This window comes from Geotrypetes seraphini, chromosome 7 (genome assembly GCF_902459505.1).
Source record: "Geotrypetes seraphini chromosome 7, aGeoSer1.1, whole genome shotgun sequence".
Classification (NCBI taxonomy): domain Eukaryota; kingdom Metazoa; phylum Chordata; class Amphibia; order Gymnophiona; family Dermophiidae; genus Geotrypetes; species Geotrypetes seraphini.
Window position 1 is genome coordinate 155,340,928 of NC_047090.1, and position 72,089 is coordinate 155,413,016.

The window sequence follows — 72,089 nt, forward strand, 5'->3', positions numbered from 1 at the left end:
AGCTTGGGTTTTTTAGTAGAAACAAAACTTTTCCACACAAAAACAAAATAGTTTTCCAGCAGACAGTCTTCACAGCTATATCCTTATAGACCCCAGTACCTTCAGTACTTAGTGAGAGACTGCCAAGCTCACATCCATGTCTTCCACGTTTGCAGCTTCAGGCATATTCCCTTCGGCCGTGTCCATGTTTTCTGGAACACCCAACTGCTCTGCTGACTCTTGAGCTATGGAATCCTCCCACTCCATAGGCTCCTGTGCGAGGTCTGGCCTTTGCCTGGCCCGGAGAACCTTCTCTGCCAGGTCCTCATGTGCAGCCTGCCTTACTGCCTTGGAGAGTTGTTTAAGAGTGTTTGTGCCACTCCCTGTTCTAGGTGTCTGTGTTCCTAGCTTTCATGCTCTTTGGCTCCCCCCCCAGGTTGCTGGGCAGAATACAACTGGGAGCCTGATTAAACCTCTTAAGGGAGCTGGTTTTTTTTACTGGGACATGGAGCTAACCTGTATTCTGGCTCCTGCTCAGGTTCAGATGGCTCAGGATAGGCAGCTCTGCTTTCATGATCACCTGCCTGATCATTCTCGGTCAGTCTCTGGTCTCGGTCACAGGATTTATTATGGGGTTTTACTCTGACATGATCGTCTCGGGGAGCGGAAATGTCACACCCTGGGTACCTGCAGGATCTTCAAGAATGCTACACTCGGCGTTCTGGTCTTCAGCTTTCCTCCTAGCATCCGGTCCTTCAGTCCTTCCCTGATGTAGTTCCTGTTGCTCACGTTGTTTGTTCCCACATGGATCATCATCACCGTATTTTCCTCTTCCATGCTGTCGATGATCCTGTCAATGTGGCTCACTATATCTTCTACCTTGGCTCCTGGTAGGCAGGTCACCAGCTGATCCTGTCTTCCTCCCGCTATGTGGCTGTCGACTTGTCTGATGATGGATTGACGATTGCTGTCCTCTCTATCTTTTCTTGCCTCTCTAGCCACAGGTCCACGCCCCTGGTGTATGACCATTTCTCCAACCGTAGGTCCATGTCCTCTGTGCACTTCCATCTTCCCTCATCCTGGTGTTGGCTTGCACTGGACTCGTCTTCCTTGTGGTTGTCCTCCAGGTGGTCCTCGCTCACTGTAGGTGTATCTTGGCAGCTCCACTGTTGTTGGTGATTTTCCATGGCCTCCATGTATTCCTGTTCGATGATCTTCTCTAACTCCCTTATTCTTCAATGGTTTCCTCTGTCATGAAGTTTTCTGCCCCTCTGTCCTCCTCTTCCAGTGCTCAAAGTGCTTCTAGTTCCAGTATTCTGCCCTCCAGGAGTCTGACTTGCTTCTTCAGGCCCTCCACTTTCTCGCATCGAGTGCATACATAAGACTGCCTCCCAGAGGGGACATAGTCATACATATGGCAAACGGTGCAGAAAACTGGGTAGCTCAACATCCTGCTTCTGTCTGCTGCATCCATTGCTGTCCGCTTGCCGTCTGTCGTCTGAAGTGGCTTCTCCTTGTGTAGGAATCTGTGTAGCATCCACAGTGTTACTGTGAAGTCCTTTTCTTGATTTTAAACCTGCTACCCCTATTACTTGTGTGTGTCCTCTGTGTCTGCTGTGTTTGCCCTCTGCTACTACTGTGTTTGTTTATCTACTGCTTGTTGTCCTTGTGGTACTTGGCTGTGTAGGTGTCCTTCCTTAATATTTCTTCTTTGCTCGTCCCTTAAGGCCCTTCATAAAAGCGCTCTCGCTAAAGAAAGCACCTTTAACGCTCGCCTTCGATGTGCCGAATGGCTGAGCGCCGTTGGCCTTTCCCCTTTTAAGGAGGCACTCCAGTGGATGATGTCGGGGGTGGGCGGAGCTACCTCTCACCGATGCCCCTTGCTCTCTCCTGCCTTCTCTTGCTCCTTTTTCCCCTCTCCTGTTCTCTTCTCTGCTGTGGAATAACGTGTAAGTTCCTTGGCTCCACGTCATTTCCTTCTTGGTGGGGCTGAGAACTTTCCAGCACCCCCTCATATAACTTTTGGCTACTTTCTTCTCATGTGCTACCTATAGGATATCACATTGCTCTTCATCAGAACCCCTGAATTACTCAAAAGCGAATTACACTTTCCTTCTTGCTAAACTAAATATGATGGCTATACACAGTGCCCTATCTGTCATGCAGAGTCATTACAAAATTAATGACCATCTGCACGCAAGAGAATAAAGATTGGGTATTCCGGTGTGCAGCTCATACACAAATGCCTGTGAATCTCCTTTTAGTCATGGCAGCAGGTTAAATTAAACTGCAGTTAGCTACAGCTTAAGGAACGTTTATTTATCATTCTGTAACAAGCAGCTTCCTGCTTTCATTAAAAAAACAATCCATTCATCCAATAAATACTTACCAGAGGATTTCAGTTTTGAAACTGTGATATTAATAATACTTTTTTCAACTGTTGGTTAGCCAAATTCAGATTCGTGTTGGCTGACTCATGTTGAATCCACTACAATTTGCTATATGCACCGAGATACTAAATAATGTGGTTCTTGGTATGTAAACTCTTCTGATAAATGCTAATGTTATTATTATATACTGTTATTGTTAATTAAGCTTTGACAGGGCATTTGTTATTTCTTTAACTTGGAATGATCATAAAAGGCCAGTTAAAGCTCCGTTGAGCAGTGGTTATTGACTTTATTTATTAACCTGCCAATCTTATGTTTGCTTCAGTCTCAAAAGCCTGTTTTGAGGGATCAGGGTCTCATTCCAGGCCAGACTTCTGCTTCTTGGGTGGCTAAAGCCAGGAATGCCGTAAAGGGAGTTCTCAGCCCTTGCTTTGCGGCAGCTCCTAGTGGTTGAATGCATGGTCTGCAGTTATCATACTCTTTCAAAATGGAGCTGAGCTGCATGGATCATTACTGCAGGGAGAGGAGATATAAGAGTTGCAGAGGAAAACTCATTCGTTATTTGCAAACTGGATATACCACAATTCAGAAGGATATTGTGGTTTACAATAATAAAATTATGTAATAATTTGTTTATAACATGATTATCGGTAATCATGGCAAAGAAAAGATTCAAGTTCCAAGTGCGCTGCAGGACTCTTTTAGAAAGAGGAAACCTCTGGGCCAAAAATAGAAATCAAAAGAAAATGCCTGTTTTGTTGTTCCTATAAAATCAAAATCTGATTTTCTGCTAAGAACATATGAAAATATGAATAGCTATACTGGGTCAAACCAAGGGACAGTCTTAGGCAGGGGTGAGAGGTGTAGCCGCTCAGAGCCTCATGTTCCCAGGGGCCTCATGGCCTGGCATGCCATCCCCTTCTCCCACCCATCCCTCTCAACTTCCTCTTCCACTTTCAAAAAGGTATTGTGCTGTGCAGTGGATCACTGGCGGCAGCGACTCTCATACCCTGCTGGCAGCTCTCTGCTACTGTCTACCCAGGAAACAGGAAGTTGAATCAGAGAGAGGCACAGACTACAGCAGAGCAACCGTGCTGGGAAGGTTGCTGCAGCATATGAGAGTCCCAGCTGCTGGATATCCCCTGCACAGAACAACACCTTTTTGAAAGTGGAGCAGGTAGGTGTAGGGGCAAGGGCAGTGTCCCACACACATTCTCGACCGTGGCACACTAAACATAGTGGCTGTGGCTTGAGGCATAAGGAAGTGTGCAGATGTTGCCATGATGATGTCATGTGCATGCATGAAGGCCCTCCAGACAGGCCCTGAGACACGAGTAGGTGATGCTAGCAGAGAAGAAGACCGGAGAGAAGGAGAGGCACCAGCGCTGGCTAATTGTCTAGAAGCATGTTCTATAGGCAATCATCTGGCACCAGCACCTCTCCTCCTCCCCAGTGTGCTGCGGCACACCTGAAATCTCAGGAGGCACACTAGTGTGCCCCGACACACAGTTTGCGATACACTGGGTTAGGGGGTGGAAAGAAGGGGATGATATGCCAAGCCTCAGGACCCACTGGAGTAGCAGGCAGATCTTGAGGTACTGTGGCATATTTTGCGCAGAGTGCGTTTGTCCAAAATACTGGCAGTTTGAAATGAACACGAGATTATTCTCTACTTCTTACTTCTGTAAGTGAGCAGCAGGGAAGGAGTTTACCCATTTGCATATGATGGGTACTTTCAAGTAAATTAGACCAGGGAAGAGAGGGAGAAATGCCAGATTAGGGGTGTGGAAAGGTGAAGGGGCAGAAATGATGGGCTTGGAAACAGAGAAGAGGGAAAGGGGAGAGAGAGAGATATTGGATAATAAGATGGAGGGAGGGAAGAAAAAGGGAGAGGGGAAGGATGGGGATGGTATGGAGCGAAGGGGAGACAGATGCTGCATGGGAGAGCAGTTGGGAAGAGAAAGGGGGAGATGGTAGACCCAGGGGAGGTGGGGAGGGAGAGATATGGAATGGGAAGACAGTTGGGAAGAGAAAGTGGACCCAGGAGGGAGGTGGCGTGGGGCTGAAGGACGAGATATATGGGATGGGAGGGCAGTTGGAAAGAGAAAGGGAGAGAAGGTAGACCTGGGGATGGTGGGGAGGAAGGGAGAAAAGCTGGATGGGAGAGCAGTCTGGAAGAAAAATAGAGAATCCGGATGTGGGGAAGGGAAAGAAGGGAAGGATGGAGGGAGAAAGGGAGAAATGTTTGGGCTGAGGATGGAAGGGAGGGAGAGATGCAGCATCTCTTTCCGCTTTCTATCCCATTGTTAAGCATCAAAGGTGTGTGTGTGGGGGGGGGGGATAACAGAAAAAAGAGCAATGTTGGACCATGGGGGTAGGGGGAGAAAGAGGAGAGATGGACCCAAGGTGGGCAGGAGGTAAGAGAGATGGGACAGAAAGATGCTAGGAGGTGGAAGGAAAGGGACAGAGATGTCAGGCAAGAGTGAATATGCATGAGAGAGATTTGCATATAATGGAGGTGACAGGCATGCAAATCTGCCCCATGAATATTCATTAGGGCTATTCTGAAAACCTGACTAGCTGATGGTTCTCCAGGACAGAGTTGGAAACCACTGGTCTAAATGAAGAGATATCAAAATATGCTCTTATGGTGTTGGCACAGCAATGGCTTTTTTTTTTTTTTCTGGCAAATCTATCATGCAGCCAATTTTGTTCAAGTATCTACGGTACTTATTATGCATGCTGAAACAACCACACCGCTTTGTTTCAGAGAAGCCTCTATTTCAGTAGAAGTTTCTTGCGGGTTTTTCTTTGCATCCCTGTAAACTGTCCTGGCAGTTGTCTCTGAAATCTTTCCGACCATGGCTTGATATTAACAGAAATCCACTTTTTGATTCCCACCTTTATCTTCTTTATCTCCTGGGAGTGGGATGTCCGTCCTGCATCTTTTGTATTCTTGCTTCTCTCTTTTCATACCTCTCTGACTAGGTTCTTCTTCTTATCTACCTCTTCTCTCCTCTCTTTGCTTCCTCTTCAGGTTTATATTTGGTCCTCCCGGACCCTCTGGTTCTCCCCTAAGGTTCTCTTTGAGATACTTTGTATGTTAACCCTCTGGTTTTCCGGATGGTTCTGTTGAACTTCATTGTTCACTTGTTAATTGATGATTTTGTTCCATTATTTGTTTCTCTTTTTGTTATTGGAAACTCAATAAAAATATTTGAAATCGAAATCCACTTTTTGATCAGCGTTTGAACAGTACCAATTGGCATCTTGCAATCTTTGGATATCTTTTTAGATCCGTCTCGTGATTTATAAAGTTGAACTATTTCTGCTTGCAGATTCTTTTGCTTTCTCCACGCTTAGGTAACCATTCCGTCTCCTTTACCAGCTTTGCCATCCTTAGCGGTACTTTTTCTAATTCCACAGTTGCCTCGTAGCCAGATATTCAGTGCTGCTGTCTGGGTGCCACCCCATGCTGAATATCTGACAACAGCTTTAAACCCTACAGTCTGGACTCCTTTTACCACAGCTTAAAAAGGCTTACCGTGGGACAATGTGTGGGCACAAGCTTCACACACAAAATTTTTTTCTTTAATCACATCATATATATTATTATCTAATCTAATCTAATCTAATCCTTAGGTTTGTATACCACATCATCTCCACGTTCGTAGAGCTCGACGCGGTTTACAGTAGGAGAAATAGGAAGGAACTACAACAGAGGGTTAGAGGTAGAAGTGTGAAGAAAATTTAGAGGACTTGGGATGCCAAGATATAAGAGTTTCCTTGATTCCTAATTTGGAGGGAGACTTACATTTTTTGAGAAAAGCCAGGTTTTCAGATGTTTGCGGAAAACTTGGAGAGAGCTCAAGTTCCGAAGAGGGGAGGTAAGGTTGTTCCAGAGCTCAGTGATTTTGAAGTGGAGGGAGGTCCCTAGCTTTCCTGTGTGGGATATTAAGAATAAGGATGAGGTTGGGAGAAAATGGCTACACTGGCTACCAATGGAAGCGCGAATACTATTCAAATTTGCATGTATCTGTTTCAAACAAGTCTGGGGACTAAGCACCTTCCTACCTGCAAACACACTTCACTCTGCACAACCCCACACGAACCACCAGAAACAAAAACATATTTGCATACCCAAAGATCACAGGTTGCAAATACAAATATTTCCTGGACAGAACCTTCATATTCCAAGCAAACAGACAGCAATCCTGGCTGGGAAACTGCATAAATGAAGCCAAACAGCACTACAACGCATTCCGAAAATCAATTAAAACCACTCTATTCGACAAATTTATTACCTAAACAGATGACCTTCTCTCACTATGTTATTTCCCCGCTGCAATTCCTGATGAAATCTCTCAGGTATCTCCAACCTCTCATATTTTCCTTCCCCATATAACCCCATTCTCTTATGTAACATTTCATCTTAATGCATTCTGTAATTCGCTGATTGTCCACCCTTCTTTCAACGTGAACCGCCTAGAAGTCGTTTGATTATGGCGGTATAGAAAAATAAAGTTATTATTATTATTATTATGTAATAATTGTTAAGTTAATAGTGTGTTTTCTGTAGCTTTTCTGATTTACCATTTGTACTGCAGTATAAAAGTTTGAAAATCAATAAAGTTAAAAAAAAAATTTTTTTTCTTTATTTTTCACAGAAGGGGTATGTCTAGTCTGCGGACAAAGGGCATGAACGTGAATCAGCGCAGCCACATTACCGTGTGCTAGCTGATAAGCATGGGATTATTGTGTGAGCCCTTACCACCTAGAAAATAGTTCACGTACTAATGTTTGGTAATGGGCATGTGCTGATGGCAACATTAACGCATGGCCATTATTTCAGAAAATGGAAAATCAGCCATTTTTTTTAGCAGAGGTAGGTATGAATGGCCTTAGCGCATGGGAAAAACCTAAGTAAAGGCATGCTAAGGTCACATTTTACTGCAGCTTATTAAAACACGGGCAGCGGAATGCTGTCCTATTTGGGGGGGGGGGGACCCAGGAGCTCCGCCCTAGCCCCAGCGAAATCCTGCAGCATCTCTCCCAAACTCCAGACACAGCCATCCACCTCCTCCCGGCGCTGTAGTTTTAAATCTTCGGGCAGCCGCTGAGCAGCGTCAAGGGGCAGACCTGCCCCCCGGAAGTAGAATGAAGAAAGATTTAAAAAATTGTGGCTGTACTCACTTGAGGAAAGAAGAGAACGGGGAGATATGATTGAAACATATAAGTACATCACGGGACGCATCGAGTCAGAAGATGATATCGTCTGGCTCATGGGACCCTTGACCACCAGAGGGCATCCGCTGAAAATCAGGGGAGGGAAGTTTCATGGCGACTCCAGGAAGTACTTCTTCACCGAAAGAGTAGTGGATTATTGGAACAGACTCCCACTCCAGGTGATAAAGGCCAGCAGCGTGACGGATTTTAAGAGAAAATGGGATACTCACGTGGGATCTTTAAGGGAGTAAATTCAGGGGAGGGGATACTTGGAATGGGCAGACTTGGTAGGCTATAGCCCTTTTCTGCTGCTTTTTTCTATGTTTCTATGTTTCTATGTTTCTAAGAGTTCCGAGACAGGCCTGCTTATTGAAGCTGCACAGCGGCTGCCCGAAGATTTAAGGTAGAACGCCGGGAGGTGGGAGGGAGGTTGGGCACCAATTTTTGGGAAGGCTATGGCCCCTGTGGCCTTCTCTGTTCCGACGCCTATGTAAAAGGACCCCTCATTGTTTTAAACCAATTCTGACCATGGCGTAGCGGGGCATTTCTTTATCACTAGCCTTTGAGCCAGATTCTATAAATGGTGCTGAGTGATTCTCACTCAAATAAGCTGGCGCCATTTATAGAATGACGCCTAGTGGCACCTAAGCGGACTTAGATGTCGCTAGGCGTCCTAGAGATAAGCGCCGCTCCATTAGGCCAGATTTTCACTAGCCTAATTTGTTGATGCCTATGCCAGATGCCTAACAACACCTAAGTCAACCACGCCTAATTTTTAACATAGGCATCTCCACTTAGGTGTCGCTAGGCATCCTAAGAGTTTGTCGCCAAACTCTTAAATTGTTTAATTAATGGCAACTTTTTTTTTTTTTTGGGTGGGGGATTGGTTGAAAACCGGCTTGGTCATTTATTACGCCAATTAAGCCAATTTAAAAATAAAAATTAGGCGCGGATCCCAAATTTAGGCTTCGCTAGGCGGCTGCAAATAGGGCGCCCTTTATAGAATATGGCCATTTATGTCCATAGATTTTAAAGGGAAAGATCTGCATCCCTAGCAGATAGAACAGGGGTAGGGAACTCCGGTCCTCGAGAGCCGTATTCCAGTCGGGTTTTCAGGATTTCCCCAATGAATATGCATTGAAAGCAGTGCATGCAAATAGATCTCACGCATACTCATTGGGGAAATCCTGAAAACCCGACTGGAATACGGCTCTCGAGGACCGGAGTTCCCTACCCCTGAGATAGAAGAAAACAGCAAGGTCATTTCAAGAGTGTCCTTGCGTGTCAGCTAAACTCTTTATAAACCTGCATTTTGTCTGTGTCGCCAAATGAAAAATCTGTTTAAAATGAAGTATAAAATGTTCATTTTCCTTCATATCTCTGGCAAATTATGCCTCTCTAACTGTAACAAATGCTGAAGGAAAGCACGGAATCACTAGTTCTAATTGGGTGAAACTGTTTAAAAAATGAGGGCCTCTGACAATAATGGTACATTAATTAATTGCTAAATTACAGTGGAGATTCGACTTAAGTACATTTCCCATTAATACCAGACTAGTTCATAATGATTAACGTTATTACAGTGAATACTGAATGAATTAATAATGACTGGACACTTATTTGAAAGTGTAATAATTCATCTCTGTCATAAGTAAGCACAGAAAAGAAAAAAAGCATTCAGGAGCACAAAATGTGTGTTCTGTAGAGCGAGGAGACACGGAAGGGCTTAGAGACAGTGCTAAACTGTATGTTAGGTGTTGCTTACCAAATACCTCTTAGTATTAGAAAATGATCAAAATGGAAGGAATCATCCCTACTCTGTGATAGGAACATAAGAACAGCCTTACTGGGTCAGACCAATGGTCCATCAAGCCCAGTACCCTGTTCTCATGGTGGCCAATCCAGGTCACTAGTACCTGGCCAAAACCCAAGGAGTAGCAACATTCCAGCATCTCAAAGAATATCAAGATTCTGGAACCCCAATGAGAGCAACATTCCAGAGCTGAGATTGTGATGTCATAATGCCTCATTCCACAGTGCCGCAGAGCCAAGCTCATCAGTGATGTTACAATGGCTTAATTGTCCTATACTTGGCTCAAGTAAGAACATAAGAACAGCCTTACATGGTCAGACCACTGGTCCATCAAGCCCATTAGCCCATTCTCACGGTGGCCAAGCCTGGTCCCCAGTACCTGACCAAAATCCAAGGAGTAGCAATATTCCATGCTACCGATCCAGGGCAAGCAGTGGCTTCCCCCATGTCTTTCTCAATAACAGACGATGGATTTTTCCTCCAGGTAATTGTCCAAACCTTTCTTAAAACCAGCTACGCTATCCGCTCTTACCTGCCAAAGCTTCTGCCTTCTAACAGATATACCAACAATATACTGTAGTAAATGTCAGATCAAACAAGGCCAATATTTCATGCTGTAGTAAGATATCTGCAATCCTCGGGAATTATATTGTTGAGATAAACAGATTTGCAGGGCTACTCATTTCTGGTCCTCGAGATCCATAGGCAGGCAGGATTGCAGGATATCCACAATGAATATGCAGGAGAACAATGAATGTGCAGGAGAGAGATTTGCATACCAAGGAGGCAGTGCATGCAAATCTCTCATTCATATTCATTGTGGGTATCCTGAAAACATGGCCTGACTGTGAACCTCGAGGATCGGAATGGTGTGACCTGCATTAAAGCTTACTACATTAAAGATACAATTAGTTGTAAGGCCACCAGATGGCACTGGTCGTGTAGGGCTCCAAACCTCACTGATCATTCAAATGGTGAGATGATACTGCCTTTCTCAAACGAGGCCAGCCCAAGTGTTAGGATGACTCGGTGCCTGCCTAGGGTAGAACAATTTGTGGAGTGGCACTAGTACAGTAGGCATGGCCGCTAGCTCTATTCCAGTCCTTCCACATATGATGTTTGAACTGGGCAGACCCTAACCTCCTTCCCCCCCCCCCCCCCCCACCCCGGTTTCCAGCATCTCCCCTTTCCCTGCTTTTCTTCACACTGTTTAATTTATTTCATGCTTCCTCCTCACTATTGTAGAGCTGTCAGGGGGAGGCTGACCTAAGCGAGAGTGGGGAAGGTGAAAGTCCTGCTCTAGCTACATAGACTCTTGTTTAGTACAACCTCAGAAATAACAGCAGACATGCCAAGTTTCTTGTTTTCAATGGGAGACTCCCGCTTTTGCGAGTAATCTTCCACACTCCCCCTGAGGAGCCGGAATCTCCCATTGAGTAGCATCTCCTTCCAGTGACAGCATGGGAGGCCTTCCTAAAACATCGTCTCCTGCTGACTGTCACTGTTCCTGAAGCAGCAGGAAATGGCATTATAGGAAGACCTCTCCTGTTGTTGCTGGAAGAAGAGATTACTGCTGGTGCTACGATGGATGGGGCCAGGAACAATTGTGGGTGGAGTTATGGGTGGGACTGGTGGAGTTATGGACAGTACTGGACAGAGTTATGGGTGGAATGGGGCAGGATGGGGGCCAGTCCCTATAACTCTCAATTAGGTCAGCCCGCCCTGACAGCTCTGCAATAGTGAGTAGGAGGAGACATGAATGAAGTTCAACAGTGTGAAGAAAAGCAGGGAACGGGGAGATGCTGGAAACCTGGGGGTGAGGGGGGAGGAGGTTAGGAAAAGGAAGAGCAGATGTTGAACATCTTGCGGAAGGGGTAGTAGGAGAAGAAAGGGTAGATGGTGAACACCTGTTGGGGCAGTAGGTAAGGGGAAATGCTGAACACCTGGGAGGGGGGGGGGGAGAGTGGTAGAGAAGGAAGGAGAAATACTAGACATCTTCAGGGAGAAGGGAGGGGGATACTGGATACATCAGGGGGAGGGAGAGGAAGTAGGGCCTTGAGCCATCATTGGGTTTGGAGCATAGAGCTGAAGGTTTGCCTTGGTATCAGATACCTGTTCTCAGGCTGTAAGAGGATGAGAAATTCTGTCCACTAATATCCTGTTTCAGATTTCTGTGGCTCCTGTATCTAGTGTATGGTGGGACAAACTCCTCCTTAACAAATATCATGCAGCAATATGAACCCTGAGGTGACTCTGTCTGGGACCATAACAGAGGTTGCAAGGCTAACTCGATTAATTTCTTTCACGAAATAAAATTAAATGAAATAAAAGAAATGTTATTGGCATTTCATCCTCCATTTGAAATGAAAGCACTAGAGAGAGCTGTCATTTGAAATGACATGAGAAATGTCATCGACATAGCCGCATGTCGTTAAAACCAAAGCAAAAAAAAAAAAAAAGCCATGAAAATGTATGGCTTTGTTTGAGATTCTTTCAAAAGAGTGCATCCTTTTTTTCTTTTTTTGCAGTTAATTCAGCTGTCATATAATCATTATTTTCCATATCTTTATTCATTTTTAAAAACCAAGTGTAACATATCAATGTACAAAATAAACAGCACTTAATTCCATCAAATGATATAATAAATCCCCCCCACCCATCCTTTCATACAGTATAAAGATAAGCAAAAGTAATACAAATGATCAAGACCAACAAATTATAATCAAATAATAATTTAAAGGCATATCCCTCCTTCCTCACCCCTCCTGGATGTGTATAATCAAAGGGCTAAAACCAATAATTAATCTTTGCAAAATCTTTTGAAAAAGAGGTGCACTCTTACTTGACAGTGTGTCATTGTGCATGCAAATGAAGCATCCAAATATGGAACCCCTTTTGAAAAGAGTATGCACTCTCCCCAGATTCTATACATGGTATCGAAAGATCGACACCAGAATTTGATCCACAAGCAACTTAATTTAGACTTCTGTCTCCTTTGCTCTTGTCCGTGATGTGAATTTTAAGATTTGTGTACTCCAAGATTGTGCATGAGCCGCTTTAGCAAAAAGCGGAATACAAATGTTTTAAATAAATAAACATAAGTAAAATTATTGGTTAATTGGTGCAATTATTAGTGTTAAGCGCTTTAATTGACACCAGTTCTCCACCAAGTGCACTTAACTGGTCTTGTGCGGATCTCAAGAGAAGGCATGCCATGGGAGGGCATGGGTGGGTCAGAGGTTAAGTACATTTCACTCCACTTATTAAAATTTATAACCTGGAGAGCTCTGGTGCATAATTTGGCCACGTGGGAGGCCCGAGAGGCCGTTGGCCACCCTCGTTGCCGCCGTCGTTTTCTGCTTGTGTGGGGAGTCTATTTGGACTCCTTATCTCCTAGAGGTCGCAGTCTCCTTTTGAATCCTCTTGCTTAGCCTTGTTGAGGTTCTTCGCACTCACTCCCGGGATCGGTCACCGCAGGCACTTTCCTTTTTTTTTTTTTTTTTTTTTTTTGAGGGGGTGGGAGGACTTTTTTTTTGTGTATGCCAGGGGCCACCAGAGCACGGGCTTTTGGCATTTTGGAGTTTAGTTTCTTAGCTTCTGTTTGCTTCTTGGGATGGGGGTAGGGGGATTTTGTACGGGTGGATCTTGCTGTTTGGGGGGGGGTTTGGGGGCTGGGGGTTGTTTCTCTTGTTTTACCTTTACAACGCGCTGATTTTTGTATTGATGGAAGCTCTTTCTTTGACATTGCTGTCTTTGTTGTTTGTTGTTTAGTATTCATACTAATAAAAAAGATTTGAACATAAAATTTATAACCTGCCTTATTTCAAGGTGAGGTACAGAAAAAAAAAGAAAAAAAAAAAAAAGAACATGCACGTTAAAAACTTAATCACAAAAACAGTCCAGAGTGCTGCGCTTTATTGAAAATTAACCTCCATAAATAGATGCTATATTACATTCTCCTAGGACAAGCAGGATGAGTCAGCCACATATGGGTGTTGTCCCAACACCTCCCAATTTGCGGATAAGCTCTCCAATAGCTCAGAGAGATTTTTTTTTTTTTTTTCTGAGCATGTGCAGTGCCCGGGCCCCACTGGGCATGCCCGAGCCCTACCCATTTCCCCCTGCTTCCCCCTAATCCCCAGTCTTTAGTTTCCGCCCGTTCCCATCGGTCGGATTTTCTACAGCTCTCCATTACAACTTTTCTACTCATCAACTTGAAGATGCCTGAATCATCTAAAGAAACAACTGGGATGCAAAAGGAGGATGAACACACTGGATCCTCACGAATTGTGCGCCCACTGATTGGATCCGGCGCTCGAGGTTTCCGTGTGGCTTGCATTGTGCGCACATGTCACCACGTGCACGCAAGCTAAGGAAGAGGGCACTGAGAGACTTCATGAAGAGAAGTGAGGCCCGAGAATCTCCCTCCAGCAGCCATCCTCATCGGAGCGTAGCAGCGGGGGATCCACAGACGAATCCGGTGAGGAGCCTCCAGGAAGTCCTGGCTCAGTCAACCCCCCCGACTGCAACTTGCCCGGTCGAGAAATCTCTCCCGGAAGTCCTGTATGCTGTCGCTAGCCGTCGGCCCCTACAGGAAGCCGATAGGAGTCTCACCAGACCGAGAGATCTCTACAGGAGTTCTTGCATGTTGCTGCTGACAGCCAGCCTCCGCAGGGCATGAAGAGAAGTGAGGCCCGAGAATCTTCCTCCAGCAGCCATCCTCATCAGAATGCAGCAGCGGGGGATCCACATGCTACAGTGGCAAGGAGCCTCCAGGATGCCCTGGCTCAGCTAATCCCCCCGCCTGCACTTGGCCCGGTAGAGAAATATCTCCCGGAGTCCCTGCATGTTGCCGCTTAGAACCAACCTCTGCAGGGCAGCCGATAGGAGTCTCGCCAGACCGAGAGATCTCTCCAGGAATCCTTGCATGTTGCCACGCAGCCATCCTCTGCAGGGCAGCCGATAGGAGTCTTGCATGCTGCTGCGTAAATCCACAGCCTCTGCAAGCAACAGATCGGGGCTTTCACCCTCCAGACGGCATGCTGCCTCTTACAGCCGGCCTCTGAAGGGAGCCGATTGGGGTTCAAAGGTAAGTCCTATCTGCTTGTTTTTGGGAAAACCTCTGATAATCTGTTGCAGCCCCGAGGGCTCTGCCCCACCCTCCTCCCAATCTGAATTTAAGGAGAAAGAATCTCCCATGCTTCTTTTCCTTGGAGGGGACCTGCAGACCTCTCCCCCCAGTAGGAGACATGCTGCCCCAGAGTTCAGCTTATAAAGGACATGCTGAAAAAAAAAAAAAAAAAAACCAACTCGATGTTTCTTTCCCTCTTGGGGTCCTGCAGAGTCTACAATTCACACCTTTCCCACCCCTCCCCCCTCCCCCTCTCAGGTTGGGAACGAGGAGTCTGCCTTTCTCAGCAGGGTGCTGATATCTTCAGAGATGCGGCATGTCAGACCATGCCTCTCCAAGGGTGGGGGTTTGAAACTCCTCAGTCTAAAAGCTGTTTGCTCTTCATAAAACCTAGGCAGAGTGTTTTTCCAGCTAGCATGAGGGACTCTGTACTATTCATGATTTCTATAGCACTGAAAGGCATATGCAGCGCTGTACAGTTTAATATACAATAGGCAGTACAGCAGCAGAAGCCCACTCAAGAGGCATTATCACTCCTCTTTCTCTGCCTCCAGGCACAGTGGGAAACGCAGCCAGGAGCACTGGCACAGATGAAGGGGTGCATCCTGCCCCCTCTCTGCAGGCTCTCCCCCCCTCTCAAGAAGGACAGAGAAGGGTGGTGGGGTACATGGAGCCACCCAACCAGTCAAGTGGAGCAGCACATGAACCTGCGAACCACCAGGGGTGGGACCAGCAGCCACAGTTAATCCTCCTGCTGACCCACTCCTCTCTCAGTGGGCTACACTCCCCACAATGCCCCCCTTTAGAGGGAGCCACGCACAACAACATGGCACGGTTCAGCGGCAGGCCATGCACCCAAGCAACGGAGGAACAAGCTACACACCAGCCTCCAGCCACGCCCCGAGTCACCACCCACAAAAATAAATATATATTTACTAAAAAAAGATCCACATGGGGGGACAACAAGTACCCAAGACAGAGTACTACAAGGCCTGAACTACCAGTACCAGTACTTCACGCAGGCAGTGGCGATTCCAGTCCACAAGAAACTCCTGGACTGCAGAGACAAGATTTGGCTGACTCCCTCCTCAGGGCAACCAACATCAAGGAGACTGGGATTGAAGTACCAGATCTTTCCAGCCCAGGGATTCGACAACCCGCAGCAGCCATACATGGACATTGCGGTAGCTTAAGAGAAACAGGGCAGCACGACCCCCCCCTCCAACCCCCGTCAGGGAAGGACCTGAAAAACCCTGGTTTCCACGGGGAAAAAGACCTTCGAGGGCGCAATGCTGAGCGCACGAATTGCTGCGCTCCAGTTCCAGATGCGGCTTTATCAGGAGGCCAGTGAGAGGAAATAAATAAATAAAATAAAATAGAGACTCCAGCTCACAACTGAGCCAGTCCACACTGACAGCAGTCTGTGCCCCAGCACTCGCAACAGTAACATAACTGCTACGCAAACAAGCACCGCCCGAGGGGCAGGGGCATCCAAGGGCAGCCCTCTCCCCAAGACAAAAATAGAACCTTGACCACCCTCCGGCCCAGCAGGATCAGATTGTCTGCGAAGACTTGGCCCAGGATCACCATCGACCAGTGGGCCCTCAGCATCATCAAGCAGGGATTCCGAATTCGTCTCCACTCCCGCCCCCCCCAAGTGGGCGGGGCACCCTCCATCTGACGACCCAACTTTCCTGCAGCAAGGAGAGGACCTGCTTCGGCAGAATCAATAGATGCGGTGATGAACAGAGGAGATCACCAAGGGGTTTCTACTCCGGGAACCCCCGCGTCACCATGGACAAGGACAACGCTCGTCCCTGGATCTCTGTAAGCTCAACAGATACATACACAAGGTCCAGATGCACTCTCTGGGTACAGTCTTGGCCCTGTCACAGCCCGAGTATTGGCTAGTATCCCATGCACCCAGCCCACAGGAGGCATCGTCGCTTCTAAAGCCAAGACAGACGCCTCCAGTACAAGGTCCTGCCCCTTGGACTCTCAACGGCTCCAAGAGCGTTCACAAAGTGCGTGGCAGTGGCACATCCTCGCCTTCAAGGGGTGCGCGTCCTATCTTATCTCGACAGCTGGCAGCCCCGTTAACCACCATAACCCTCCTCCAAGAACTGGGGTTCCTCATCAACTACATGAAGCCCAACCTGATACCCACCCAGGGGATATCGTTCATCTGGGCAGTCATCGACACCACGCAGACCAAGGCCGTCCTACGGGACTACCAGATCGACGCCATGACATCCCTGGCCCAGTGCTTCCCTGCCAGCAGCTCATCGTCAGCACGCTCCGGTCTTTGTTGTGCAGCACACCAGACTACTCATGTGATCCCTGAAAGGGCACCTCAGACATCACTGAGACCAATGTACCCAACCTCTGACCACCCACCCACTGGAGCTCAGGGCCTTAGGGAATGCCCTCGAAACCTTCAAACAGGCAGGGCAGTCCTCACCCAAACAGAAAACCAGGTGGCCTCGCACTATATCAGCAAACAGGGAGGGACAGGGTCAACCTCGCTATGCAAGGAAGCTTGCCACATGTGGGAGTTCTCCAACTCCATTCAATGCACCATCCAGGCAACTTACCTCCTGTGGGAGCAGAACGACCTGGCAGAAAGACTCAGCCACCAGCTGGATCCCGATGAGTGGTGTCTCAACCCAGCGGCGATTAAGAAGATCTTCAGCACCTGGAGCACACCGAGCATCGACCTGTTTGCAGCCGAACCGAACTCAAAATACTCGACCTTCTGGGCAAAGAGATCAACCCATCGCCATCTCAGCCCCGACGGTCTGTCTGTGAGTTTGAACACCCTAAGTCCTGCAGAAGATTCTTCAGGACAGAGCAACGGTGATCATGATTGCCCTGATCGGGCTCCTGCAACCATGGTTCCCGTTCTGGCAAGGGATAGCGGTTCACCCACCTCTCCCCGCTCCAGATCAGTGCAGTTCTCATTACCCCCTCCACCACGACCTGCGTTCCTTAGCCCTGACCGCATGGATGATGAGAGGATGAACCTACCACAAGACGTGGAGCACACTCTTATGGCAGCCAGAAGACCTTCAACCAGAAAACGCTATGGGTTGAAAGGGAGAAGGTTCCGCTACCAGTGCACAGACACGCAGCGAGACCCCTACAACTGCCCCATACCGGACATCCTGCAGTACATACTGAGCTTATCTCAGGGGGACCTAAAACCTACTTCCATCAAGGTCCACCTAAGTGCAATCACGGCATACCACGCTGGCCTAGACAGCAAACCAGTGTCGAGGCATCCAGTAATCACAAAATTTCATGAAGGGACTGTCCAATCTGCACCCACCGGTCAGACCACCACCGCCCGGATGGGACCTCAACTTGGTGCCGCATCATCTCACCTCGACCCCTTCAAACCTTTGGGGGAGGCAGATCCCGTATTCCTGGCTGGGAAAACCCTGATCATCGTGTCTACCGACACACTCCCTCATGAGAACAGGGTGGTACCCAGTACCCATCCCCGATTCTTGCCGAAGGCGGCTTCAACGGGCCTCCCGGCACTCTACATCTCCCCACAGGGAGGCACACTGCCACCTCAGCAACACCTCCTGGACTGTGTGCGGGCCCTGACTATGCAGCAGATTAGACAAGCCTCAATTGTTCGTCTCCTACGACCAAAACAGACCGGGACTTCCGGCCACCAAATGCAGGCGCGCGCGCTGGATATAAGAGTGCATCCCCTTCACCTATAGAAAAGCGCAGCATCAACCGCAGGTGGGAGCCAACGCCCACCAGCGCAGAACCATAGCCAACACAACGGCACATCTGCACCACACACCAATAGGGGACATCTGCGATGCAGCCACATGGTCCTCCATGCACACCTTCACCAAGCACAGGTTCCCTCCCAGGAGGGACAGCAACCACTAGCACAGCCTTGACAAACACTGATCAAGTAGGGTGTTATAAATATCGACAAACACTGTTCAAGTAGGGTGTTATAGATATTGATTAAGTAGGTCTTCCAGCACTCCTTCTAGACTGAATGTGTAATAGGCAAGTATGAATTCTCATATGCAAGTACGATTTGTCACTGTTGACCAGTTGGTTTCTCACTGTTCATTGATTGTCATTGACCAATTTCACTGTTCTGTGAGTTAAGTAGGTCTTCCAGCAATCCTGTCTAGTCTGAAGGTGGAATAGGCAAGTATGAATTCTCATATGCAAGTATGAATTGTCACTATTGACCAGTTATGAATTGTCACCGTTGACCAGTTGGTTTTCTCACTGTTCATTCATTGTCATTGACCAGTTTTCGCCGTTCTGTGAGTTAAGTAGGTCTTCCAGCACTCCTGTCTAGTCTGAATGTGGAATAGGCAAGTATGAATTCTCATATGCAAGTACGAATTGTCACTGTTGACCAGTTAAGAATTGTCACTGTTGACCAGTTGGTTTTCTCACTGTTCATTGATTGTCATTGACCAGTTTCGCTGTTCTGTGAGTTAAGTAGGTCTTCCAGCACTCCTGTCTAGACTGAATGTGGAATAGGCAAGTATGAATTCTCACATGCAAGTATGAATTGTCACTTTGGACCAGTTGGTCTCTCACTGTTCATTGATTGTCATTGACCAGTTCACTGTTCTGTGAGTATTATTGCTCAGTTAACACAGCACTTTATCTAAAACCTTGTTTCCACAACCTTACCTGCTTTGCCTGATTACCCTGCCCGGCTCGGCCTCCACAGCCAGGCGAGGGATGCACAAAGCGCTAAGGCGCAGGTCCAGTCGGTACATCCCTCGGCTAGGGAGTCACCCATATGTGGCTGACTCATCCTGCTTGTCCTAGGAGAAAGTGTAGTTACTTACCTGTAACGTAGGTTCTCCGTGGACAGCAGGATAGTCAGCCACACAACCCACCCGCCTCCCCATACGGCCGACCCGGCCACAGCTAGGAACATCCTGGGGATTAGGGGGAAGCAGGGGGAAATGGGTAGGGCTCGGGCATGCCCAGTGGGGCCCGGGCACTGCACATGCTCAGAAAAAAAAAAAAAAAAATCTCTCTGAGCTATTGGAGAGCTTATCCGCAAATTGGGAGGTGTTGGGACAACACCCATATGTGGCTGACTATCCTGCTGTCCACGGAGAACCTACGTTACAGGTAAGTAACTACACTTTACATTACATTAGGGACTTCTATTCCGCCTATACCTTGCAGTTCAAGGCGGATTACAAAAGAGCTAACTGGACATTTCCAGTGAAGTTACAACAGTTTTGGGGTTTTTTTGTTTACAAGGGAGGAGAGGTAGCTGGATTAATTCCGGAAGAACTTTCAAATTGGATATTAAATTGACTGTACGTTACTGTGTGATATAACAAATAGATTACAGTTAGAGTACAAATAAGATTACGTTACATTTCAGGGATCTGAATATTTAATTGGTGTTTTGGGGAGGAAGAGATTATTTAAGTGGAGGTTTTGGGGGAGAATTTATCTAGGAGGAGGGGGAAGGTTGGGTTAAGATATCTGGATAAATTTTTTGAAAAGTAGGGTTTTGATTTCTTTTCGAAAAGTTTTGAAGTCGCTTGTTGCCGTCAACAGGTTGGAGATGGAGTGGTTAAGTTTTGCTGCTTGCGTCGCCAGAAGGTTATCAAACATCTTTTTGCGCTGAGTGCCCTTGAGTGGAGGGAAGGCAAAAGGGTTCGGAGTTCTTCTTTGTCTTGAGGTGAGGATCTGGTTTAGGCGGTTGTTTAGATAGGGGGGGGGGCGGAGCCGTTTAATGCTTTGAATAATAGACAGTAGAATTTGAATTGAATTCGTGCATGCATAGGTAGGATGCTGTATCAACATTTGCTGAAATGCTGATAGATTCTTCGGCTGGTGCAGGACTTTGGGCACCTCCTAAACAGAAGCCTCACTACTTACAAAGTTATATTCTCCCTCTATCAATTTCTGTGTAACACGCTGTCCCCTCACTTTCTGCATTCTGTAATTCGCTGATTGTTATAGCATTATTCCTTGGGTTGCATATGCGAGACCTATATTACATACCTACGTCTCATATTTTCCTTTTATCTATTTCCTGTTCATAAGTTATACCCTTACTACTTGCATTCTGTAATTTACCGACTGTCCAGCTTCATTCTGTAATTTGCTTAATCCAATATTTGGCTTTTTCTGCAATTCGCTTTATTCCATAATTCGCTTTACTCTGTAATTCACTTCATTCTGCAATTCGCCTTGTTGTCCAGCTCTATTCTAAATTTCGCAGTGTCCAACTTTATTCCTTGGAATGTAATTCGCTGATTGCCCAGCCTTCTTCGATGTGAACCGCCTAGAAGTCATTCAACTATGGCAGTATAGAAGAATAAAGTTATTATTATTATTACTAGTGTTAAAGCCCGTTACATTAACGGGTGCTAGAAAGCAGCCCCCTTTCCCTCTCCCCCTCCCTGACTGTCTCTCTGTGGGCCCCTAGTATTTAAGCCCATTACATTAACGGGTGCTAGAATCTATGTCTGTCTGTTTTTCTTTATTTCTGTCTCTCCCTCCCACTGTTTTTCTTTCTGTCTGACTCTCCCTGGCCCCCTTTGTCTCTGTCTTTCTGTGTCTCCCCTGCCCCTGTATCTTTCTTCTTTTCTTTCTGTCTGTCTCCCTCCCTCCCACTGTCTGTCTTTCCTTCTATCTCGCCCCCTCCATTTTTCTGTGCAGCAGCAGCAGCATTTTCCTTCCCCCACCCCACTTCCCTGTGCAGCCGCACCAGCATTTCCCTTCCCCCCACTTCCCTGTATAGCAGCCGCACCAGCATTCCCTCCCCCTCCATTTCCCTTCCCCCACACCACTTCCCTGTGCAGCAGCAGCATTTTCCCCTATCACCCCTTTCCCTTCCCGCGGTCTGGCTGGCTCCCTTAGTCCCTTGCCGCCGCCCCCTTCCCTTCCCTTCCCGTGGTCCCAACAAACCTGCCGACTGAAGCAGCGCAGCACTCTACACACGCTGCTTCGGGGCCTTCTACTGCTCTGATTTACTCTGGCAAGTCCCTGATGACATCATCAGAGATGCAGCAGAGCAAATCAGGGCAGTAGAAGACCCCGAAGCAGCATGTGTAGAGTGCTTTGGACACTTCTGGAGTGGGCAGGTTTGTCAGGACCGCAGAAAGGGAAGGGAGGCGGCAAAGGACTAAGTCAGTCAGACTAAGTCAGTCAGTCGGTGGGAAGGGATGGGAAGGTCATATCGTGATGGGAGGGTCAACGGTCAGGACCACGGGAAGGGAAGGGTGGCGTCAAGGGACTAAGTGAGTCAGTCAGACGGCGGGAAGGGATGAGAGGGTCAAACCGCAATGGAAGGGTCAACGGGGGTTCAGGTGCTTCGAGGAGGGGTGCGAGGGGGGATTGCCGACAAAGAAATTACTTACTGTGAGTGAGGGGGAGCCGGCAAGACCGCAGGGACCATTTTATGCACGCAGGGTGCTAGAGTAAATGTCTGTCTGTCTGTTTTTGATTTTTTTTTAATTTGTCTCTCTCTCCTTGGATGCTGTCTGTGTCTTTTGCTGGCCCCCTGTCTATCTTTATTTCTAACTCTATCCTCTTCCCTCAATCCTGCATGCTGTTCCCCCTGTCCTCCACACTTCCATTCAGTGTCTGTCTCCCTCTCTCTACCCCTTCCATCTACTGTTCACCCTCTGTCTTGCCCCTTCCATTCACTGCCCTCTCTTCTCTTTCCATCCAGTGTCCGCCCCCTCTCTCTCTGTCCCATATGGCCTCTCTCCATCTCCTCTTTCCTTTTCCCTTGGTCTGGCATACCTTCCTCCTTCCCTCCATGCCCTGCCATCTGTTCTTCCCTCCAAGCCATTCTCTCCCTCTCTGCTCACTTTCCTCCTTCAACTACTTCATCGGGCAACAGCAGCATTCACAATTCATTGCTGTTGCTGGCTTCAGGTCTTTCTCTCTGGCCGGTCCTGTCTTCATGAAAACAGGAAGTAGGCAGGACCGGCCAGAGAGGAAGGCCTGAAGCCCCAACAGCAGTGAATTGTAAACGCTGCTGCTGCCTGAAGCACCCGAGGCAGACGCTTCTCTCCTCTCTCAGCCCAACCCCCGCTGACTCTGCGACCCTCCCAGCGAGATGACTTTTAATAATAAACCTCCCTCCAGCGTTGTCAGCCGCAGCACGTTAAACAGGTTGCTTCCCGGCTTTCTTCTGCCGTTGAGTCTGTCGCGTCATTGATGACGTCGGCAGTGATGCGGCAGAGGGACTCAACTGCAGGAGAAAGCCGAGAAGCAGCCTGTTTAACGTGCTGCGGCGGCCAACGCTGGAGGGAGGTTTGTACCGGTATGTGCAGAAGCGATATGTACCTCCCTCTCCAGTACCTGTGCAGCACTTTGCTGCGGCGCATCCTCCCACGATCCTGAGTCGGCCACAGCGCTCGAGTGTGTTTCTCCCGCTTTGTCTAGCCGCCGCATACGCACTCTGGCCACGGACCTACAGATCACGGAACAGGGATCACAGATCACGCAGGTCTGAGTGCGCATGCGCGGCTAGCGTTTTATTATATAGGATTATTAAATCTGGTGCCCAAAGTTAGTCACACTTTGGAAGCTATACTACCATTTTAAAATCGTCCTGTCTTTATTTAAAGTCCCTCACTCTAACCATCATTACGCTAACTTATACTGTGCCTGTATTATACTATATGTCTATCTTTATTTGAACTTTCTAAAATTAGGGAGTACAAATAATCTGATACCACTGTGACCAAAATATTAAACTCGTACTGTAAATCACAGCCTATAAACACTAATACTTAAACTACATAATAAAAATTGGGGAGGCGGGCATAAAGTGCTCAGACCTTACCCATGTGCTCAATAAGTTCGAGCAAAGGTAGCCCGGGACCATTGTAGCACGTTGTAAGTCCCGTACCGCCAGAAAATATCAAAGAAAGTGTTTTATACTTAGCTTAGTGTGGCGAAAGCTGAAACTTTATAACATCCGGCGGTCTCCCAGATTGCTTCTACTTTGTAACGAACCCTTGTGAAATAACTAATAGTACCAAACAGAAACTGCTTCCCCAAATCATCGACCCCTCGACCCGGGTTTCACTGTTCTTCGTCAGGAGGGAGAGAAAGCTAAAATAAAAACAAACACACAACAACAAGCAAAATCTCATCAAAGCCTCCTTTATGCTAATAAAGATATATATGCGTCTAAATATCCTTGCTAAATTTGATACTGCTACCGTGTTTCCCTGAAAATAAGCCCTACCCCCATAATAAGCCCTAGTTGAAGCGCTTATTTTGGGGGTAGGGGAAAGCAAAAATAAAAGTCCACTGCTGGTACCGGGATCTTCCTAAATGCTGTAGCAAACCCTTCCATCTCTCCCTCGCCACGTCGACCGCGAGACTGACATATCATTAGCTACTTCCAAATGGCAGCGCCGTGGCAGCAATTTAAACAGGTTGCTTCGGGCCTTCTCACGTCGGAAAATAATTTGCGCTCAATTGTCTTGCGCTAAAATGTCTTACGCTAGGTTGTCTTCGCGCTCACTTGTCTTCACACTCAATTGTCTTGCGCTCAGTTGTCCGCGCCACTTTGTCTGCGCGCGATTGTCTTGCGTGCAATTGTCTATGAACCATTTTATTGTGATGTGCGCTTCTATGTTTAATATGTACTGACAATTGTAGTGTATGCTGAAACAAACCAAGATGACACAAAAAGTGTTCAGCTTTAATAAATTTGCTAGATATATACCCAAATTTGACTTACCAATATCTGTAGAAATATGTAGAACGATATTGCCACCCTGGGCCTATTTCCCTAATACCTGTCGTATTTCTCAGACATGAAATATTTATGGCTGATCTGATGAAAGTTTCACATTTCAAAATCAATTTAAAATTTAATGTCTTCCTTTAGCATGCAGCCAGATCCATGTTCAAATCATACAGAAATATGTTTTTAGAGGCTGGTTGGCCAGGTTAAATCAAAATGATAAATATGTGATGTATTCAAGAGTTAATTGCCACTTAATACACTGACTTACATATTTGTGAAGTCACAGTTTTTCTTCTTTCAATGCAAGAGATGAAATATTTAAGTTGTTAGATGAGAGAATTGCATTTTTATGATTCTTGGTATTGCCTCCCCTGGAGCTAGGACTGTGACAACATTCTTTGAAGAAGAAGTGCGGTAGGAAGCTGCTGGTTAATATTTATGGGACCCTTTTACTAATCTGTGGTAAAAAAAAAAAAAAAGTGGCCTTATTGCGTCCTTATATGGCTTATTCCTACATGCTAAGGCCATTTTTACTGCTGAGATAAAATGGCAGATTTTTTTCTATTTTCCTTATTAATGGCCATGCAATAATTTTCCTATTAGCACATGAGCCCCTACCACCATTGTTTTGTAGGTGGAAGAGACTCACATGTTCTAAAACCTGTGCTAATCGATTAGTGCATGGCAGTTAGCACAGAACACGCTCACTCTTCACCCCCAGACCCACCCCCAGAGCTAAAAAAAAGTATTTTTTGGCACGTAGGTAGTGCACACACATCTAAAAATTATTTTGGCATACCTCAGTGGACCCACCTTCTCCACTCCAAACACTCACTGGCTTCCCTCTCTGCCCACATCATTTTCAAGGGCTGCCTCCCCTCTGCCCCAGCTTATACCAACACACAGACCCTTCATTCGTCATCCATGAATCTTCTGACCCTGTCTTCATCACAGGCCCTTCATCTAAACATCTCCCATAAGACCTCTTTCCATTATTTCTAACCCCATCTACGGAACTCCCTTCTCCCTACCTCAGATTGACACCTTCACTTCATTAATTCAATTCACTCCTCAAAATCCACCTCTTTTCCAAAGCCTTTGGCTCTTGTATCCCTTAATCTGTCTCTTTCTTTTCTCTCCCTCGTCTTTTTTTCTTTCTTGATCTAATTCAAGTTTATTAAAAGATTTTTTAAACCGCTTAATCAGGTTTCAAAGAGGTGTACAATATAAAATTTACATAAAAACATTAAAACTGGGGATACTAGATAAAATCCAGGTATCTTAATAAAACACTAATAAAACATATAGACCAACTTCAAACAATGGGAAAAAAGGGGAAGAAGTGAAACAAAAAAAGGTAAAACACAATAGGTTAGGGTAAAAAGTAATAATTTTAATTTTTGTCCTTAAGAGGACAGTTGTTGTCCGAAGGCCCATTCTGGTTTGTTGTTATAAAGCACATAGTTGCCTTGATTGCCTTGTCTTCGGCCGCTGAGAATCACGAGCAGGCGCGCGATCTGGCGCTGCTGCTCAGTGCCGAGTGGCTTCCTTAATGGTTCCCGCAAATTCGAATTCGCAGGAGCCATTAAGGAAGCCGATCAGCACTGAGCAGCAGCGCCACATCGCGCGCCTGCTCGTGCTTCTCAGCGGCCGAAGACACTCACGGCAGCCAGTTAACAGCGAGGCAAGAACTTGGAAAGTTCGCTCCTGCCCGCTGCACCTCCACCTCCACCGGCGATCAGCAGTAGAGGTATGAGGCTAGGACAGGGAGGGCAGCAGGGTGCAGAGCCTGGGAGGGAGGGAGGGAGGGTGCAGAGTTTGACAGGGGTGGGAGGGAAGGAAGGAAGGGGGCTGGGTGCAATGCCTGACAGGGGAGGGAAGGAAGGATGCTGGGTGCAGAGCCTGACAGGGCAGGGCACTTGAATATTAAGCCGCCCAACTTATATTCGAGTCAATTGTTTTTCTTTCTTTTATTGGGGAAAAAGGGGGTCTCGACTTATATTCGGATCGACTTATATTCAAGTATATACAGCTTATTAAGAATCAAAGCATGAATCAGAACCTTCAAACGAGACCTAGTTACTGATAAGCTGGGTTAACAGTTAAGTAACACATCTTCACAGGAAGCCATATTGATAACTTTCCCCCTAAATGAGGAAAGTGGAGTATGCCACTCAAAACTATAGATATAACACCTTCCCCCACCTAATATTTTCTTAAGGGCACTCTCTTAATTTTCAGTACTCAGCATGTCCAATCATAGGCCCATAGAAATTTAAAGGGCTTCAGGGATGTTGCCGTGCAGCTTTGTAGAAGAGGGGGTAAATCTTTTTAAAGATGCTTTTGATATTTAATTTATTATTTAATGACTATTGGTTTTTTTTTATATATTTCATTATTCATTCTCCTCATGTGTTTTCCCTTTTTTTGTTCTGCTTTTCTATCATGAATTGTATTTCACTTCCCTTCATTACCTTTTGTTATGCGTATATTGGACTATTTTTAAACTTAATGCTATTATTTAAAGTCTGTAATGTTTGTTTCCCTTTGAATGTATTTTAAATTGTACATCGCTTAGAATTACGATTAAGCGATTAATCAAATGAACTATTAAACTTGAAACTTAAACTTGATTAGCACCTAAGTCAAAACTGGCAAATTTGTGGGCATTCCAGGTACGGAGTTAGCATTTATGCAATTAAATGCATAAGATAATAGAGGCCAACCAAGGTTCAGATTTTGGCTGAAAATACCATTACATTTTTGGCTGAAACTGAAACTATCTCCACCCCTACCCCCAGGCCTGGGATCACTCCCTGATCCCATTCCATCCAATCACCTATAGACCTTCCCTGGGCCTTCCTTATGAAGCAAGTCCTAGTGGTCTAGTAGCCTCTTCAGGGGCAGGAATGAACTCCACTCATTCCTGCTCTGTGCATACAGCTCTGTCAAAATGGCTGCCAAGATTTCCCTCAGTTGTTCCACAAGGTCCCAGCAGCTATTTTGATGGAGCAGTGAGAGTGATAGGCGGGTGATCAGAAGTGATTGTGAGGGGGGAGGGAATGATCATGAGGTCTCACCAGAGTGAAGGACACAATTTCACTTCCACTGTTGGCAACTCTGTTCTGGTATTTGTATAATCAGAAAAGGCAAACACATCACTGGACAAAAAAAAACCTCCCTTTCTACTAAAAATACCAATTTTTCAAATTATAACAACATAAGTATCTTCTTTATAAGAAAATAAAGTTTAAATGTACTTATCTTGGAAACAAAAATAGAAGTTCTTGATCACTTTGATATAGCAGAGACTCTCTCTTTGCAGAAATGTATGCTGTCCACCATGGATCCAATTTGTCGACTCTTCAACGTTCTCAAGATTAATAAAGGGCAATCCAAATCGTAACACTCTAAATTTCAAATGATATGCCAGCTTCAACTTCATCTCCACTTCAAAGCGGCCAGACTCATCTCTGTTCTGTTTGGTTGGAGACTAGTAACCAGTTCAACTAACACAGGCAACATCTCTGTTCTCATAGGTTATATTCACTGAACAGTAACGTTTAAGATGAAATGTTCCACTGTTTGCATGACAAGGTTTGCAATACGAAAACCCGATTTGGTTTACTGAGGAATCATCATTTATATATTGCTTCCACTCATATTTTTTTTATTTTTAACTACATGCATCAGATGTAACTTGGTAAAAGTAGTGAAAATTGGTGAAATTGTTACTTCAGTAAAAGTAACAAATATTATCCTGTACTTCTTTACAAGTAAAAATAACAAAACTTTTACTTAAGCACAGTAACTAATTACATTTACATAGTTACTATACAATACTGCAAATCGTTGTGGATTTTCTGAAAACCAGACTGGCTGGATGTATTCTAAGGACTGGATTAAGAATTTTTGGGCGCCTTTTACTAAACTATGCTAACGGTTATAGTGTTCGCGCTAGACACTAACGCCTCCATTGAGCTGGCGTTAGTTTTCCCGTATACAGGGCAGGATTAACCAATAGGCCAAGTAGGCACGTGCCTAGAGCCCGATGAAGGAGGGCATCAACATTGTTTCTTCCAAACGGCAATGGGCCCCTCCAGCATCGATCGGCACTGCGGGCCCCCACGATTGGCAACACAGGCTCCACCCCGATTGGCTATACAGCCCTCCCCCCATCGACAGAAAGTAAGACAAGCAAGCAACGCGGGTAAGAAAGGCAACGGGAACTGTAATTGTGCAAGCGGTGCTGCTTGCCCAAAGCTTCCCTCTGACGCAGCTTCCTGTTTCCGCCTGGGCGCATGGTGGGGTGAAGAGGGGCAGGGGGGCCCAGTGTAATTGGGTGCCTAGGGGCCCTCGATGAATTAATCCTGCCCTGCCCGTGTAGCACGGGGGTTAGCGCGTGCTAATCTGCAGCACGCGCTAAAAACGCAACCGCAGCTTAGTAAAAGGAGCCCTTTGTGTTACTGCAGTGTACAGCTGATGAATCTAGCCAAATTATTTTCGTTTTGCTTAGAGCTCTAGGTTGATTCTAGAATTTTTCTTTTCGTTACCTTTTTGTTTTGTTTCGGAGCAATATCATAAATAGTTGAAAACGAGTACACGTGATTCACAAATGGTGTCATGCTTTCAGAAGAGTGCACATTCTTTCCTGATAGCATATGTGTGCACTCACTGTTCACGCAAGTGTGCTATCAGGAAAGAGTGTCCGGCTGATATTCAAAGTGATTTATCAGGCTGCTGATTGGTTAACTCACTTATTGGCAGCTGTTCAGTCATTTCCAGCTGTCTTCACTGAAAATGACCAGCTAAACATAGAAGCATAGAAACATAGAAAATGACGGCAGAAAAGGGCCATAGCCCATTAAGTCTGCCCACTCCAACAACCCTCCCCTAATCTACACTCTATCACTCATCTCCAAGCTGCCCTCCTCTATGCTACCCTCATAGGGATCCGACGTGGGCATCCCATTTATTCTTAAAATCTTGTATGCTGCTGGCTACGATCACCTGCTCCGGGAGCTCATTCCAATGATCCACCACTCTTTCAGTGAAGAAGTACTTCCTGGTATCCCCATGAAATTTCCCCCCCCCCCCCCTGATTTTCAACGGATGTCCCCTTTTAGAAGGAAAACGTCGTCTTCCACCTCTATGCGACCAGTGATGTACTTAAATGTCTCTATCATATCTCCCCTCTCCCCACGTTCCTCGAGAGAGTATAGCCCCAACTATGTTGGGACATTTCAGGGGTGGAGTCCGGTTAACTCCCAATATTCAGAGCTAACTAGCCAGTTTTAATATATAAATAAGACTGCTTAAATAGCAGTTCTATCTTTACACTCCTCCCTCCATATTCACAGTGGTTAGGGGCGGAACAAACCCGCAAATACGGAAAAACCACAAATAACTTTTTATATGTTATTCGCGTTTTTTTTTTTTTTTTTGTAACAGCCACCGTTAATAGTATTGAAATCGTGAATAACAAAAATACAGCTTCTTTTTTCCCAAAGACCCGAGGGCAGGGAGGCAATGGAGAAATCATCGTCTTCTCACTAGTAAAGCACAAAGAAAAGTCCGCTCAGAAGAGAAGCAGGGGGAAGCCTGGCGAAGAAAATTCCCGGGGCGGAGACTGTGTGCGCGGGCTCTTTCGCAATTCTAGGCAGCCACAGCCTTCCTCCTTCAGAATTGGCATTATTATTACTATTGCTGCATTATATTTTCCTCACGGGACGTAATAGATGACCCTTCGCTCCTCCCGCATTATAAGTGCACAACTAGCTGAAGCGCTGCTTTTGTCTGCGCACTTTATTTTCATCGAAAAGGGACCGAGGTGGAAGAGCTCACAAGAGCTTGCCACACTTTTTATTTGTGTAGTATTTTGAGGTGTTGTTTTTCTTTTTTTTTAATTTGCAGTTTGGCAAAATCACCGCGTACTTTTTTTTAAGCGCATCTGAAGCTGGGAAGCAGCGTTTTTCTGAGTGAAAGATGGTAAGCGACAAAATTTTTATCGGTACCGTACTTTAATAATGGATGATGTAATTTGGGGGGAGGAGCCAGCATGCCAAAAATCGTGAATAAGCGAAACCACGAGTGCTGAAACTGTGAATACGGAGGGAGAAGTGTATATGGTAACAATTGGCAGGTTAGCTCTGAATATCAAGTTAACAGGGCATGTGCTAACCAGAATATTCAATGCCAGTGACCAGATCTGACCCTACATTGTATATTTGGGTTCAACCCTGGTGGGAGACATTAACAACGCTGCCCACCATCAGCTTAATATTGGGGGGGAGGGGGTGTTATTCTTCTGAAAGAGTACACTCTATTCATCAACACTGTGCGTTCTTTCCTACAAAATGTATTCTATATACAACAGAGGAAAAAAAAAACCTGTTATGTTTTAGGGAAAAAAATGATAAAACATCATGAGAAATGTCATTGACATTTTCAGCGCTGTTTCAAATGAATGCCCATTTCTCAAAGGAAAATCTTTAGAGGACACTTCTGAAAAGCTATCTAGCTAGGTAAAACGTTGTTTTAGAAATTATCCTCCATTATTCGTCTTTCATACTGTATGTGTGTTGTTGCACAATGGAAGTATGTTTCCCACATTCAGTCTGGGCTTTTCTGAGGGGCAGGAATAGGCCTGGGAAACACACCATCTTGCGTTTTGAAAGGAAAAATTGACCCACAAGAAAAGCGAGGGCAAATCTCTGCAGGTTGTTTTTCCTTAAACAGTTTTCAAAGAGAAGGTATGTATCTCCTCACTGAAAAACAGTGCACCCCCCTAAAGATCTCAAAGGGAATTTTAATGCACAAGAAGGCAAAGCATTTTAATTTAAGATGACCAAACATCTAAAAGATTTAACAAGGGTGCTAGCCTTTTTAGACATTACCAGATGCAGAACCTTCAAACTGTACGGATTTACTGTCACCATCATCTCTCTCGGCCCAGTCTCTTTTCCCTTTCACTGAGCAGTATACAGTATGACGATAACCTAATGCACAGCTGGAACTGCACTTTGTAAACCCAGGAGAAACATGCTGGTTCAACTTTAATCAGTGATTCTTCTTTTTTGAGTTACGGACCCCTTTAAAAATCAGATGAAAGCTATGGACCCCCTTACCCAGAAATATTCACATAAACACAACTTTGCATGCAATGACTATAATGTACTTTATTTATCGAGATTTGAATGTCTCATACATATATGACATACACAACTAGGAAGTCAACTTCAGATAAAGTTCGTTATTTAGACACTCTGCCAAATGATTTTTGTGTCTTCAAAGCTACTGTATGCTAGAAGCTGAAGGTCAAGCCCCGAATATTGGGACACATTTTCCTGAAGGGAGGAAGTGAAATGTTAAGAGGCATTATGACTACAGCAGAGCTGATTAGCAATTAGAGCTATTAAGAGTTGACAAGGCACCAAGTCCAGATGAATTACAATGCAGAATCCTAAAGGAAAAGAAGAAAGCCTTTGGCAGTAAAGTTTGACAGATCAGGAGGGATAATGAGAAGGATAAAGATATTAACACAGGGAGGGTAATTTCATAACAGGTCAACTAGGTCCAGAGGCCAAGTTGGCACCAATTTTATTTTATGAAGACACATAGGCACCTATGTGCCTTTATAAAATACCAGCAAAAAGTCTGCGGAAATCAAGGCTACAATGTGGCCACTCAGATTTATGTCTTCTCAGGTGAGGGTATAAATTTCTATAGCTGAAGGACATACATACTCAAGGGGTATATTATGTAACTTATGGAGCTTATTTTCAGAAAAAGATAGATGTCCAAAAGGCAGCATAAAGAAGCACTTGGACATCTTACTAGTCAAAATGTCCATGTGGGCATTCTTAAAATAGACTTTCTAGACGTCTTTCTGGTCGTTTTGTCTCGTGTGTCCAAATCTTAACGGGGCATGTTATAAACATATTTTGTGCTGCCTTAGGGTGGGCTTAGGACTTGGATGCTCGGAAGGCATAATCAAACCATTAACAAAACATTCTGGGCTTTTCTGGGATGTTTGGAGCTAGACCTGTTTCAAAAGTGTCTAAATGTTAAAAAGGTGCCCAAACTGATCAGATGACCACTGGAAGGATTAAGGCATGACCCCCCGCCCCCTTACTCCTCCAGTAGTTGCCAACCCTCTCCCACCATCCAAAGAAGTAAAAACAAAAAAAAACACAAAACACCCCAGTACATTCTAGCCTGTATTACGAAGGGGTGCTGAAAAGTTCTTAGCCCAAGCAGCTTCAGATGTTAACACAGACATATGAGCCCAGAGAGCAGAGAGGCACTCTTAAGATTTACTGCAGTGAATTTCACATTAAAAGTTCCAGATAGAGATGTCACTTCAACTTGCTTCTGTTGTGTGATGAGCCCTTCAAAACCTATTGTACCTACATTAAGATGACACCTGCAGGCATAAGGGCTATTGTTATGGTGTACAGGTGAGTACAGTAAGTTTTGGGTGGGTTTTGGAGAGCTCACCATACAATATAAACAAGTTAGAGTGACATCTGTACTTGGGACTTTTAATATGACAGTCTCTGCAGTAATCCTTAGAGTGCCCTTCTGCTGTGCTTAGGAATGCTCGGCTGTCTGTGAACAGTTTGCTAAGAATGCTTGAACGTCCAAAAAGATTGTTTTTGTGCGTTTTTCATGTGGACGTCTTTATATTTGAGAATGGCCAAAAAAGACAGACATACTAAATACCAAAATGTTTAGATAGGTCATTCTCAAAAAAAAAAAAAAAGTCTTTCTGTTTTGGGAATGAACATTTTCTCTACTGGATTTCTGGACGTCTTTTCCCCCTCCACGTGTGGTTTGTGACTCCATTCAAATCACCCCTCCCCCCCTACACACACACACACAGTCACATTTGGGAGAATTCTATAAAGTGTACCAACATTTAAGCACAAATTCCATAATGGCATCTGGGCACCTAGATACCAGTATAGAATTGTAGGATAAGTAGGCTTTTATGTGCTAACATATATGTGCATCCATCTACACCATGTCAATAGCAAGTGTATATGCAGTCCCACTCCATTCTGCCTCCAGCTCTTCCCCGTTTCTACCCCCCCCCCCCCGTCCAAACCTCCCTGAGCTCGAAGGCCGCATTTGGAAGCCTTCGCGCATGCGTGGACACCGATGCAATGGCATCACACACATGCACACGTATATATGACATCATCACGGTCACATACGCAAAGGCTTCCAGACGCGAACTTCGAGCTCAGGATTTTCGAAACCCGGACAAACTGCCGGGTTTTGGAAATCCCTCTGGGTGCCTGGACAGTCCTCTAAAATGTAAATCGAATTGAACTCCTTCTGGGGCATATTAGCTATTCATAAATACACATGTAATGTAATGCAATTGTCTGGCTTCTAAAACAAGCATTCAGTCAGGTGTTTTTTAAAAAAGGGATTTTTTTGGTTATATTTGTATATACTTGGTTCAGTTGCTTAGCTATTTTTGTAGTTTATACAGAAAAGGATTTTTTAAGAAGTTTTTTTTTTTTTGCTGTTCTCCCCCCCCCCCCCCATACCTTTAGCTTCAGCACTAGAAATTCAAAGGGAGGAGGGACAGTGAAGCCACTGCACTTCAGAGATATTATTATTCTTAGTTAAAATGCTTAGGAGTCCTGTTTTGAGTGCTAAGGTAAAACCTACACAAGTTAGACATCATCTAATATACCAAACGGAATCTTGCTAAAACTCACATGCCACCGCAAATATAACCTGAATTACTACCACATTCTCTGACAACAAAGATGCACCCACCTGCAAAGAAAAGCTATTTCACCTCCAAGTATAACCACACTGAAAATGCTGCAATTTAAACCACTCTAGGTCCACTAAGTCTGTATCTGTAAGTCTGCATTAGAGAATGATACGGGGGAAAAATCTGTCCCCGTCACTGCACCGTCCCCTTCACCACCCCGTCCCCGTCCCCATCCCCGCAGCATCCATACAAGCCTCAGTACTGCAATATTTAGCTTATTCCTTCCATATAAATCAAAACTTTGGTTACTGAACTGGAGAAAGAGATGTTCAGCTGGCAAGGCTTTGTTTATACATTTTTATCAACACAACTAATATACTACTTTATCCTAAAGCAAAAAAAAAAAAAAAAAAAAAGAAAGAAAAAGAAAATAAATAGATTTTATTTTTCTACCTTTCTTGTCTGGTTTCTGCTTTCCTCATCTTCTCATTCAATTCCTTCCATCCACTGTCTGTCTTCTCTCTGCACCTTCCATTTGCTCTGTTACTATGCCTCTTCCTTCACCCCCCCCCAATTGGTCTGGCACCCATCTTCTTCCCCCGCTCCCCCATAGTCTGGCATCTCTGTCTTCTTCCCTTCCAGCATCTTCTCCCCCACTCTCTGTTCCCCATTTCCCAGCATCTTCTCCCTACTCTCTCTTCCCAATTTCCCAGCGTCTTCTACCCACTCTCTCTTCCCCCTTTCCCAGCGTCTTCTCCTCTCTCTTTCTTCCCCAGTTTCATTCAGGCTGCTTCAGCGTCTTCTCCTCTCCATCCCCCCATCCCTAGCACCCTTCGCGCGGTCCAGAAGCTCCCTCCCGCCGGCCAGCCATGCATCTCCCTCCCTCCATTTCCCTTACCTTCTTTTATGGCAAAACTAGCGATTTCTATAAGGCTATATGCATATTACAGCCGGAGCCTTAGTCGCGTCGCGTTGATTGCTGAAAAAGTCTCCTCCGATGCAACCGTAAACAGGAAGTTGCATCGGAGGAGACTTTTCCAACAGGCAACGCGACGTGACTTCAAGGCTCCGGCTGTAATACAGCGCATAGCCTTATAGAAATCGTCAGTTTCGCCACAAGAGAAGGTAAGGGAAAGGGAGGGAGATGCACAGCTGGCTGGTGGGAGGGAGCTGCTGGACCACAAAGGGTGCTGGGGGTGGGGAGATGGAGAGGAGAAGGCACAGTTTCGGCACAAGAGTAGGTAAGAGAAAAGCAGGGAGGGATGGAGATGCACGGCCGGCGGGAGAGAGGGGGCTGCCGGACTGCATGCTTGTTCACCGCGCATGCTCACCATTCACCGCTCCACGGGGCAGTGAATGGCCTTGTCTCCGATCTCATGGTGACCTTATTTTTGGGGGTCACAGTTTTGGCGGATAAAAACCACCGTGTCATTCTCTAGTCTGCATGTTATGTCTACACTGTAATTGCTGTAATCTAAACTCCTTTGTCCATGCTGTAAAGTCTATGTCTCACTAAAATTTGTCCTACCCATACTATGAATGTACTCCTGTAACCCGTTCTGGGCTCCTTTGGGAAGACGGGCTAAATAAATGACTAATTAATTAATTAATTAAGGGCCAGTTTCAATTGAAGTTAATTTTCTGGCTTTTCCAAGTACTCTGCCTTGTGCTGTTAATAGAAACAGAATACATTAAATATTTATTATGAGATACATAGGGAACCAATATAAAGATTCAAGTGCTAGATGGATATAGCTAGCTCCTAACGCACTGGAGTCTCTGTATTTGTCTCCGATGTCTCCTCAGCTCAGTGCTGAATTTCAGTTATGAGTATGAATGTCCTTAGGCAACAGGACATTAAATCATCGGAGGGTGGGTGTCTTCCCTTTCCCCCATCAACCCTTCCTGGTTCTCACTACTTAAGGTTAACAGATTTTACTTTAATAAAATCTGGACTCCCTAGCCACGCCCCCAGGCCTTCCTTGCTCCCAACCCTGCCCTGTTACGCCCCAGTCCCGCCCTAATCCCGCCCTAGCCCTGCCCCCACTGCCTGCCCGACGCGATTTCAAGGAAGCTTTTCAAAACCCGGACTAAGTGCCGGGTTTTGAAAAGCTGTCCGGACCCCCGGACATATCCTCGAAAAGGAGAACATGTCCGGGGAAATCAGGATGTCTGGTAACCCTATCCCTACTCTCATCTTCCCCTTTACCTCATCTACAGTGCAACTTTTCTTCAGCCAACAATTTCCGCATGGAGCCCTCTAGCCCTCATATGCTGATAGGCCCTGTGGTGTGCCATCCACTCCTCTTTCGTAGGCCTCCTGTTACCACAGAAACCCTTGTGAAGGACAGGACACAATAATGTCATAGTGCGCCCTCACCTGGAGTACTGTGTCCAGCACTGGTCGCCATACATGAAGAAGGACACGGTACTGCTCGAAAGGGTCCAGACAAGAACGACTAAAATGGTTAAAGGGCTGGAGGAGTTGGCGTACAGTGAGAGATTGGAGAAACTAGGCCTCTTCTCCCTTGAAAAGAGGAGACTGAGAGGGGCCATGATCAAAATGTTCAAGATACTGAAGGGAATAGACTTAGCAGATAAAGGCAGATTGTTCACCCTCTCCAAGATAGGGAGAACGAGAGGGAACTCTCTAAAATTGAAAGTGGATAGATTCCGTACGAACGTAAGGAAGTTCTTCTTCACCCAACTAGACATCTGGAATACTCTTCCAGAGTCTGTTATAGGGGAAAACACCCTCCAGGGATTCAAGACAAAGTTGGACAAGTTCCTGCTAAACTGGAACGTACACAGGTGAGGTTGGACTCATTTAGAGCACTGGTCTTGACCTAAGGGCCACCACGTGAGCTAGTCTGACCCAGCAGCGACAATTCTTATGTTCTTATGTCAGCATGAAGGGGCTGGAAAGCTCTTCACTAAAGTTACTGACTGCAGAGATTTGCTGATGCAGGGCTGGCCTTCAGCACAGCAACGCTACACCAAAATCAAGGCATATCAAAGCTTTCCTTCTCCACCCAAGCCCAATAAAATTATGGAAAAATACTGCCCTTTTGGGTCTGATTTAATAAGTTTTATATTGTTTTTCCCCTTCCAATGAAACCCAATAATATTACAGAAAAAATACTGCCCTTTTGGGTCTGATAAACTAAGTTTTATATTCATCAACAGAGAATAAGGAAAAAGCCTTAATAAAACCAGCCATTGTTATGTTTCTAAGGTTTCCTGGTGGCTGCCAAGTCTTTCTTCCTAGACAACTGTGTTCATTTCCTGATTGGACTAGCTGCCAACAGATCACAAGTGCTGTAAACCATTTTGTGTCTGACTTCTGACTCAACCCCTTCCATTTCCACTTCCTGTTCTACTTGCCAAATTTACCCTTGAATGAGCAAAACAATTGCCACGGTCCCTGTCAGCAAGGACAACATAATTTCATTTGGAGCAGATGGAAATCTTTGCGGGCTGTGATATCCTTTTGTTTGTCTAGTAAAAGTGTTGAAGATGACACAAGTTCATATACTTGAGATGAAGGAATAAATAGATGTATGTTTTTAAAAATTATTTTTATCTCATCTTTGATTAGGAAAAGTAAGTCAAAGGGCTCTAACCTATTTTAGAAGTCAAAATGATATGTGAAGGGAAATTTTTCAGTTAGGTATCTGTGTACCTATGGGTAGAGTTACCAGATTTTCCTTTGAAAAAATCCGGACCTATGACCACGCCACCAAGACCGCCCAGTTCCGCCTCTTTCCTACACTGTTCTGCCCCCCCCAGCAGCATCCCCGCATGTGTGGACATGATTCAATGATGTTGTGCGCACGCGTGCGTGATGTCACTGCGTTGCATCCACGCATGTGCGGATGCTCCTTCCCAATGCGATTATGTTGGGAAGCTCTTCAAAACCAGGACAAAGTGCCGGGTTTTGAAAAGCTGTCTGGACCCTCGGACATGTCCTCAAAATGAGGACATGTCCGGGGGAATCCGGACGACTGGTAACCCTACCTATGGGCATCTAAAAATTGTTCCCAGATTTTCAGACTGCAGAAGAATGAGTCACAATGTTCTAAAACCTCAGTTCACTTTTTTTTGCCTATCTGTATTTACTACAAACATATTTTAACATTGTATTTGTCAGTTTTGTGCAAGCATAGACCCACATGCTAACCATATTTCTCAGTGCTCAGAAGCCCTCCTTTGCCTTGGGGGACCGGTATCTCCAATCAAAATTCTTCCTAATGGAGAGGGGCCAACTTTTCCAGCAACTAGGAGGGGGAGAGAGATGACCATCATGCTCACTTCCTGGCAAGCCTAGTCTGCTAATGCAGATGCTTATGATCAACCCCAGTAAGTACCCTGGCTCTGTGTTAGAAAAGTGGCTGAAGTAGATATGAGTTTGTTTGCTTTTACCTCATACTAGTACTAGTATAACCTGAGGTTAGTGATTTGTCTACGCCAGGGGTAGGCAATGCCGATCCTCGAAAGCCGGAGCCAGGACAGGTTTTCAGGATCTCCACCATGAATATGTTATGAGATGGATTTGCATGCACTGCCTCCTTGAGATGCAAATCCATCTCATGCATATTTATTGTGGATATCCTGAAAACCTGACCTGGCTCCGACTCTCGAGGACCGGAATTGCCTACCCCTGGGCTAGGCAGTCTGTATATCTAGAATGTTGATTACCCCTATATATAAACAATGGGCCCTATATTCATAGCAATATACATAAATGGCCTGAAGAGTCTCCTGACAATTTAAATCGCCTGTCCAGTTAACCAGGGATAGTGAATGGCACTTAACTGGACAGTGCCACTGAATAGCTCCTTTAACTGCCCAGGCTGAAACCGGCTAGTTTGTGGGCAGTCCAGAACTAGAATTAGGGTGGTGCAGTAAACTAGCCAGATAGAAGAGATTTTCAGTCTGCTAACCAGCTGAGAAACTGCATAAGAACAAAAGTGTTGCCATACTAGGGCAGACCAAAGATTCATCAGGCCCAATTTCTTATTTCTAACAGTGACCAATCCAAAAAAAAAAAAACTGAACTATCTTTATATGGCAAAGTTAACCAGGCATTGGTTTGAATAACAGCTAGGGCCTGGTTAACTTCTGGGTCCTTGCCCAATGTTGTGCCATCCCCCTCTGGAACATCCAGAACTCCACCTTTCATCCCTCCCCATCTTTTCCTCCCACACCTACCTGGAAACATGGCAAAATCATCCTTCCTCCCACCCCTGAATTCCTTCCAACCCCCCCCTTCATATGTCCACTCTCCCTACCACCCTGGAAGCAATGGAATACCTCTCCATTGGATCCCCCCTCCAAAAAAAATGAAAGCCCATTCCTCCCTAATATTATCAGGTTTACCTGGAGATCCAATGGGGAAATAAGAAGTAGAGAATGACACAGGGACCGTTTACTGGGGAGGGTCATTGGGGTGGGCAGGGGAGTCATTGGGGTGGGCAGACTGGATGGGCCGCGGCCCTTGTCTGCCATCTTTTTCTATGTTTCTCTATGTTTCTAAACCGCAGGTTCACCGCAGTAAATCCGCAGGAATGGAGACATTTGTAACTGGTTTACCGCAGGAATGTGGACAAGACCTTTCACCGCCCCACAGGAATGAGGACAAGACTTTTTATCGCCCTGTGGGAGCGCTGAAAAGTCTTACTCCAGTAGTAAAAAAAATTACACCCGTATCAGACTTGGCATCTTCTCCCTAGCTCCTCTTGCACCTATTTTACCTTCAGGAGCCAGCCATGCAACGATGAAGACAGAAGGAACCTAAAACCACGGATTCGGAGGGAGAAGTGTACTTGAAAAGGGCCAGAGAGAGAACATGACATGCTGACTCGGTTTATTTTAGGCATATAGCACAGCACGATGGAAGAAACGGAGTCTCAAGGTGGCAGTGAAAGAGAAGGGCAGAAATAAGTGACTTCAGTGGCCTAGTAAGAGGGGAAGTAAAGAGGGCGGTCCACTCTGGGCGCCATGTTGGGGGGGGTGCCAATATCTCTCCTCCACCCCTGCCTTTTCTCATTCCTCCCCCTCCACGCGCATGCCTCCCTTCCCCATACCTCTTGTTGAAGTTGTTGTTCATGGCGGTCAACAACGTGCTCTTCGCGACCACATCGGCTCTCCTGCTGATGTCATTTCTGGGTTCCGTGCATAGCAAGTGATGTCGTGGGAGAGCTGACGGGGTCGCGAGGAGCACATTGTTGACCTCTGTGAACAACAAGTTCAACTAGAGGGAAAGGAAGGGAAGGGGGGGTGCAGATGGCAGGCGGGATCTGGGAAGGAGCGGGGTGGGGGGAGACAAGGGCATGGGAGGGCCGCCACCGCACCAGGCGCCTCTCACCCTTGCTACGCCACTGAGCGACTTAGCTGTCGAATGGATTTCCCAAGGAAGGTTTATAGGGAGAGAAATTGAAGAGCCGCAGGAATTTCAATGGTGCAGTCATGGGTGGGCTTAGGTGTGCAAGGCCCACCCATTTTGGGCTCAGGCCCACGTAGCAGCAACACACCTTTGTTGCAGCTTATGGGGATCCCCAAGCTCTGCCACTGGAAGACTTTCTTCCAGTGTGGCTCAGCAGTCGGCTGCAGCTTTCTTGTGCCCCCCCCCCCCCTGACACTGCACTTGGCACATGCTCAGTTTTCACACATGCCAGGATTGAGTGGATGAGGAAAACTGCTGCTCTCAATCTGCACTGGAGGGAGTTCTGGGTGCTTTCAAGGAGGTCTTCAGCTGGAGATCCCTGCAGGCTCAGGTATTTAATATTTTGAGTTGAGTAGGGGGAAAGGGGGAAGGGTGTGGATAGCAGGAGCAGGGCAGGCTGCAGAACGGAAATTGTACCCACCTATTTTACCCATGTACCCATCAAAAATTTGAAGTCCAGTTATTCCACTGGAATGAATGTACTTGGAAAGTCAGTAAGAAAAGTCTGAGCTATATATGGAAAAGTATAGGGAGACCATGATGTGTCCTGAGTGTAGTGACACTGGCAGAACAATTTTGGACAGATTGAAAGGGAGAGAGAAGGCTTAGTGGGAGACCTGCGAGGAGTAGGTTGCAATAGTCTAGGTAGAAGGTGATGAAAGCGTGGATTGGGATACTGATAGTGTGCTGAGAAAGGAAGGAAACAGTTTTGGTGATCTAGAGCAGTGTTTTTCAACCTTTTTTGGGCAAAGGCACACTTGTTTCATGAAAAAAATCACAAGGCACACCACCATTAGAAAATGTTAAAAAATTTAACTCTGTGCCTATATTGACTATATATAAAGTAATTCTCTTGAATAGGAATCAAATAAACACAAAGAAAGTATTTTATAATTACTTTATTATGAAATATTAAGTAAACAGAATAGTGAAAAATTATAAAATACTTTATTCAGTGCGAAACCTGGGCCTGTTTGGCTGAACACAAAGCTGATATTCTGGCTGGAATCGAAGAAAGACACACACGTAGCTCTTCGTCAACAGCTCTCAGTCTCTCTCTGTATTTGGTTTTTATAGCATACAAAAATAGACAAATATACCCTCCATCCTTTTTATTAAACCACAATAGCAGTTTTTAGCGCAGGGAGCTGCGCTGAATGCCCAGCGCTGCTCTTGACGCTCATAGGCTCCCTGCGCTAAAAACCACTATTGCGGTTTAGTAAAAGGTGACCATATTGTAAAATATAGACAGCAGATATAAATTCAGAACTGTGCATAGTAAGTGAAGGGAAGTTTTCATCTCTGGGAATTTACCCAGTTAACTATTAAGTTATTTGGGCAAATTCCTTTGAAAACTTGTGGTAATACTGCCTCCACTTTGCTAAATTTAAAATAAAATCATTTTTCCTACCTTGTCTGGTGATTTCTGGTTGCACTTTCTTCTTCTGACTGTGCATCCAATCTTTCTTCCCTTCTATCAGCCTGTATGCTTTCTCTCCTCCACACCTCATTCCCTCCCCCAACTTTTTCTTCCTCTCTCCCTGACCTTTCTTTCTTTTTTTCTGTTTCTCTTCTTTCCTTCTGTTTCCCTGCCTGCCCCCTTTCTTTCTTTCTCCCTGCCGTTCCCCAAGCCACTGCCACTGCCGCTGCCATCGGGGAACAGGACCCACCAATGGATAACAGGCCCCAAAGCCGACGCCGACGCATGCTCTCCCTGACGTCAATTCTGCAATCAGAGAGGAAGTTTTGCCCAGCCAGGCAGCGATTGGCTGGCCCGAACTTCCTCTCCGATTGCAGAATTGACGTCGGGGAGAAGAAGACTTATCGGCTCGATAGATTAGATCGCCAAGACAAAGTGAGTCCTGGGTGATCGACTCACTTTGCTTTGGCGAGCTACTGGCGCCCCTGCCTCGGGCCCCCTGTCAGCTCCGGGCCCCTGAATGCAGGACTGGTAGTACTGCCCTGATGGCGGCCCTGCGGCACACCAGGCAACATCTCGCGGCACACTAGTGTGCCGCGGAACAGCGGTTGAAAAACACTGATCTAGAGAAAAACAAGTTTTAGCACTCTCTTTGATAAAGGCAGTGCAAGAATGAGAGGAGTCAAAGATGACCCCAAATTTATGAGCCAAGGAGACAGGATGGATAACAGTGTTATCCACAGAAATAGAGGTTGGGGGGGGGGGGGGGGTAAGGAGAAGTGAATTTAGGAGGAAAGAAGCTCAACTTTGTCATCTTCTATATGTCTATATTTTTAACCAAGATGAGACTATACATTTTGGGCCTGATCCTGGAAATGGTGTCTACCGTGGTAGGCGCCTGCAAAATGGGTCCTACCACATATCAATCACTGGAAGGCAACGAATCCAGAATTGTGTCTTTTTTTTGTACAGACGCCTTAATTATAGGTCAACGTCTTACAGGCCTACATTTAAGGTGTCTGACTCGCACTTACAGAAGCGCCTAGGCATGCCTACAGACACCTAAAGTCCATTTTCAGCGTAAGCCACACCTATGCCGACCTTAGGCGTCCTTAGGCATGCTTAGGCACTTCTGTAGGTGCTAGTCAGCCGCCTACATTGTAGGTGTCGTTCGCCGCATTGTTAAATGTGCATCCTGATTGGTCCATTAGACGGCGGTAGGACACCTACTGCTGCCTTCAATCCGAAACATTATTTTGAGAATCAGGCCCTTTAAGAATTTATCCGCTAGGCAAAAGATTTGTTTTCAAAATTGTTTTCAAAATTGCTTCTCAGATTTTGTACCTGCAGCAATATAGTTTTGAAAACTAGGGAAAAAAGTGGAATTGGAGGAACTTCTCGACACATCTAGCTCACAGAAATCATCCTGGCACAGATGTCATCAACCCCTTCAGTTAAATATTATAGGGATCTTTTTTTCCAGAAAACAAAATTATTTTCTGAAAAAAGATTTCTTGTTTTGTGGCCAAAAATTACAAATGTTTCCAGACATTTTGTCGAACTACCCAATATAGACGCAAACAATTTCTTCTGTATAAATCTCGAGTATTATAACTGGGGGCAACTTTCTTTTTAAAATTTCCAGCCAAATGTTTGATTACTTAGTTGACTTTTTTTTTTAACCCGATCAGCTAGAAAGATGCCTGTTAGCTAAAGCGATGGTTGTTCAAATTAAAACTTAATAATATGGTTAACACAGGCATTTTTCTTTTTCTTACTGATTATGTTTGAAGATTGTTCCTCTCTCTTCCTTGATGTGGACTCTTATTGCTTTTGAATACTGTATACTGTTATACTAAAAAAATAAAATAAAATAAAAAAATATATATATACTGTATATTATAGAGATTTAAGCCTAGTACTAAGAAAAAAAATGAATAAACAATATGAAACATTCTCTTTGCTTCTGTTTAAATCTTGATTAATAAGTGAAAGCTTGATTTTGGGAGCCTTCTCTTCTCGAAAATAAAGACAATATTGTGCGAGGCCTCTTTAAATACTTCCTTTGCTATTTCTTAAGCACAGTTGGGAAGTGGAGGGGGAAGGAGGGAGAGGCCTGCTTCATGTCTGGCATGTGTCTGTGCCACAGTGACCAGCTTGTCAAAACCATTAAAAATTCTAAACTAGAAGTTGTGCTCTGTGAGGCTGCAGACCAGCCATGACAACTGCAGCTCATTCAGATACACTGCCAGATAAAACTGGCTTCGTGCCTCCCGCCTTCCTGAATTGTTTTGTGCCACGATGTTGTGCAGGAACAAATAAAAATGGGCATGAAGAATTTATTTTAAAATATAAAAATAAATCCAATAGATTCTTTTGCACCTGACACAGTATTATTGCATCCAAGGCAGTTGATAAGCAAATTGAACCCACATAGGCAAAAAGAATAATACATTTGAAATGCATCTGATTTGTGTATAGCTTGTTGCATTGCCCAATTAGATTCTACAGTTTTGATTATTTTACTCAAGTATACACTTCTCCCTCTGTATTCGTGGTTTCAGCAATCACGGTTTTGATTATTTGCGGTTTTTAGCTTGCTGGCTCCTCCCCCCAAATTACATCAGCTTGCACAGAGAAATCGCTGATTCCAAGCATTTACAGAGAAAATCGCCGATTCCCAGCACTTTCTTCACCGTGTTTTGCCTCTCCTTCAGGAACAGGCCAGGCCTCCCACCATGTTATTCGCGGTTTCACCATATTCTTGATGGTTTTTAATAGAAAACCACAAATAACATATGAAAAAGTTAGTCGGGGGTTTTCAGCGAATACGGAGGACGAAGTGTACTCAGTCTTAGTAACACTTTTTAGTAACAGATAAACTACCTCTTGTCCAACCTGATGAAACAATGAATCCAGTAGAGGAAATAACACACATGGGTGTGGCAGCAGTGAAAAATAGTTGAGCCTTGCATGCATAGAAAATGATTCCTTTCCATGCAATCAGTATACTAGGGTTTAATTTTTCCATCTGCTCATTCTAACTTGTGAATGAGTTCTTCCCTGCCGCCTTCCCCCCTACACACATCCACCAATTATTTTGGGCTCATAGACAACGGCGCGAAAGACAAAGGCGCGCGCCGACAACTGAGCGCAAGACGGAGGCACGCGCCGAAGAAAATTACAGTTTTTAGGGTTTCCGACGGGGGGTTTTGTTGGGGAACCCCCCCACTTTACTTAATAGACATCGCGCCGGCGTTGTGGGGGGGTTTGGGGGGTTGTAACCCTCCACATTTTACTGTAAACTTAACTTTTTCCCTAAAAACAGGGAAAAAGTGAAGTTTTCAGTAAAATGTGGGGGGTTACAACCCCCCCACCCCCCACAACGCAGCGCGATGTCTATTAAGTAAAGTGGGGGGTTCCCCCCACACCCCCCCCATCGGAGCCTTAAAAACAGTAATTTTGAGCGGCGCGCGCCTCCGCGCTGCGGTCAATTGTCTGGGCGCGCCTTTGTCCCAGCGTGCTTTTGACCTGACACCATTATTTTGGCCTCTTGTGGTGGGTGGAGATAAAGCAGAAAAGAGCAGAAACTGATGCTGTCAAATGTAGGATATATGCAACAAAATAAAATCTGCATCACAGCCTGAAAAAAACCCCCAAAACATACATCGAGAAGAGCCACCAACGATGCTGCTTTTATGGATAATTTAAAAAAGGTATTTGCATGGGTAAAACAGCATTTTACATACCATAAGAACATAAGCGTTGCCATACTAGGACAGATCGAATATTCATTAAGCCCAGCATCTTGTTTCCAACAGTGGCCAATCCAGGTCACAAGTACTTGGCAAGATTCCCAAACAGTAAAGCAAGTGTTACTTATCCTAGAAATAGTGGATTTTCCCAAGTCCGTCTTAATAATGACTTATGGACTTTTCTTTTAGGAAATTATCCAAACCTTTTTTAAACCTTGCTAAGCTAACTGCTTTCAGTATATTCTGAGAAGGAAAGGAAGATGGAGAGGAGGAAAATCATAGAAAGTTCTGGTATGAAATCCTTGTAAGTCCTTGTATAAAACAGGTGAAGCAGGATAAGTCCTTTGGATAATATCAAAGGTAAAGAACATGACCAGAGCTCACTGAACACCCCCCCCCCCTTTCTCCTTCAGCAACTGATAAGACTGTATATTTACTGTAAAAGATATTTCACAAACCACTTACCAGCAGGCATCTAATGATTGGAAAAAAAACCCTGTTTCTAAGTTAGCTACAGTAAAAGCAAAACTCATAAGAGGCAGAACTTACTTCTAATGCCTGACATCAAGGCTGCACCTAGCCGGATATTATGCAAAGATGAACACAGCTCATGGTCAGAAAATAGAATTCGCAAGAATTATCAGTTAGCAATATATGCCAGCAGGGAGGGGTTGGAGACTCGGAATTGCTTATATGGTAAGGGAAAAGGGCATTTGCGGGAAAAGGTTAGGCCTTACGGTAAACTGAACAGACGTATAACATGACACAACTTTATAGGCCAATAAATGAATCTACTTGTATAATGACGTATAAGAAAATAACCAATGAAGATGTATCATGTGATTTAGGCCAACGTGGTATTGACCACCAAGAAATGTATAAACAAGGCCTATAAGCAGAAGTAAAGAGAACAGACATCAGAGGATCCTCAGGCCTGAAGATCACATTCTGTTACTCTATATACTGAATCATTTATTTCTGTAAGCTGTTACTGATTTGTTAATAAATAGATACTTATTGAAACCAGTATATAGTGTGTGAGGTCTCCATAGTGAGGTAGGCCCAGACAGCGGCCTACTTCAATTCTCTGGCAACAAATTCCAGAGTTTAGCCACATGTTGAGTGAATAAATATTTTATTCTGGTTTGTTTAAAATTTACTGCTTGGTAGCTTCATTGCATGCTCCCTAGTCTGGGATAGGCACGTGGGATCTCTCAGAGAGAGAGGAAGAGATAATAGTTACTGCGGATGGGCAGACTGGATGGGCCATTTGGCTTTTATCTGCCATCACGTTTCTATGTTTAGTCCTAGTATTTTTGGAAAGAGTAACCAAGAGAGTCAGGTGTACCATTTTCACTCCACACAGCATTTTATAGACCTGTATCATATCTCCCCTGAACTGTCTCTTCTCCAGGCTGAAGAACCCTAGCCGCTTTAGTTGTCTTTCCTCATAGGAAAATTGTTTTGCCCCCTTTATCATTTTCTCTGCCCTTCTCTGTATCTTTCCTAATTCCACTATATCTTTTATGAGATGCAGTGACCAGAATTGCACATAGTATTCAAGATGAAGTCACACCATGAAGTTATACCAAGACATTATAACATTTCCATTGACGTAGCGAGAGTGAGAGGTGCCTGAGGCAGTGGCACCCCCTCCCCCACCCTTTTTTCTGCCCCTACGTGCTCATTCCCCCCCCTGTCACACGTGCACGCCGCTTCCCTTCCCCCGTACCTCTGCAATGTTCCAAGCGCGAGCAGCAACCCCCAACCTGCTGTTGTACCTGCGTGGGCTCTTCCTCTGACATCACTTCCTAGGTGCGGGTCCAAGAAGTGATGTCGGAAGAAGAGCCAAAACAGGTGCAACAGCAGGTTGGGGGTTGCTGCTTGTACCTGGAACATTGCAGAGGTATGGGGGTAATGAAGCGGCGCATGCGTGTGGCAGAGAAGAAGAAGTGGGGACAGAGAGGAGGATGGGTAGCATGCCCCTATGAACACGGTGCCCGGGGCGGAAAGCCCCCCCACCCCCCTTACTATGCCACTGATCGTGCCATTGCTTCTATGAAAAATACAGGTTGTTCACCCTCTGCAAGGTAGAGAGAACGAGAGGGCACTTTCTAAAGTTAAAAGGGGATGGATTCCATACAAATGTCAGGAAGTTCTTCTTCACCCAGAGAGTGGTAAAGAACTGGAATGCTCTTCCGGAGGCTGTTATAGGGGGAAACACCCTCCAGGGATTCAAGACAAAGTTAGACAAGTTCCTATTGAAGCAGAACGTATGCAGGTAGGGCTGGTCTCGGTTAGGGCACTGGTCTTTGACCTTGGGGGCCACCACGTGAGTGGACTGCTGGGCACGATGGACCACTGGTCTGACCCAGCAGCTGCAATTCTTATGTTCTCATGTGCCCTTCCTTTTTTAAGTGCATGCAACCTTAGAATAAGTATTGTGGAGAATGATGGCTCATTATCATGAAATGCAAAAATATGTTACCTGTGAGGGAGTAAAAGTAGCTCTTCTTGATATATGTGGTGCTGCTATAAGTGAGTTTAAGCAAGGCAAAATGTGAAAAGCACATTTACAAATGATATCACCTTCAGAGCATTCTCTTTAAGTTTTGTCTAGGCACGTTAGATCATTTTCCAGCAAAAAAGAAAAAGAAAAACTTGTTTCCTTTTATCTTTTTACTTAATGCAACCCTGAGGTGCTTTTTATTATTATTATTATTTTTTAAATTCTTTATTGATTTTCCAAACTTCAGTAGTGCAACATACAGATATATAACATACAATTAATCAACAAAAGCACTTTCAACTTACAAATATACATAACCAAATCACTTTCTCCCACCCACCCAATGATTATTTGAGCATATGTAAACATCGCACTGAAGGACGGTCGAGAATTTTTAAGAATGCGCTCTTAGTTCAAGCTGACATTCGTATTACAAATACGCTTTGCTCAGTTGCAGATATTAGTGACATCGGGAAAATGAGTAGCTCTATATACTGGAAAAGGGGCAACGAGGATTGTGCAGATTGCAAGGAAGCCGATAACCGGGAAAGTTAAAAACAGATCTCCAGATAATAAATGAACTCAGCTCATGGCAAATGCTAGGCAGATGGCTGTAACCGCTTCCATTTAAAAAAAAAAAAATTCCTCGTTTTATATCTGGCATTGGCTGTACCACCATTCGAGTGTTTTGGAACAATAACACAATTCTATTATTTTAAGGCATTTAAAGCAAAACAGTGGGGAATTTATATCCATTTCTCATCTCCCCTCGGTCTACAACTCACTGCACATTTCAATTTTGCAGAGAGCAGGATTCACTGCTGCTTATCACTGGTGTAATTACGACCCATTCTGCTGAATAAATGTGAGACTCTTCTGTATTAGTAGTATTTTGAGGTATGAGGTGGTGGTTGTGTAATTTTTATTCTGCATCAGTCAGACCATGGGATGCGATTATCAAAAGTAAGGCATCGGCGTCAGTTTCATCCAGCATAACCAATACTGAATTAGATGAAAGTGTATATTAGGCTAAAACTTAATTCTGGCTCCCCCCACCCCCCAACCTTTTTTGCAAGATTCATTTGGCATTCCAAATTAAAACAAGTTGAAGAGTGGATGCTCTAAATATTGGATAAATGTATTTATTTATTCAATTCTATACACCATTCTCCCAGGTGAGCTCAGAATGGTTTACATCAGGGGTCTCAAAGTCCCTCCTTGAAGGCCGCAATCCCGTTGGGTTTTCAGGATTTCCCCCAATGAATAGGCATTGAAAGCAGTGCATGCACATAGATCTCATGCATATTCATTGGGGAAATCCTGAAAACCCGACTGGATTGCGGCCCTCGAGGAGGGATTTTGAGATCTCAAGCATTTAGCTACTCAAGCATTTAGGTACTCAAGCATTTTTCCCTGTCTGACCGGGTGGGCTCACAATCTATCTAATGTACCTGGAACAATGGGGGGATTAATTTCTTTTACTCAGATTAATTTGCATTGATAATTGAAAGTGTCATAAAAAGCTTTTAAAAAAAATTAATTAGCCGGTACATAAGAATTGCCGCTGCTGGGTCAGACCTGTGGTCCATCGTGCTCACACGGCGGCCCTTAGGTCAAAGACCAGTGTCCTAACTGAGTCTAGCTTACCTGCGTACATTCTGGTTCAGCAGGAACTTGTCTAACTTTGTCTTGGATCCCTGGAGGGTGTTTCCCCTATAACAGCCTCCAGAAGAGCGTTCCAGTTTTCTACCACTCTCTGGGTGAAGAAGAACTTCCTTACATTTGTACGGAATCCATCCCCTTTTAACTTTAAAGAGTGCCCTCTCGTTCTCTCTACCTTGGAGAGGGTGAACAACCTGTCTTTATCTACTAAGTCTATCCTCTTCTTTACCTACCACCTTGCAGTAGGCATCTACACCAAGATGCCTGCAATGAAAGTAAGCATGGTTAGGGACAGAATTAGGCGCTGGTAGGTGTCTATGTTAGGTACTGGTATATTAGGCCAGGAAAATCCTGGCCTAGTATACCACTGCCTAACATTATGATACTTACCGGTTCCTAGCTTGATTTAGACGCCACTAGGCGCAGTTCTACAAATGGCATCTAATTTTGATTGATATGTGGTAGGTGCCATTTTCCTTGGTGCCTACCAAGTTAGGCACTGTTTCTAGACTCGGGTCCTAAATGTCTGCCCCTAACAAGTATGTGCCAGCTTTGCACTCAGTCCATGCTCATTTTTTGTCTTCAATGCATGGTAAATACAAATGTTGACCTCACTTTAGTAAATAAGCCCCATAATGTCATAGTTATAGGGCTTCTGCTTGCAATCTCATTTTTTTAAAGTGGTCCACACGGTGATGGGACAATCGCGCGCCAGACACCAGCGCGCTGACAATTCGGTGCAAGACACAAGCGCGCCACAGGAAAACTTAGTTTTAAAGAGCTCCGATGGGAGGGGGGGATACTGTTCGTGCTGCCGTTGGTGAGGAGTGTGGGGGGTGCAACCCCCCACATTATAGAGAAAACGGAACTTTTCCTGAAAAAAATCAGAAAAAGTTCACTTTTCTCTATAATGAAGAGTTCCAACCCCCCCCCCAACAGCAGCGCGAACACTATGCAGTAAAGTGTGTGTGTGTGTGTGTGTGGTGGGGGGGGGGTTCCCCGCTCACACCCCGCTTCGGAGCTCTTTAAAACTAAGTTTTCCCACGGCGCACTGGTGTCTTGCACTGAATTGTCTGCCTTCCATTGTCGGTGCGCTGGTGTCTCATGCGTGACTGACTATTAACCAGTCCACACAGTGGTGTAGCAAGGGTGAGAGGCGCCCCTCACCCGCCTTCTTCTCCACTTCCCCGCTCCTTCCCCACCGTTCGCACGCATCCCTTCCCTACCCTGCACCTCGTTTAACTTCCCTGGCCCGAGCGGCATCACCAACTTGCTGCCCGCGTCAGCGTCGGCTCTCCCTCCGACATCACTTACTAGGCATGGGACCCGGACGTGACGTCAGAGGGAGAGCCGACGCTGATGTGAGCAGAAGGTTGGAGTTGACGCTTGCACCAGTGAAGAGACAGAGGCATGGTGTGGGGGGGGGGAATGCGTGCGTGGCAGGGGGAGGAGTGGGAAAGAGTGGGGGGCAGGGAGGAGGCCATGCTCCCCTCTTACTACACTCTCATCTCTAAGATAAAGCTATAGGAGTATAAATAATTTGTGGAACTTGTAAGAAGAGGAATTCATTAAAAAAAAAAAAATACTCAGAAGGGTGGGCCCAGGCCCCTCTTTCCCTTAGCCCAGCACCCTTCCCTTCTTTCTTCCAAGGACAGTAAATCTATTGCAAACTTCAAAAGATTTATAGTGCTAAGATGGAGTGTAATGCACTGGTTTTTAAAATATTTTTTATAAAAATCTCGATGACATGTGGTAGTCTTATCTAAAAACAACGCTTATTATTATTTATAACAAACAATTAACAGAAAAGCAAGCAACCTGGTAAATGATTCCTATTACAGATGGCAGTTTTAGAATGTAAATTCTGTAGGAAACCATTGAGAATAAAATCTTGCTCAGAGCAGGCAGATTTTGGCTGAAATAGACAAATTTTAATTACTGCTCTTCCCTTTAAGCTATACCTCACCAGCTACTCATGCAAAGGAAGTAGTCTGACTGAACACACTTGCAATTATAATTCAAGAAATGAGGCCATGCTGAAAAAGAACAATAGCGGTAATTACAGTTATCCATTCAATAAACATGCTGTAAATCCATCAAACTCGGTTTTCCTTGAGGAAGTGTAACTTCTGCAGTTTTAAAAAAGATGTTTATGTTTAATGACTATTTTTCAGCCACCCAAACAAAATGCACACATAAGACAAACACAACGGTCCATCTTATGTAAACCCAGAAGGAAATAGCCCTGCTCTTTCTCAGGAAAATAAATGGAGCTATAAAAGGCTCCACAGTAAAGAAAGCCAAGATGCAAATAAAAATAAAAGAATGTACATTCAAATCATCTCTCAAAAATTACGCAGGGAAACGTCTGTCTATGTTATTCCACATCCTACTATAAGCAAAACTGAGGGTTAGGCATTGTAAAAACTGTATAATGAAGGTACACCCTTAAATGAATGGGATCAAATATCTAATCCCCTGATAGATAATAAAGAGCTCTTTTTACAAAGCCTCAGTAGAGGTTTCTACCATGCAGAGGAAGTGGAACGTTGCTTGGTTTGGGGGACCCAGGAGCTCCGCCCTAGCCCTGCGGAATCCTACGGTGTGGACTCTCCCCAGCTCCCTACTCCCACCTACTTCCTCCCAGCGCTGTACTTTTAAATCTTCAGGCAGCCACTGCACAGCGCCAGCGAGCAGTCCTGCCCCCGGAGGTAGAATGAACTGCTCCGGGGCAGATTTGCTCGCTGACGCTGCGCAGCAGCTGCCGGAAGATTTAAAAATTAGACCACCAAGAAGCAGGTGGGAGGGCGGGCACCAATCTTGGGACAGGCCACGGCCCCTGTGGCCTTGCCCGTTCCAATGCCTATGCTACCACGGGCTGGCAAAGTAAATGCTCCGATGTTCATAGGAATTCTGAAAGTTGGAGCATTTGCCTCGCTGGCCCACCGCAGAAAACTCTACCACGGCTTTGTAAAAGCCAGCAAAAGTTTTTAAGGGTCCTTTTACTATACTATGGTATAATGTGGCCCTAGTGTGCCCTTGTGTGGGTTTTCCTCACATGCTACGGCCATTTTTACCACAACAGTATTTAATGTTACATAGTGCAGCGCCTCAGACAGGAGATTTTTCACGTCTGTTCTACTTTGATTTTGGTTATTTATCCTATCTGGTTCTCTGATACTCTACGTACCAACATTCGGGACTCCTGTGGAAGAAGGATATCTTCGAAACACGGACCATGTCGGGTCCGGTCCACACGAATATTAGGACCAGCTTTTGGAGATTAATATTGTCGTTTATGTACTCTTTTTATATACGTGATATATGTTTTACGATTTTTGTTATTTTTACCGGTTTTCTTTAATAAATTCCTGTATCCTGTACATTTCCCTGCAGTTTGGTTTTGGCTTTGTGCTTTGCATTTTTACTGTTGGTTCTTTTTGCTTTACCATTGAATCCTATGTGTGCATACCTAAAGAGCTAGATTTTATGTATGGCACCCAAAACATCAGCACCAACACAAAAAATGCCCAGTGCTATTCCATAAACGGTGCTTAAAGTTAGGTACAGTTTATAGAACAGCACTTATGCCCGGGAACCACGCCGAACTTTAGGCTCATCTATTTGCACCATTCGAAAGACGGTGCAAATCCTGGTGCCAAATTAGGGGCAGATTCTATAACTAAGGGCTCCTTTTACAAAGGTCCTAGCCGCTACCGCCTCCTTTTAAGCAAGGCGGTGGTTTTTCGGCTAGCGCGTGCTAATCTTGTGCGTGCGCTAAAAATGCTAGCGCACCTTCGTAAAAGGAGCCCTTAGCGCGTAAATTAAAGGAACACCCCGATCCCCCTATGACCCTCCCATTTCCGCACCCTCCTTTTTGACTTGAGGTGTAAAATTGAGGTGAGGATCATGTGCCTAAATTTACATGTATAATTTTTAATTAAAACTAGTTAGCGCCAATGATTTCTCATTAAATTCCCAATTATTGGCACTGATTGGCTTGCAATTCAATTAAATTGTGTGCATAATTTTTTTTAGCACTTTTTATAGAATTTGGGAGGAGATGGATTTAAAAGTACTCGAGAGGGTGCAGAGACGAGCAACGAAGTGGAGAAGGATTTAAAAGTACTCGAGAGGGTGCAGAGACTTGCAACGAAGAGGAGAAGGATTTAAAAGTACTCGAGAGGGTGCAGAGACGAGCAACGAAGTGGAGAAGGATTTAAAAGTACTCGAGAGGGTGCAGAGACTTGCAACGAAGAGGAGAAGGATTTAAAAGTACTCGAGAGGGTGCAGAGACGAGCAACGAAGAGGAGAAGGATTTAAAAGTACTCGAGAGGGTGCAGAGATGAGCAACGAAGAGGAGAAGGATTTAAAAGTACTCGAGAGGGTGCAAAGACGAGCAATGAAGAGGAGAAGGATTTAAAAGTATTCGAGAGGGTGCAGAGATGAGCAACAAAGCTAATAAAGGGCATGGAGAACTTGGAATATGAGGAACGACTTAAGAAACTGGGATTGTTCTCCCTTGAGAAGAGGAGACTGCGAGGGGATATGATCGAGACTTTCAAAATTCTGAAAGGAATCGACAAAATAGAGCAGGAAAAAAACCTATTTACAATGTCCAATGTGACACAGACAAGAGGACATGGACTGAAGCTAAAGGGGGACAAGTTCAGGACAAATATCAGGAAGTTCTGCTTCACGCAACGAGTGGTGGACACCTGGAATGCTCTCCCAGAAGAGGTAATTGTGGAATCCACTGTTCTAGGGTTTAAGGGTAAGTTAGATGTACATCTCCTTATGAGTGGCTTAAGATGACATAGGTAAGGGTAAGCTCGATGCATATCTCTTATGAGAAGCTTAGAATGATATAGGGACTAATACTATGCCAGGGTACACCTGGCGGGGCCTCTGCATGTGCGGATTGCCGGACTTGATGGACCTAGGGTCTGTTCCGGAGATGGCACTTCTTATGTTCTTATGATTACTTGCTCTCCAGTCAATTGATGGGCTGTGTCTCCAATCACTGACTTTTACCAGCAGCAGTAGAGGTTTTTACCACGGGCTCATGAGCGTCGGAGCATTTACCGCACTGAGCCATGGTAACAGCCCAATATTTGTGACTCCTGGAGGAAAACGGTATCAAATGTGGGGTTCACATAATAGAGATAAAGGCTATAAATTTTGGAGGGACAAACTTTCATTTTTAAAAGTTTTGTGTATTGGGGAGTATCAGTAGAATTGGACAATGCAAATTGTTTACACAACTTTGATATTTTTCATGTTCTTCAACCTAAAAACCGCAGGTGCCTAAAGCGGGGTGTTTGATTTTGGGGGTTAATTATTATTTTTTTTTTACTGATAAATGTTTCTCATTTTTTAAAAGTGTAATTAGTCCATACCTGAGTCTGAAATTTTGCAGGATTATGTAATTGATGGATTATGTAATTGATGGGCCGCCGCGTGAGCGGACTGCTGGGCACGATGGACCTATGGTCTGATCCAGCAGAGGCACTGCTTATGTTCTTATGTTCTTACATCCCTCAATCTTGTGGTAGTAAAAAAACAAAAAACAAACATACTCCACTTTTGGCGCCTTTTCATTCGCTGGGCCACATTTGTTAAAATAATATCCCTTTTTTTTTATTACAAATGTACCACCTTCATGATAACGGTATGCCTAATCGTCAGACTCAGAACTTGCTGGTTACAAAATGACTTTGAAGGTGTTTCGTACTAAAGGATAAATAAATAAACCTGAGCGCTTCTTTGTGCTTTAACCATGGCCTCTACAGCACTCCATGAAGTATGGTTTCAGAGCGCTTGTCATTACTCACTGGGAAATCCCAATTGTTTGCTTCTGGAGCTTTATAGATTATCATCATAGCCTTAAGTTTATTAGAACATTGATCACCTTAAGAAAAATGGTAAACAACCTCTGGGCCCCAACAGTTCCTTCCCTAGCTCTGCCATCACATTTCTTGCAGCTTAAGCCCAATTTGCATGACTTATGGTGGAGACTTTCCTCTGTTTCCCAGACCTGCAGCACTTAAGCTTCCATTCTTTATGTCTGCTGCTGAGGTTTGCCGTTTATTGGTATCTTTTCTGACCTGTACAGTATCATCTGTAGAACACACACCACCCTGTGTCCGTCCCCTTATCTGTTACTTCTTTTCTCCATGAACAGCCAAACTGCAGTGTTTGTTATGTTAAAAAGGCATCCTGCCGAAATCACTCGATAAGTTTGTCAAGCAACAGAGAAGACCTCACACATTGACTAGAGAGGTGCCTGTGTACAAAGGGATGCCGGAAAGTTCTCTGCCCAATCGACTTCCTAATTTCTGAGCATTGCTTTTTCCACTGTAGCTGAAAAGAATGTTATTTTATTTTGCAAAGGGCCAATCTGCAGATTATAATGCTGTGTTTTGACATTGTTTCAGGTCATTGATTGAACCATGTCAACGAAAAGGGTGGAATTTTCAAGCCGTCATGGTGAGGACTGGCCTACAGAGTATCCAAGGGTCGGACACGACTGAATGAATAGTAGTAGTGTAACTTGACATTAGCATGCTTAAAGTTAGCTGCAACCAAAAGACAAAGTGAGGTATAAAAGCCTAAAGGCCTCCAGTCGGTGGTAGAGTCTACAAATAAAGAAAACTCTATTGTTAATATTTATAGTAAATGACGGCAGATAAAGACCTGAATGATCCATTACTACTACCACTTATATAGCACTGACTGGCGTATGCAGTGCTGTACATTGTGACATTTAATAGACGGTACCTGTTCAGAAGAGCTTACAGTCATGATATATAGGGTTGAGGATGCAGAACCCAAGGTGAGAGGAGTTAGGAGTTGAAAGCAGTCCATTCAGTCTGCCCAATAGATACACTCATTATAAATTCACAATTAAATTGAATCATATTTTTTATTTGATATTACTGAGTCATAGACCTTAGAAGTCCGCCCGGTACTGTCCTTAGGTTCCAACTTCTGGATTTACTGTCGAAGCTTAGTATCTTAGGTTACAACTACAGGTTTTTCCGTTGAAGTTCACTCCAACCTGTCTGAACCATCTCAACATTTGCGGGCTACAGACTATAAAAGTCTGCCCAGCAACGTCCTCATGTTCCAAATTACTGGAGTATTTTTTGTTGTTGTTCATAGGAGCCAACTGAAACAAGACGTGTGGTGATATGCTGATTGCCTTTTTGAAGAAGCTAAGTATCTCCTTCTGATATTGCTGGTCGAATTTGGACACTTGTTTGTTTTGCTAGCCCCCCTGGATCAGGGGTAGAGACTACTCACCGTGAGTGATGATTAAGTAAGCACTTTAAGCACTTTTTGTGTTATAATGCACCAAAATTCACAGAGAGCCCAAGGATGTTTCACAGTTGACACCTTTTTGGTGTAAGCCAGTGACAGCCGTTGCCTCCGCGGAGGTGGCTGTGTGACTGAGGGCTCTCTACACAATTCTAAGTTCATATATTTTTTCTTAGGTTCGTTTGAGTGGAACACTTTAGTTCCTTCATTCTCACTGTGGGCGGTCTCTACCCCTGATCACAGTTTACGTCTTGGGGCTTGGGAGTCTTTTGTATTCTCAGTTCATAGGAGCCAAACATGGTGGATTTGGCCAAGCTGTGTTTCGGTGGGGAAACCTGCATCAGGAGTCCACACCAACTTCATTCATGTTCTTGAACTAGTATGAAATAGCCAGCAATTGCTGGCTGCTTCATAGTGAGGTTGCATCATGGAGTTATACTGAGGCGTTATAATATTCTTAGTCTTATTTTTTTATCCCTTTCCTAATACTGTATACATAATACAGTGGTGCCTTGGTTTGCGAGTATAATTCGTTCCAGAAGCATGTTTGTAATCCAAAACGCTCATATATCAAAGCGAACTTCCCCATAGGAATTAATAGAAACTCGGACAATTCATTCTACATCCCCAAAACGTTAATAGATTAATTACCAGAGTTGTATCTTTAGCAACGCCTCCACTGCTGCCTCAGCCATGGACCTATCTGCGCGGCTCCTCCAGTTCTCTCAGGGGGGGACTCTGCCGCTGTTCGCTGCCTCTCCAGGCGGGTGACGAAGGCATCTCTCCAGCGGAGAACCCCCCAGCACCCGGCCTCCTTGTCGCTTTCTACATCCCAGTCCGCCATTGTGTCCATGCTATTGGCCAAGCTCCACCCTCTTTTGATTGCACTTCTTATTTCCGGCAGAGCTGGATGCAGCACGGGCAAGGAGGTGGCGCCGGCGTGGGTTGGTATCCGCTGAAGGTAAGGGTTTGCGGGTGGGCTGCACTCGTTTATCGAGTCAACCCTTGTTTTGCGAGTTAAAGTTTGCTCGAGTGTTTTGCTCGTCTTGCAAAACACCTGCAAAACGTGTTACTTGCAAACTGAGGTTTGACTGTATTTACTTTTTTAGCTAATGTGCAGAAGATTTCAGTATACAGTAAAACTTTGGATTGCAAGTAACTTGGTTTGCAAGAGTTTTGCAAGACAAGCAAAACATTTTATTAAATGTACATTGCTTGATTGTCTTGCAATACAAGTACATATAGTATATACACATCACAACTGAGCCAATGGTTCTCTCTCTGATGCTGCAGAAGTGTAGCGGCTGTTCTAAATCAGTGAGGTCTTGCAATACAAGCACGTATAGCATTTTGTATTAAAGTTTTTGGGTTGTGGAACGATTCGTCTGAGTTTCCATTATTTCTTATGGGGCAATTGGCTTTGATATACGAGTGTTTTGGATTACAAGCATGGTTTTGGAACGAATTATGCTCATAAACCAAGGTTTTACTGTATTGTCCACCAATGCACCTATATCTTTTTCTTGGGTGATAACTCCAGAAGTGGATCCTAGCATCAAGTAACTATGATCTGGATTACTTTACCTAATGTGCATCACTTTGCATTGGTCCATATTAAATTTCATCTACTATTTGGATACCCAGTCTTCCAACTTCCTAAGATCTTCCTGCAATTTTTCATAGTCTTCATGCATTTTAACAACTTTGAATAGCTCTGTGTCATCTGCAAATTAATCACCTCACTTGTTCTCATTTCCAGATCATTTATAGTTTTGAGGCACTCCATTATTCACCTTCTTCCAGTGAAAGAAATAGCCATTTAACTCTGCCTTCAGTTTGCTATTAACCAGTTCCCAGTCCACAATAGAATGCTGCCACCTATCCTATGGCTTTCTAATTTTCATAGGAGTCTCTCATGAGGGACTTTGTCAAAAGCTTTCTGAAAATCTAGTTACACTTGGGGCTCCTTTTACCAAGGTGCACTAGCGTTTTTAGCGCATGCATGAAATTACCGCGCGCTAAACCTCACGGTACGCTTCTAGAATAATGCCAGCTCAATACTGGCGTTAAGGTCCAGCACATGCGGCAATTTAACGCACGCTATTCCGCACGTTAAGGCCCTAACGCACCTTTGTAAAAGGAGCCCTTGGTCTTTCAAACTTAGCAAGAAGTCTTATAACTGGGGACCTGAGAGTAATATTCAACACAATGGTACATGAACTTCGCTTTTTTAAAATCTTGTCCCATACCCACCGAAGCCAGTTTAGAAAATTCCCTCCTAAGGTAGGAGCTATCCTATAAAGGGTTTATACTAGGGATAATTATGATACCTAAGTCCCGACACTTATTATTATTACAGCTATCCCATTTAACCAAACGCTTGATTTCTTTATAAATCAAAAGGTTTTCATGTGATCAAGTATTGAGTTGGCAGCTTCATTTCTTGGTTTGACATGAAACGATACAGTGGACACAGTGAGGTCCCCCTAAGAGATGATGATGCTCTGTCAAGCTGGCAGGTATGCTGATAACAATACAAATACTAATAGTCAACATTTATCATATGGGCAGGTCTCAGTAGTTTGGGTTCATTTACTGCTCGAGTTGTCTGGGGCAATGAACAGATGCTAGTCTGCTTCTTTCCTTCTAGATCAGTGGTTCTCAACCCTGTCCTGGGGACCCCCCAGCCAGTCGGGTTTTCAAGATATTCCTAATGAATATGCATGAGAGAGATTTACATATCTGTCACTTCCATTATATGCAAATCTCTCTCATGCATATTCATTAGGGATATCTTGAAAACCTGACTGGCTGGGGGGTCCCCAGGACAGGATTGAGAACCACTGTTCTAGATGGTAACATAGAGTTCTATTTGTAGTACTGTTGAAACCTAAAGACCTTCAATAAATAATCTTTGAACAAATCATTTAAGGCTCCAGATCAGTTCAAACACTAACAGGGTAAATGTATAAAGTGGGTGTCTCTTTGTAGGGGTGAGATGCATGCATAATAACATGAAAACTGGCATAAGTTCACATTTGTTTGCGTATAGTGTACATGGTTAATCTGACCACACTATGTACACTTCTCCCTCCGTATTCACGGTTTCGGCATTCGCGGTTTCGATTATTCACGGTTTTTAGCTTGATGGCTCCTCCCCCCAAATGACATCAGCTTGCTTAGAGAAATCGCTGATTCCAAGCATATACAGAGAAAATCGCCGATTCCCAGCACTTTCTTCACCGTGTTTTGCCTCTCCTTCAGAAACAGGCCAGGCCTCCCACCCTGTTATTCGCGGTTTCGCCACATTCACGATGGTTTTTAATAGAAAACCGCGAATAACATATGAAAAAGTTATTCACGGTTTTTCTGTATTTGTGGTTCTGTTAATCCCCTATCACAGCGAATACGGAGGGAGAAGTGTACTCTGTGCGCAAATCATTGATAGCACGTAATATACAGGTAGTTATGGAGCTCATTTTCAAAAGAGAAAAACATCCCCCCAAAATGGCATATGGTAGCATTTGGACATTTTTCTTGCTAAAAAGTCTGAATCACTATTTTCAAAACTCATATTTTAGACAGTTTTCTAGGCTGTTCGTCCTCTGTTCATTTAAATTCCAAAGGGGCAAGTTGAAGGTATGTTTTAGGTGGGCTTAGGATGGTTTGCAGTGGTAAACATTTAACAAAATGTCCAGGGTACCAGATACTTTAGACGTTTGGGGCTAGACTTGTTTTAAAAAATGAATAAGAGTCAAAAAGGTGCCCAAACTGACCAGAAAACTGACCAGAATTAAGGCATGACCCCCCCCACCTTACTCCCCCATCAGTCACCGACACCCTCCCACCACCCAAAGATGTGAAAGAAACAGTATAATATACTAGGCTGTATTACAGCTTCAAATGGCCATACAGACTGCTCAGCATAGAAACTTAGAAACATGAGGGCAGATAAAGGCCAAATGGCTCCTCTGTCTGCCCATCGGCAGTAACCATTATCTCTTTTACTCTCTGAGAGATCCCACATGCCTATCCCAGGCCCTCTTGAATTCAGACACAGTCTCTGTCTCCACCACCTCCTCTGGGAGACTGTTCCATGCATCTACCACCCTTTATGTAAAAAAATATTTCTTCCGATTACTCCGGAGCCTATCACCTCTTAACTTCATCCTTTGCCCTCTCATTGCAGAGTTTCCTTTCAAATGAAAGAGACTCGACTCACGTAGGTATTTAAACATCTCTATCATATCTCCCCTCTCCCTATTGGCTGAGGCTCTTAACATTTGCATCTCCTCTTCCTATAGACTAAGGCTCTGTGCACCTGCATTGTGAGGTCATAGAGCTGCCCATCCGCAGTAACCATTATCTCTTTTTCTCTCTGAGATATCCCACATGCCTATCCCAGGCCCTCTTGAATTCAGACACAGTCTCTGTCTCCACCACCTCCGCAGGGAGACTGTTCCATACATCTAACAACCTTTCTGTAAAAAAGGTGTTTCCTTAGATTACTCCGGAGCAGAGGGGTACTCTAGTGGGTACGGCACTGAACAACACATAAAAAGTCCCAGGTACACATCTTACCATAACCCACTTATATTATATGTTGAGCCCTCCAAAACTCACCCGAAATCTACTGCTACTATTTGGAATTTTGCCAGGTACTTGTGATCTAAATTGGCTACTATGGAAACAGGATATTGGGCTGGATGGACCATTGGTCTGACCCAGTATAGTTATTCCAGTATGGTTATGTACTATACCTACATAAAGATGGCACCTGCAGGCATTTGGGCTATTGTTGTGGTATACAGGTGGGTACAGTAAGATGTATACCTGGATTTTTTTATGTGATGTGCCCCTCTGCCCTGCTGAGCCTGTCTGTGTGGCCTGTTTGCTAAGAATGTTGGCTGCTTCTATGTCTTGATGGCAGATGTCTTGATCAGAATAGGCCCGGGAGCCTTAGGTCCCTCCTGGGGGTGGGGCCTGAGGCATCCTGTTTATATATCATGACTACTTTATATACTTTATATATACTTTATATACTTTATATACTTTATATCATGTTACTTTAAAATGAGCTCATCCAAGCAGGGACTGTCTCCTTCGTGACTCTGTACAGCACTGTGTATAGCTGGTAGCGTTCTAGAAATAATTAATAGTTGTAGTAGTAGTAGTAAAATTTCAGTTATAATTCTCCTCAGCCAGAGGTTTCCACATCACTATACCATTGATTTCTTTCTTTCCTTATAAACCCCACTTCCTTTGGTGTGTGTGTGTGGTCACCTACTATTGTACCATCTAGACTTGATCAGTTGAGTTAGGAAACCAGCCCTACATTCTGACTTGCTTTCTCCTTCCTAATCCCATCCACTTTCTGAGTTGTTGGATTGTTCCCTCTCTGTCTTTATTCAAAATCTGTCAAAAATGAATCACTCCTTTGAAGCAATTTTTAAATCTTAACTCCTTATTTTCTGTTTATATCCATATTGTTTTTAATCATTTCCAATAATAAATTAAACTTCCTAATTCTCTTATCTGTTCTGTTTTGAAGAGATTATAATCTCCATGAAGCAGAGACTATCTTGTATGATTATACAGGGGTATTTCAAAACGTCCCCAAAATTAATGTCAGCACTTGGACATTTTTCTCGCTAAAACGTCCAAGTGCTGAATTTTGAAACAGGAAACGTTTTACGGGACATTTTTCCTCCAGAACCTATAACTAGTAAAGGGGCGGATTTGGCAGGCCTAGACTCAGACATTTTGCAGCTATAATCAAACCTTTCCAAAGACATCCTAGATGGAACTCAGATGTTTCAAGCTAGACCTCTTTTAGAAGCATCTAAGTGCCCAAAAAGTGTCCAAACTGAGCAGATAACCACAGGAGTGATTAAGAAATGACCCCCCCCCACACACACACACACACACACTCCCCCAATGGTCACTGTCCTCCCTCCCACCCCCAAAGATCTGAATGAGAGTACATATATGTCTCTAGAACAGAACCATCTGATATGGAAAAGCCTAGTAGAACTCCACACAGGTGTCTTAAGTAGCCAGGTGGGTGGGCTAGTAAAGCATGGAGTGGAGGAGCCAGGTCCATAAGCCAATCTAACTACTACATTTATGGTGGAAAGTGTGATCTCACCAAAACCCTCCTGTACTGCCATAAAAGTGCCACCTGCAGCCATAAGGACTATAGAGGTGATAGATAGGTGAATATAGTAGATTTGGGGGGAGTTTTGGAGGGCTCAGCATAACTTATAAGGGGATTCTTGTGAGAAGTTGTTATACCCCAGCATATTACTGATAATTTTGTTCAGAATATTATATGTCTACTCAAGTCTGCTTACCTGAACTCCTGAACCTTAGTGTTACCTTGACAACATCAAATGCTTTACTAAGAACCCAACAGCCTTTCCCTAAATTCAGTTGCCTGCGTACCACTCAAATAACATCAGTAAGGACAGACCTGGGTGTTACCAAAACAGAGAACAAAAGAGCAAGACCAGCCGTTTACTAGTCCCTGCAACACCTCATTAACGCCAGATGGGACCTGAATGTTATCCAAACAAAGGAACTGGCCAGGGGGGTAACTGAAATTCAGCATGCTACCGATATGAATCCACAAGTCTGTTTATCTGACATTTTGACCTCTTTGACCTGAATGTTGCCCAAACAACTTCAAAGGGACCGACCTGGGGTGTGCCTGAATCAAAGGACGCTGTTACTGCAGGACCAGCTGTTTAACTCAGCAGCTTATAAGGACGGAATTCTGCTCCTAGAATCCAGAATCCTAGCCGGCTATCCAAGACGTCAGGTCTAAAGGGGCAGACTCCTGTGTCCTACTCGCCTATCCATTGAGGGATTCCGAATGGTGAAGGGAGGGTTTACGTGAGATACGGTGATGCTAATTTATTCTTATATATATATATATATATTAAAGTGTTATTGTTTATGCTTTATATTGTCTGTGTGTTTTTCTGAGTATCTCTGATCATCCCACTTGACAGAAATTAGTGGCGGAACAGAAGTACATTGGCATCCTTTAGTTGAAGTTTACAGCAGTGCCTTCTAAGATGCTCCACTGCTCTGTTGCTATGTCTGTGTGGCCACTCCATTAGAATGTTTGCCACTCCCACATCCGGTCTTCATTTCTAAATTGGATTTTCTGCAGTCGAAAATATAGAATAAAATTGGACATTCTAGAAGTGTAGACATCCTGGCAGCCTAGACATCCAAGTAAATGACTTTTGAAAAAAAATATATATTATTTTGGATGTCTAGCTATTCGGATTTCGAAAATGGCCATTTTTGTGTGCTCAACTTTGGATGATTTGCGAGAACTTCCAAATCAGACTCAGACTTAGAAGCTTTTTTAAAAAAAAATTGCCCCTCTTATGTGTACAATCCCAGTCGTCAATGGCTGCTATGTTTAACCTCAGAAGTATCCAAATATCACTTGAATCCACTTATTCTAAGGCTCTCTTGCTCTCTTCATTACTTTCTCCTTGCTTGTTTAAATAATACATACAATGCTTAGCCACAAGACCTCAGAAACAGCATTCCTCCGTCCCACACTAAGAGTCTTTCTACGGGGAGATTCATGTGTTAGCTCCTCACCGGTCTGGGCTCCATTTTAACAATTTACTGTGTTTTATTTAAATCTCTTACTTTTTTTAATTTATTAATTTTCTAGTTTTACTTATCTTGGTAATAGTCAACTGTCTCTTTACTTTTCAGCAGACTAAGCGGTTGGACCCGACATGTTTCCCCGTAGTTTCGTCAGGGATCCACTCATAGCCGCTATCATCCAGCCCACACATTCAGTCTTGTGGCTAAGCATCGTATGTATTAGGAGAAAGTAATGAAGAGAGCAAGAGAGCCTTAGAATAAGTGGCCTCTTATGTGTACAGCACTGTGTACGTATATCTAGCATTGCACAGTAATAGCAATAGATGTAATTAGTACACCCAATTACTTTTTAGCATATCATGCAAAAAAGTACGAACATAATTCAATAAAGCAAAAATTTGAATGAAAGATTTTCATCGGCATTCCCTTTATTGTTTGATATGAGGAGAAAGCCAGGGAAAAGGATTATGGAGATGGCAATCAACCACCCCTCCAATTCTTTCAGGAGAGAGGGTAATTATTTTCTCAGTTTAAATTTTAAATCTCATAAGCCAGGAGGGGTGATACTATCAGCAGGGGGGTGAGGGTTGGATGGAGGGTGGAGGGTGGAATGAACCTAAGTCCCACATCTCAACATTGTAATATGCCATCATATGATAAGAAATATGAGTGGTCTTTAGCTGCAGTGCCATTTGGTTACCAATAACAAACTGTACTGTTTGAAATGCTGATTTTCCAACAACACAGGGCAGCATGCCGCCTCTGTTTTTCATAAGCAATTAAGTAGAGGAAACTGAGCCCTTTCCCTTTATCCCTGTGTGTTTCTCTTGGGCATAACATTACAGGTGCTTGGGTCATTGTGAAAATATGTCAGAGACCTTTCATTTGGTGAAATAAATAGCTCCAAAGAGTATTTGCATTGCAGTTGCTCCAGTGGAAAAGCAAGCAAAGATGTTTTTCAAAGACCCATGAGATCATTTAGGTTCAGTTTGTGCCTCATTAACTCTTGAAGTGTTGAGCATGTGCTGTGATTAGTTACACGTTGTACCTGTCACTGCCTTTGCACTTTTTTTTTTTTTTTCCGACGGACGTGAAATATAGTGGTTTCTTGTCTACTTAATAGGCTTCACCCACCACAACGGGCACAGAGGCTTTGAAACAATGAGCCGGAGTCGTAACGACTGAAATTGATTTAATTTCCAAAAACAACGATTGTCCGTAACTTTTGTAAGCGATTATGTTTTTGCAGAAGGTTTCTGCTTTATAACCTTCAATTTTTCCATGTAGCAGAATGCACAAAACAGATTTTGCTAACTTCCAAGGATATGAGACGATCCTGAAATTTGCAAAAAGTCCTTTATTTATTTTTTGGGATTTATTAACCATCTTTATGAAGAGATTCACTCAAGATGATGTACAGCAGGTACAGTTTAACATAAAACTTACAATTTTTACAGTAAACTGACCAAATATAGGCATAAAGACAACTAATGAGGAAACAGCAAATCAACCTCCCCTTTTTAAGAAAGCCGTGTTAAGCTTTTTTTATTGCCGGCTGTGGTTGTATTAGCTCCAACGCACTTAGGAATTCTATGAGTGTCAGAGTTTTTACTGCCACGGAAAGCGATTTAAAAAAGCCTAATGTGGCTTCATAAAAGGGGGGGGGGGAGGGAGGGAAATTTGGAAACAGCAAATTGAAACTAATATTAGGACTAACATGAAATAGTATCAGAAATATATATATATATATTTAACAGCATTGTAGAACAATCATATAGCGGAATTCAAAAAAAGTGTGGGATGACCACAGAGGATCTCTAATTAGAAAATGAATAGTATAAAACAAATGAAAAGGCCGATCCTGGGCAATCTTGCATGGCTTGTGCCCCATATATGGTGATTTGGTTTAGGGTGAGCTGGGGAGGGCTTTGATAGGACCTCCAGTGACAGGATGGTTAGGATAGGCTGGAGTGGACTTCAATGGCGACTCCAGCAGTGGGAACCTAAAGACAGTACCAGGCGGACTTCTGTGGTCTATAGCCCAGAAATAGTAAAGAAAAGACATTTTAACCATGAATATACTATATAATGAGTGTGACTAATGGGCAGACTGTTGTCATTTACTGCATTACAGGCATGATAAAAAAGGGAATTACGAGTAGATCAGAGAAAGTTATAATACCGCTCTACAGAGCCATTGTCAGACCGCATCCAGCATTGATCTCCATACCTAAAGAAGGATATAAAACTGCTAGAGAGGGTGCAGAGACGAGCAACAAAGCTGGTGAAAGGTATGGAGGACCTGGATTACGAGGAAAGACTTAAGAGACTGGGGTTGTTCTCCCTTGAGAAGAGGAGACTGCGAAGGGGATCTGATCGAGACTTTCAAAATACTGAAAGGATTCGACAAAATGGAGCATGGAAAACAATTGTTTACAATGCCCAGTGTGACACGGACAGGAGGACATAGACTGAAGCTGAGGGGGGACAGGTCCAGGACGAATATCAGGAAGTTCTGTTTCACGCAACGAGTGGTGGACACCTGGAATGCTCTCCCAGAGGAAGTAATTGCAGAATCCACCGTTCTAGGATTTAAGGGTAAACTAGATGCACATCTCCTTAAGAGTGGCATAGAGTGATACGGGTAAGGGTAAATTAGATGCGCATCTCCCTTGAGAAGCATACAGTGATATGGGGACTAAAACTATGCCAGGGTGTGCGGATCACCGGACTTGATGGACTCAGGGTCTGATCTGGAGATGGCAATTCTTATGTTCTTATGTACCATGAGGTCCTTTAACTAAGGCGTGCTAGCCAATTTAGCGCATGTTGAATATTAGCACGCTCTAAATCAGCTAGCGTGCCTTAGTAAAAGAGGGGCTATGTTACTATATAACAGAAATATGATGAACAAACTACATGTATATCATAATAGACAGCTTGGAAGAGCATTCAAAATAACATAGATATACTATGATGCCAGTATACCAATGGAAGTCTTGAGCTTTTGGTTTCAGCAGCGCGTTCTCTGCAAATTTCCATGCAATTGTTCTTTTGGATTGATTAGTTTTTCCACAAATCTACTACCATAGGACTATCAGGGACACCTGAAGAAGACTATCTTGTCGAAACACGAATCGTGTTGGGTCCTACACTGTCAGCGGACTAGATCCTTAAGGTTTTTATGTGGATTATTCACTTTGACTTTTGGAACTTTTAAATTTTCAATAAAGTCCATTTCAGGAACATCTTCACTCCACAGTGTTTTTTGGTTTCTCGTGGTAAAAATTGAACCTTTCCCACGATATCCTGGATGGAACATAGACATTGTGTAGTAAAAGTGCCTAAATGCCTAAAAGGTACCCAAATTGACCAGATGACGACTGGAGGGATAATGTTATGAACTCCCCAAACTCCCCCAGTGGTCACTGACTCCCTCCCATTCCCAACACCTAGAACCCCTCCCACTCCCAACACCTCCCCCAACCCCTCCCATCCCCAACACCTAGAACAGCAAAACCTGGTAAGGGAAAGCCTGGTAGAATTCCACACAGGTGTCTTAAGTAGCCTGGTGAGTAGGCTAGTGAAGGATGGAGAGGAGGAACTGGGCCCATAAGCCACTCTAACTACTACATCTATGGTAGAAAGTGTGAACCCACCAAAACCCTACTATACTGCCATATAGGTGACACCTACAGTCATGGGGGCTATTGGGGTGGTAGACAGGTGGGTATAGTAGGTTTTGGGGGAGTTTAGGAGGGCTCATCATATATTAGAAAGGGGTTATGGTCAGAGCAGGATTAATTCATCGAGGGCCCCTAGGCACACAAGTACACTGGGCCCCCCTGCCCCGCCCCACCCCACCATGCGCCCAGGCGGAAACAGGAAGCTGCGTCAGAGAGAAGCTTTGGGCAAGCAGCACCGCTTGCACAATTACAGTTGCCTTTCTTACCCGCGTTGCTTGCTTGTCTTACTTTCCATCGATGGGGGAGGGGGTCGCGTTGCCGATTGGGGGGGGCCTGCATTGATGATTGATGCTAGAGGGGTCCATCGACGTTTGGAAAAAACAATGTTGATGCCTTCCTTCATCGGGCCCTCCTGACCATTTCGGGCCCTAGGCACGTGCCTACTTGGCTTATTGGTTAATTCTGCCCTGGTTATGGTAAAATGTACTTCTGGCACCCTTTATGTGAAGTTCACAGCAGTGCCCTTTAAGGTGCCCCACTGCTCTTCTGGTATGTCTATGTGGCCCATCCATTACAATGCTGTCCTCTCCCACATCCAAATGGTCTGGATTAGGATGTTTTGAACTTGGACGGTTTTGTGGTCGAAAATGGTGAATAAAGTTGTATGGTCCTAAGGGTTGGACGTCCTTGTAGGCAATGAAAAAAAAATTGGACGCCTTCTGGTGGTCTGTTTCAAAAATGGCTGTTTCTCCACCTCTGACTTTGGATGTCTTGTAGGAAACGTCCAAAATCGGAATTAGACGTCCTATTGAAAATGGCCCTCCATGTAAAGTAACATAAACTCTATAAAAGTCACTAAGGACCTATTGATCGATTTTGTAATATCACAGCATCACTAAAATCCAAAACTCACACAAGCAACTACCTAGCAAAAGGCAGCACCATAAATATTGTAGTGAGCCATGGAACATCAACAAACCTTTGGGAAACCTCTAAACATAATTAAGACCAAAGCACTACTTTTTCCTATCAAATCGGGATTAACGCCAACAACCCCATTTTCCATTGACAATATCCCCGTAGAGCTTGTATCATCATTAAAAATACTCGGAGTCACAATTGATCAAAATTTTACATACCACGACAATATCAGTAATATTGTCAAAAGTTGTTTTTATCGCTTGCGCATGATTCGATCTGTGTCGAAATTCTTGGAACCCAAATCTTTAAATATTTTAATTCATTCTTTAGTGATTGCTAAGCTCGACTATTGTAATTCACTATTGCTGAATATTACCCAAAAGGAAAAGAAACGACTACAAATAATACAAAACACCGCAGTTAAAATTATTCATAACGGAAAAAAATTTGATCATGTCACTCCTTTCCTTATTGATTCACACTGGCTGCCTATCAACCAACGTATAATTTACAAAATTTCCCTATTAGTATTTAAAACATTAACTACGCATGAACCACAATTCATAGATAGGTTACTTATTCCCTACAATGCAACACGATCCCTCCGCTCTTCATCGCAAGGACAATTAATGATTCCATCCTTGAAGATAATTGGCACCAGACGATATGACATATTTTCTGTAATGGCCCCCCAAACCTGGAATAATTTACCACTATATATAAGAGAAGTTAAAGATCTTAATAAATTCAAAACCATTTTAAAAACTTTTTTATTTAAAGACGCTTTTAACGTTTAAAAATGCATTATATTTAACTTTCTATTTTTAAAATTACTTTTTATCCAATTTTCACACTCCCTTTCCGCATGTTTTTTCCTGCCCCCTCTTCTTCCTTTTTTTTTTTTTTTATGAAAAAGATTAAATATTGTAACTATTCCCTCCCATTTTTTTCCCCTCCTTATGTATCATGTCAGCCTGTTTTGTCTGTTTGTATCTGAACCCAACTTATTGTTGTACTTTGAAAATTCTATTTATTTTAAATAAATTGTTCATCGCTTAGCTTGTAATAAGCGATCAATCAAATGCTAATAAACTTGGAAACTTGGGAAACTAAAGGCCCCTTTGACAAAGTCGCAGTAGTAATTCCTGCATGGCAAAAGTGATGCAGCCCATTCACTTCCTGTTTGAATGTTTTGATTAGATTGTAAGCTCTGTTACGCAGGAACTGTGCCCTGCATGTATAGTATACAGCGCTGCGTATGTCTATAGAAAGGATTAGTAGTATAGACTTCCTATGTTGGAAAGGGCGGGACTGGCAGATGCTGAACATGGTCACTGGTTCTAAAGACTCAGGCTGTCCTTTTCTTTCCCTTCAGTTGGCATTCATTTGCATTCAGGGGCTCTCATGCTCTAACTATCGCTTTCTTGGAAAAGTGCACGCGAAATGTAATCGAGTCGCATCCGTGCAGGCGCGGATGTCCTGCCTGATGAAAGCGGGGGGAGGGGAGGAGGGGGCGGGAATGGGGCATGATGGGGCAGGGATAGGTAGAACTGGGCGGGCCTGGGGGGTGGGTCTAAGGGGGGGTGGGGGCGGATTTTCCAAATGAAAAATCTGGTAACCCTATCTGCACTGATCTAGGAGGAAGAGGTGAAAAACGTTAGTTTGTGTCCAAAAGAAAGCAACGTGAAGCAGCAACTATTAAGTGCATTTTATGGGCACTTGCTTCTGCCCCCTAAAATCTGCCACCTGAGGTGGTTGCTTTACCCTGCCTAATGATAGAACCATCCCAATATGTCTCTTCTTTTTCTTACCGTATATTACAAGTAACAATTTAATCAAATGAATTCCTGTAAAATTTCTTCAAATATCTTTTCCTGAGGTCCTAGAACATCTGAAAACCTGGCTTTTCTCAAAAAATGTAAGTGTCCCTCCAACTTAGGAATCAAGGAAACTCTTATATCTTGGCATCCCAAGTCCTGTAAATTTTCTTCACACTTCTATCTCTAACCCTCTGTTGTAGTTCCTATTTCTTCTACTGTAAACCGCGCCGAGCTCTACGAACGTGGAGATGATGCGGTATACAAACCTAAGGATTAGATTAGATTAGATTAAATTAGAATATATTTACATGTACACCTATAAGGACAAATTCTGAAACCATCTAATTCTGTTGTTCCTTGCTGTGTTGAACTCCCCTATGTACAAATGACTATTTTTTTTTTTCCTGTAGCACAAGATTGCAGACTGGGACCCAGAGAAAAATCATAATCAAGACTGAAACTATTACACTGTTTCCTGAGGCTAAAGTTAGCTGCTGAGAAAATGAAATGGAAGTCTTCAAACAATGACATTGAACTCGAGGAGTATTGAAACTTTATTTTCCCACCAGACCATTTAAGGTTCTGAAAGCTTGGTCTGGGTTTTGTGCATTTAAACAGAAAGTGGGAAAGCCAGCAAGCAGCTTTATAATGACCAGAATGAACACAGAACGCCTTCATCTGAATGTTAGTATATTCCTTCTGAAAAATGACTGAAGCTAAAAAAAAAAAAAAGGTAGATAAAGTCCAGGAAAAGAAAGTGGGATGGAGCAAGTTGTTCAATGAGGTATACAAATCAGGGCCCAATTCAAACCTGGCTAATCAGCAAATATCTCCCAAATAGAACATAAGAATAGCCGTACAGAGTCAGACCAATGGTCGATCTAGCCCAGTAT